The sequence below is a fragment of the Trematomus bernacchii genome, unplaced genomic scaffold, assembly GCF_902827165.1.
Source record: "Trematomus bernacchii unplaced genomic scaffold, fTreBer1.1, whole genome shotgun sequence".
Lineage (NCBI taxonomy): Eukaryota > Metazoa > Chordata > Actinopteri > Perciformes > Nototheniidae > Trematomus > Trematomus bernacchii.
In genome coordinates, this window is record NW_022987973.1 from 3005861 (window position 1) to 3077949 (window position 72089).

The 72089-nt window shown below is 40.1% G+C and overlaps 3 protein-coding genes across 4 annotated transcripts; all 3 read right to left on the reverse strand.

Moving 5' to 3' along the window:
• Nucleotides 1-17316: 17316 nt before the first annotated feature.
• Nucleotides 17317-22203, reverse strand: LOC117471272. Of its 2 annotated transcripts, none has more exons than XM_034116141.1 (7): nt 22100-22203; nt 21092-21226; nt 20762-20878; nt 20444-20500; nt 20049-20198; nt 18927-18999; nt 17317-18783 (listed from the first exon to the last, which is right to left on the reverse strand). In XM_034116141.1, exons 2-6 carry the CDS (start codon nt 21212-21214, stop codon nt 18928-18930), a joined length of 519 nt encoding a protein of 172 aa, XP_033972032.1. In that variant the 5' UTR covers nt 21215-21226; nt 22100-22203; the 3' UTR covers nt 17317-18783; nt 18927. The 2 variants fall into 2 exon arrangements, with proteins under 2 accessions (XP_033972032.1, XP_033972031.1); XM_034116140.1 differs by having other exon boundaries at nt 18927-19040.
• Nucleotides 22204-24001: 1798 nt separating this feature from the next.
• On the reverse strand, nt 24002-43478 carry lpin1 (lipin 1). The gene is made up of 23 exons (XM_034116139.1): nt 43308-43478; nt 40903-41103; nt 40475-40570; nt 37127-37223; nt 36819-37041; nt 35251-35325; nt 34969-35067; nt 34302-34410; nt 33633-33861; nt 33064-33216; nt 32874-32967; nt 32099-32313; nt 31637-31730; nt 31143-31212; nt 29617-29709; nt 29373-29437; nt 29145-29283; nt 28487-28635; nt 28199-28285; nt 27815-27967; nt 27416-27530; nt 27164-27267; nt 24002-27045 (listed from the first exon to the last, which is right to left on the reverse strand). Exons 2-23 carry the CDS (start codon nt 41092-41094, stop codon nt 26877-26879), a joined length of 2820 nt encoding a protein of 939 aa, XP_033972030.1. The 5' UTR covers nt 41095-41103; nt 43308-43478; the 3' UTR covers nt 24002-26876.
• A 5675-nt stretch (nt 43479-49153) lies between these two features.
• On the reverse strand, nt 49154-67702 carry greb1 (growth regulating estrogen receptor binding 1). The gene is made up of 33 exons (XM_034116645.1): nt 67522-67702; nt 67317-67424; nt 66942-67118; nt 66393-66575; nt 65177-65290; nt 64764-64901; nt 63281-63442; nt 63068-63190; nt 62001-62186; nt 61406-61542; nt 60539-60815; nt 60304-60432; nt 60012-60209; nt 59486-59683; nt 59171-59354; nt 58828-58999; nt 58591-58727; nt 58117-58468; nt 57883-57998; nt 57416-57618; nt 56771-57317; nt 56350-56506; nt 56164-56266; nt 55782-55937; nt 55426-55562; nt 55165-55326; nt 54191-54395; nt 53900-54062; nt 53656-53774; nt 52659-52891; nt 51487-51687; nt 51004-51142; nt 49154-50194 (listed from the first exon to the last, which is right to left on the reverse strand). The coding sequence occupies exons 1-33, from the start codon at nt 67700-67702 to the stop codon at nt 50031-50033; spliced, it is 5961 nt and encodes a 1986-aa protein (XP_033972536.1). The 3' UTR covers nt 49154-50030.
• Between the last annotated feature and the right edge of the window lie 4387 nt (nt 67703-72089).

The following is a 72089-nucleotide window of genomic DNA, read 5'->3' on the forward strand; positions in this document are numbered from 1 at the left end:
GGTAGGGAGAGTCAGCTAAATCGGTAGGCGGTAGAAACATGTCAAAAGCGGTAGACTACCGCCCAAATCGGTAGGGTTGGCAGGTATGTCATGTATTTTGTTTTTTTACCATGTTGTTATTGTTTAAGGAAAAGTAATTTCCTTAAATGTTTTATGTGAGGGAATGAAAAATAGCTCAAAGCTAAATCTGGCACTGTTACGCTTGACACATTTAAATGTTTTAAGTGTTCATTACAGTGCATTGTCCCTGTCAAATAAACGATTAAATAAAATAACCAATTGTGCGCCGTGAGAGGGGACGAAGACACTCTCCTCACTAGCACTGTAGCAAGTTAGCTTTGAGCGAGAGCACTCAGCTAACTGGAGGATAGAACAGGAACTAATTGTGAGCTGTGAGAGGGGAGCGAAGACACTCTCTTCACTAGCGCCGTAACGGGCCGTCTCCACAGCAGCGTTAAAAAATCTTGAAACGCTTTTGCCCATTCACTTTGAATGGGGTGACGTCACTTTCCCTCACTTTTCGCCGAAATGCATTGTGGGCAGGCGAGCGGAGATTCTCAGGATTTTCAAGATTCAAAGTTGAACAATGTTCAACTTTTGAAGCTGAGGTGGAAGCGGCAGCCAATCAAATCCCGTGTACGCAAATCTGGCAGTTCAAGCTCTAGCCAATCAAACGGCGTGTATGCTGGGAGAGACATACCGCAGGTCATTTCCTCATATTCCAAAAAATGGAGGAGAAATTAGCGGTAGCGAATCAATCACCCGGTGCTTTATGACCAGACCTACCGGGATATAAACCGGAGGAGCCAGGCATGGAGGGAGGTGGCAGAGACAGTGGTATGTTTTTGCCTGTTTTGGGGAGTTTATATCCAGTTTACTTCGGGCTTTTTGGCTTCGTATGTCGCGGGCGGGAGATTCATGTGATTGGTTGATCGCAAAAAAATCCCCAAGCCTCAGATACGCCCACCTCCAAGATCTTTTTAACGCTGCTGTGGAGACGGTCCGTAACTGTTAGCTTGAACGAAAACACTCAGCTTAACTGGACGATAGAACAGGTAAGGAAACAAATGTATGTAGTGAGAGGGGGGCGGAGACGCTCCCTTCACTAGCGCCGTAACAGTTAGCTTGAATGAAACCACTCAGCTTAACTGGACGATAGAACAGGTAAGGAAACAATGTATGCGGTGAGAGGGGGGCGGAGACGCTCCCTTCACTAGCGCCGTAACAGTTAGCTTGAACGAAAACACTCAGCTTAACTGGACGATATAACAGGTAAGTAACCAAATGTATGCAGTGAAAGGGGGGGCGGAGACGCTCCCTTCACTAGCGCAGTAACAAATTAGCGAGAGCCCTCGGCTAACTTGTACACAATTATCTCATTAGCTTGAGAATAGATAGCACAATCAGCGATAAATGGTAGCGATCTCACCGGCTGACGTGCAGGAGCGTCCGCTCTTTACCGGTCCGGAGCTCCTGGTGTCCGAGCGGTGAACACCGCGGTCCTCTCCCTTGGGAGGGCGGACAGCTCGTCGCAGCCTTTGGAGGGCGAGCGTTTCTAGCCCGCAGCTCCGATCGAGACGATCGCAAGGCTACAGGCGATGAGCTAGAATTTTCAATAAACTAGCTTGGCTTCTACTCATAAAGTAGTAACCTGCGCAGCGAGAAGATGAAAAAGAACTGAACTCGTTGACAACACCGGAACTTATACCTTCCGGGGTCATACGAGGTCACACGTGACTTTGTTGATATAAATATTCGACCTACGCATGCGCGAGACAGAAGATATCCAGTGCTAAAGCACCGCCTCTGGCGGTCAGTAAGTATGAAATAGAACAGCCCACACAAACTTTCTTTAACTATCTCAGAGAGACATTGGTTTGACTCAGACCTTTGTCTTGTGGCATAAAAGTGCAAATACAATGTGCTGATAGGCAGAACCCAGAGTTAGTATCAGTTAATTGCCTGAGCAGTGAAAGTAAAACATCAATGCTATCACCCTGTTGAATCTGGTGGCAAATGTTCAAACAAATGAAATACAATGCTCACAGGGTGGTGGAAGTAGTAATTGATCACATACACACCACAAGGCAATACATATACTCACATGTCTGTATTTCATTCTATATAGCCAACAAAGAATTAGAAATGCTATTTTGCAATCATAAATCCTATTGTTCGGTTCTTATTGCTTCTCTCTGACATTTATCCTGCTTCAGACGTTCCTCTTATTCTTGTTATTCCACTGGTGCTTCAGCCTGTGCAGCAGTCATCACTATAATGGCCTAAAGAGAAGAGAAAGAAGAGAACTGTAACGGTGGCCTACTCATGTTGGGGCAATTCTGTTTAGGCTCATTAAATATTGTAAGACATTCTCAGCACAGTGTGTAATGTGTACAAAAGTACTTCTAATGTATTTTCTTTTTACCTCAGTCTTTGTGGAACGCAGGGCGGACACGGCCAGACATGACATTACTATCAAAGTCACTGCACCCGCAATACTGTAGAACAGGAAGATTATTTCCACAAACAGTTCCATGACCTGGACAAGCACACGCACACACATGAGAAACACATTAAGAAACACACAACTGAATCAAGGATGTGCACCAGATTAAAATGCATTAAATCTTAAAATGTTTACACATTTATAGCAATATAAATGTGTGTGTGTAATGCTAGATCGTATACCTCCTGGGTTTTAGGCGGCGGAAGTGACGTAATCGTGGATGAGAAGTCGGCAACTTTTGTTTTAAAAGTTTAACGTTTACCCTAAATAGAGGAGAGTTCTGCTCACGCACGTCTTGTCACAAATATGAGGTTCATTAACGAATAATGAGATCATACCAGTGGCGAGCCGTCAGGGCCCTCTAGGCCCTCTGTGAGGGCCTAAGATATTCTAAAGAATAATATTTAAAAACATTTAAAAAATATATATTTTTTTAAATATATATTTTTTTAATATTATTTTTGTTATATTTTTCATTAGTTTTACCGAAAAAAAACTTGATTTAATTGTATTTAAAATAACATTTCCAAATAAATAAATCCTTCGAATCTGCCTGTTCAGTCTCTGTTGAATGTGAAGGGTTACATGAAAGAAGCTCGTCTGGCCCTCTCTGCGATTCACAGAGGGCTCGCTCTACTAACTGAACGAGAGAGTAATGTCAAATGACAGTACCATTGACCAATCATATCTTCCCTCTAAATGGGTGGGTTTTATAGAGTGGCGAAGTCCCTCCCCTTCCGGTGGACCTCCATGGGACCTTATTTCGGAAAAATTATGTATTGAAGTCAATGGAGAGAGAAAGATTATCTTTCGATCCCGTTTGAATTGTGCCATGAATTACACATATGATGTTTGTCAATTTAAAAGATAATTTTTCAAGTAAAAAATAAATAAATGTGTCGTAAAACTGTGAAGTAACACATTTGTTTGTGTGAAACGCTCAATGAACTACATCTCTGGTCAACAACACACGTCACCAAGATGGCCGTCACTACTGTCTTGTCAACAAAACGATTGACTACCCTCACTATCACCACAATGAAACACGTCCTGAAGAATGTCATGCAAAGCTGCCTGCCTGCCTTCCTTTGATTCTCTCTGAACTGCCTGGTCGTTTTAATGTTTAATGTCAACCATTTGTGCAGATAGCATGAAGTAGAAAAGATCGCTAGCGTTAGCGTTAGCATTTCTCCCCCGGGCTTAAATTGTGTATTATAGAATGACCACACCGGTGACAGTACTCTTCAAAGGGTTCACGAAATATGACTACTACTCTTACTGTTTAACATTTTGGGTTACTTAATGTTACTTCATGTTAAGGCTAATACAAATGACATGGCTGTAATGCTAACTAACGTGCTAGCTACTAGCTAGGTAGCTAACTTGATCAAGCCACTCCTGGTCCTTTCATCAGACGGGAAGCAAAAGAACGAGCAAGACCCATTGCTGGTATGATAACAACCTGGTACTAAGCACACAGGCATCTTGTTAAAGTTATCTTATCTTAGCCAGCGCCATATAGATAGATTCTATCTATATGGCGCTGATCTTATCTTGGCTATCTCTATTTTAGTGGAGGAAAACAATTGTGACATCACTTACGCGACTCTGGGATTTGTAGTCTTTCTAGTTGCGTATTTTTCATAGTCTTATATTTCAACAGTTTTACAACAAACTGTGACTTTTTTGACATGGAAATGATTTTTTAAGATTGACAAACATCATTATGTGTAATTCATGGCACAATTCAAACGGGATCGAAAGATAAGTTTTCTCTCTCCATTGACTTCAATACATTATTTTTCCGAAATAAGGGAGAAGGGTCCAGCTGCGGCGGCAAGTACACGACACTACACGACACTCCCCCTACACGACACTACGGTGGCTGAGAGACATTACCGTACATGGCAGATTAAAAACGAATTGCTAATGTTATTGTAGCATTTTAAGCAACTATTAGGCAAATAAATTAATAACCTAGTCTATCCGTTTGAGACACAACAGTATAACTTTCAACCCAAATCATTTTGTCAACAAACGGTGGTTTAGTAAACTTTTTTTTAATATATAAAATAGGTATTAATGAGATAATCTATTAATTATGTTTATCTAACTGCTACACATGTATTTATACATAAATGTAGATATTTGTGAACATCTAAATATAGTTGTTAAAGGTTTTAAGATATACATAATCACATCATGGGGTCATTAAGGACCAAATTAGGAGGGCCAGTCAGGCCACTAATGAGCTCAATCATTCACATGTATTATTATTACTTTATAAATTAAAAGTACTAGGGGTCTATTACAAAACCTTTGAAGGAATCGTCATGCATTCTGAATGTTTCTGTACTTTAAAAACATCATGGCTCAAGATCCTGTTCTTGTTCAAGATTATTCATACTCATTTGTGAATTTAACATCCATATTCACTCAAAACTGAAACACCAACATTTTTTTTGAAAGCATTGCAGGCCTAAAGCTCCACGTCAGTGACCTATATTTTAATTTCTTCCATCAAACTTTAAAAATGGCAAACAGCATGTTTTTAAAGATTTAATCTTTTAAGAAACAAAATATCAAATTTGAACAGAAGGGTTTAAAAACACGTTTTTAATGCAAATAAACTTGAAACATAAACCTATTTGTCATTTCAAAATGCACTTGTATTGTCTGCGTGAAAGGCACAGTAGGCTATGAGCGAATACATATCAACATTAAAAAAAAAAAAAAGTAAGTCGTACAATATATACCATGTGCTACTGTCTAGGATTAAGTATGATGAGACTTTTTTTAAGGAGGGACCCCAGAGCCAAGGGCAGGCCGAGCAGACCGCCTTCTCCCGCCGCAGGCTTCCCCGGTGATGGGCTCCGTGTAACAAGTTCCCTCAGTCTGTGCGGGGAGCTGCACCACGGTGATGCTGCTGTCATCGCTCGCCTCTCCTCCGGTGGTGCCCTCGGCTCCCTCCGCCGCCACACTGCCCAGCACACTGGAGAGATCACTAATGTCTCTCAGCCACCGTAGTGTCGTGTCAGGTGGGCGTGTCGTATAGGGGGCGTGTCGTGTAGTGTCGTGTACTTGCCGCCATAGGCTGCGTTTCACTTCTCTTATTTTTCATTTCCTCGCTCCTCGGGTTGCGTTCGAATACTCCAAAAAAACAGCTCCTAAGTTCTAACCCTATCGTCTATTCCTTGACCTCGGAGTGAAACGTCATGGGGTTAAGGGATAGTGGATAGGAGAATTCAAAAGGATTTAGGAGAAGAGACTGCGGCACTTTAGAGAATCCGACTGCACTTTCACTATCCGACATATTTATGATGCGCCAGCAGAGGTCATAAATGTGCGCCTGCTGCTGTGGGGAAACTATGGAAACTACAGTTTTCTATACAGCGGACTACAACATGGATGTTTAATAAGAACGAGGGACTACTGTAAACTCATCTAGAAACTCTGCACCGTGCTCTGATGCTGTTGTTTTATGCTTTATGAACGGGGACAACAGAGAAACATATTCTTCATGACCAAAGTTGGAATTGAAATAAAAAAGGAAAGTGAAACTGTCACCCTCTCCCTCCGGTCCACATTAATACAAATGATCCCAATACGTATGATTGTATGAAAAGATCTTAAAATCAATACAAATGTATTTATTATAACGGTTAGTCCTTAACATCTATCACTGTGTATATCACCATTCAAACATCTTTTAAAAGTTGAACAAACCCCACACAGCTCAGTAAAGACTGTGAAATGTTGACTTTATTTGATCATTTCAGTAAAAACTAACGTTCATATTTCTCTTTTTGATTATAATACTGATGAACGTTCAAAACAAAGCACTTTGGCAACTTACCACATACGTTTTAAAATGCTTAATAAGCACCGTAACTTTCATGATATCATTTCTCGTTCATAATCGGTTGTTTCCGTGAACGGCCGACTGTTGTGTGATGGCAAATGCTGCGGCCGCAAGGCATTGTGGGGCAGCATTTTCTCCTCTCCTTTCGGTTAGGGAGGTCCAGTGGTTCCTAAGCTAAAGGAGGTTATAAAGGAAGTTTGAAACCTCCTTTCCTTTTAATTTAGAGAATTCGAACGGCACTTATCATGGCTGCCACTGAGGGACTTCCGGGTCATTTCACTCCGTTAGGAAGGTTCCTAAGCTAAATGGACTATTCGAATGCAACCCCGGTCTCTGTCTCACCGGAAGTTGATTTGTCTGCGCCATCTTGAGTAGCGTCCCAATGGCCTTATTTTTGCCGGAGGAGCGAGGAGCGAGGAGCGATAATGGAGGAGCTATAATCGAGGAACCACCAGACCATCCTTCGATGAAATCCTCAGACACTCGCCCCGCCCCCTTACTGTGTATCGCTCACTGATTGGACGATGCAGCGCATGCACTGATCTGATGCTTCTTGACATGAGAGCAGAGTTTCCCAGCGGAGTGGAGAAAACACATGAAACTCACGGGACTCACTCCTCAGTTTATACTGTGTTTTGTTTCAATGAATGCATCATTCAGTTACAAATATGTGATATATCTGAACAACAAAGTGGTCAAAAATCATTTTATTCATTTATTGGAAACATTTTCATGATCGCTTTTTTCGTTTTACATTTTCATTTATTGTCATTTCCATTCAGTCAGTCATTAAGTGCTATTTAAAATGTTGATTTGCTACATATCCACACAAACAAACAAAGTGTGCAATCCAATGAATGTTAATCTAACTGGGTTTTGATAGATAACATATCTCTTTTTCTTCTCTCAACTATTTTATTTCTATTGTGCACTCTAATCAATATTAATCAAACTATTGTTCGTTTATACATTTTAAGAATGGCGTTTATCTTTTTTGAGAATGAGTTCTTATTTGATTTAATGTATTTGGGTCTACAACAGATGATACAAATGTTTGTGTCAGTAAATGTGCAGAGGCGGGGGTGTTTGTGAAAATAACGGGGACAGAGCTGCTGTCAGACGAACAGCTGTGCAGCGTCATCACAAACGGACGTCGCTTCACGTGACGCTCCGGAGGAAAGGACGTCCCATTGCTCTTAAAACTCATTTCCCTGCTTCTCGTGGTTTCCTTGCGTCTCTCCATGCTTCCCTGGTGGGAGGGACTAGTTGCAGGGAAACGACGCAAGTGAGGGATGCAAGGAATCCATTTAACCGAATTGAAACGCAGCCATAGATATATATAAACACGTGTTTATATATATCTATGCTTGCCGCGGCCGCAGCTAGACCATATTGAAATAAGGTCCCATGGACCGGAAGTAGATGGGCGTGACTTCGCCACATCGCGGACTTTATGACAAGTTCCGCCCGCTGTGAAACTTTTCTTGTTTCCATAGCAACAACAACTTCCTGTCAACAGCGTGAACTTGCCTTCAAAATAAAAGCATGCCAAATTACACTTAAAGCTCCCATGTCATGCTTTTCCGGTTATTACCCGTCCCCTTGTGTGTTATGAAGGTTTTTATGCATGTAAACGGTGTGCAGAGTCAAAACCCTCAAAGTACACCCTGTAGCGAGTAAAACTCTAACACAGAAAATACCTCCCCAAAACGCCTCGTTGGAGATACGTCACTGCCCATTTGAGTCTTCCATTTAGTTCCGGGTACCGCCTGATGTCATGCGGTACCCGGAACGAAATGGACCAATCCCGAAGAGCTATGGCCACACCACCAGCGTCGTGTTCCTCCTCCAGAGGTTCGAAGAACCGGCATTTCACAGACGAAAGCTTCCAAAACATTGCCCAGTTTGAGGCCGGATATGCACAGCTTGTTTGGACCGTTTGGAGCAGGGGAAGATCTGGGTATACAACCTGTAAGTTTGCATTGTTATTTGTGTATTTATCAAACAAGACTGTTTAAATGTGTCAACTGTGTTGGACTGCTAAGCCATTGACACAGTGCTAACTAAGTTGCTAGAGTTTCCATATATCAACTCTAATATCAGCAGATGGCCTTGCATACATGTATCTCATAGCAGGAGAATGTCTGCATTCACACACAAAATACCTATTGACAGTATACTCCGGGTGATTTGCCGGTCAGTCGCGAAACGTAATTACATTATAGCTGGCGTAGCGATCTAACACACGGAGCTAGAGCTAGTTTCGGTCAGAAAAACATTTTTGTGATGCTACGTTGCTAGCGTTTAAATATATCAACTACAATGTCAGCAGATGGCCTTACATGTTTGTCATGGCAGGAGAATGTCTGCAGTCACACACACGGAATACTCATACAGTATACTGTACTGTGATTTACCGTACATTGTGACCGTACATATACTGCATGTAGCTAACGAGGCTAGCTGTATGCTAGCGCAAAACAATGTATTCATGCAAGTTACATTGTATGACCGAACGTAGCAGAATACCCGTATACGATTGCAATTATAAACACGTTATTGCTAGCCTAATATGAACCACTAGCTTTTGTTCATAGTAGTTTTATTACACTGCATTATAGTTGCCTTTCCTCCAAGCTAACGTTCATATCGTGTTAGCTACCAAGGTAAACAAAGCTAGGTTAGCATATTAGCAGGCAAGCTGTTCATTACACAACTACTACTAACGAATCTAAAACAACTAAGTTTCTCTAATATTTTGTGATTTGCATTTGATTTCGTCCAGCCAGATCCTGGCGGACAATCCATGACGGGGAAGGGATTCTACTACTACTGAGGGTGCTAAAAGGCACCGCACCGACTGCGCAGGCAAGATGCGAGGAGGAGGAATGGATGATATACCGTGTATATATGTATATTTATGTTCATTTTGTACATTTCTAAAAATAAAGTTTAATGGAAATACTTAGTAGGCCTATCCTTTCTTCCCTGAATTCATATATAGCAAACCATGATTTGATTTCTCATCAAACAGTAGTAGTTTATAACGGGTAAAAATAACTTACTCTTTGTTATGAGAGTAGCTCGTAGGCCACAACGGAAAGGCAAGGAGACATACACGAGTTTACAAAACCACGGCACATTTATTGTAGTAAATGCAGAGACAGGTGGTCGAGGGGAGAGGGTCGCTCAGTTCGTCCTTCTGCAGCCGCTTTGGAGAGAGACTCCGGGCCGCTGGGATTAATAGCACCGGCTACGGAGGTGTCCGTGATCGCGCTGATTACCCTCTTCAGCTCCACCCCACCGTAAGACAAAGGCCCTGAGGCCGTCACACTCTTCTATAACAACAGTTAAAAATATATATGTATATAAAATATACCGCTGTACCGACGCCATGATAAGACTGATGTTACGCTGAGAGCAGCCGGGAAAAGCACTGACATGGGCGCAGCCTCTCTGGTGGTTGACTAATCAGAACGAGTGGCCGAGCTGACCAATCGGAGCACACTAGGCTCACAGGGAGGGGGGGGGCAAGAGCTCCAACGAGTCGTTTAGTGGAGAAAGTGAATACTGCTGAATACACATGCTTGACAGAGATGCTGTATGCGAAACCAATGTGAGTTTGGAAAATTGCACAGTATAAATCTATTTTAGTATACCTCAACAATGTAATTATGATCAGTGGAAATGGCCATGACATGGGCCCTTTAAGACATACAACTGCAACGAAAGTAACAAACACAATGCAATATCATTTTCAATGTCAAAGAACACAAATTGGGTTCACAGGTGTTGTTTTGTGTGGTAGAGGGTCGCTGTCATTGATGCGTTTTGCACCCTGGGCCGTTGTTTTGATATTCCGCTGAAGTATACACTGTGACGTAATAACTATTTTTTTTTCTTTTTTTCGAGGGAATTGGTGGGGGTCAGAGGGCCTAGGTATAAAGCTCACGGCTCGCCACTGCCCATGATGCTTAGAGGGGTTTGCATTGAGCACAACCACAGCGCTGCTCACACTGTGAGAGATACTGACAATGGATACTGACGGGTGGATGTTCCTTTTAGCGCTTCGCTTTATTTGTGTGACTTCAAATGGTGAGTCCTCTTGTGAAATTAAAGAATTAAAATACCGCGTTTTTGACATTATTTAATCAATCAATTTATTATTGAAACTTTGGCTTGGATATTCAAATGTTAATACCAAATCTGTTGACTTCAAGATAAGATATGACTACAATGAACTATGATGTTATTAATATATTTAAATATATGTCATAATAATTCTTTTAATGATAAATTACTACATACATATTTTTTCTTCTTCAATGTTAAATGTTTTATTTATATATTTGTCTGATTAATCTTCATTTTCTCCCTAGGTAAAATGATAATTATTAAGATAGTAATTTATGTCTAATTAAGCTTCTCCTATTTTTTTGTTTCAATGTTATACGTTTTTTTTATCATTGTCTATAATAAGGCAATTAGCGTTTAAAAATGTTCATATGTTGCAGCTTTTTCTGCTGAATTTGCCTTTACAATTGTAGTTATCAAACGTTTCTCAACCCTTATGGTTAACTTTACCATGTCTACACTTAAGTATTGAATACATGAGATATGTGGCTTGAACCTTTTCTTGTATTTCTTTCGTCCCGCTCAGACGAGCCGTACAATAAGATGTCTTGTGTGAAGGATCCAGATGTGTGTGAGACGCACAGACTCAGCACTCAGCTTGGCTCCTCTGTGCTTCTCCCATGCAACTTTAAACCAAGTAACGTCACCTGGGTGTCATGGACCCAAACTCCTGATCTGCACCTGCTGAAGCTCACGTCTGCAGGTCGCATCGTGTTCCTGAACCCCAGGTCTGGTCGTGTGAAGGCCTTTCCAAACCAGGGCCAAGAGGGGAACTTCTCCATCAGCATCAATGAGCTAAATAACTCAGACCTGGGGTGTTATGTCTGTACACGAGGAGATGACTGTCTTCAAGTGGAGTTGGTTATGAACATGGTAAGGTATTTCCTATTTTAAGATCATGTTAGTAGCACCATGTGCAGAGACATGCTGCCTTTTTTTCCTTTCCATGGTCACAAACGTTGTGGGCCGGAGAGGGAGAGTGTGTGAGCGACAGTTTCCTGTGAAGTACAGCCTTGTGAAACCACATGTTGTTGTGCAGGTGCTCAAAGCGTAAACATGATGCTACTGATTTACATCAGTGCTGGTGTGGCTGCTTTCATCCTGCTGAGCGTCGGTGGCTACTGCTGCATGAAGTGTGAGTACTGCCCCAGTCTGACACTTTTAGTCCAAACAGTTCATCGAATAAGAAGTGCTTTGCTTGTTCAATGGGTTTATGGATGAATGGATTGGTTGGTTGATTCAAAGAAAAACTTTTTTTATTTCAGTCTGCTGTAAAAACACAGCTTCGTACAATCCTGAAGGTGCAGGTACGGAGGGTAAGCAACCATTTTTACAATTTACCGTTTAAAGGTGGGGTAGGTAAGTTTGAGAAACCGGCTCGAGATACACTTTTTGTTATATTCCATGGAATGCTCTTAACATCCCGATAGCAATGAATATCTTAAGTGCTTTGACAAAAAATCCATACAATAATGTCATCTGTGGAAGCCGTAATACTGTAAAAAGCACGACCAATCATTTTAGCCGGCCCGGCTAAAATAACTGGATGGCCTACCTGCCTGTCAGCCTTCCATCTGTGCACAAACTTATCTCGTGCCCTCATTGGTCATGTGCACGTTCGTGTGTGTTGGAGGAGGGGCTCTATAAGGAAGTGGCAGATTTTCTCCAGTTGTGTATTTTCAAATTCTAGCAATCTCGAGCCGGTTTCTCAAACTTACCTACCCTACCTTTAAGTTAGAAAGGCCTATTGTAAAATGTTGCCCAGTACACGGTTGCAGTCAAAAATAAAGGCAGATACTTTAAAATAAAAATACATGAATATAGTACAGCCAGGCAAGGCATCTTAAATTAAAATACATGTGTAAACTTGCATCTGTTATTTAAAAGACAAAATGTCCACAGCAGAGCACCCTGGCAAAAGACAGGGTTAAATAGCATTGTAGAAAAATAAACAGTTACCACCTGTCCTTCAAAAGATTAGTTAGTTTGGGGAAAACATTTTATTGTTTCAGGTCAAGAAGATTGATACCACGTCATGAAATGTTGTTGAGAGGTTCTAAGAAAGTCAAAAAATCCCCCGTCTAGTGAGAGAAAAATTATTATTATCTCATAGGTTGAGAAAAGATCATCGTCTCATATACATGGAGATTTTAGGTTACTACAAATGGATGAACAGTTATGGGTTCAATGTTTTGGATAGAGGAGACTGGACAGACTTTTCTAGGTTTTTTTACCTTTGACCTTATAATGTCCCCCTGCAGGTGTCAGTCCTTCACAAGAGGAAACAGGCAGAGTGCCAGTCGGCCAACAGCAGGGAGGTAATCATACAAAGTCATTTATTTTAACACATGTGATGCACAATAAGACAATAAAGAAAGTAATATATATGTGGGTTTTTTGTTGACAAGTAACTGTCCTGTACACTGTGTGTGTCATTTCCCTACAGGTGCACACAATCATAGTCTTGTTTATGGTGGGTGCACACTGCTCTGTTTCTTCACTTTTTTTCATGGATTTTTAAAAGATAATGTCTTTGTTATCACACGTAAAAAAATCATCATTGTATTATATTTTCAAATACCAGAAAAAGAGGACCAAGGCCCATTCAACCAGCAGGAGGAACCCGGAGATTATTGCAACACAGTTTCAGGAGCGATGCCTCATCCCGACCTGACTCTGCACCCTGACAGTAGCAGTGGGATGTATCCAAACCTCAACCAGTTCCAGAGGACGGAGAGTCAGAGGACTAAACTGAGATTTCATAGAGGTGCTTAACATCTAGCACAATTACTACTGTTTGTATAACTGGTGACAAGTGATGGAAGAAGTACCCAGATTATTTAATTAAGTGAAAGTAATAATACCACAGTCTGGAAAACTCCTTAAGTACAAGCTGTGGTTTCAAAACCTAAGTTATATTATATAAGTGTAATAAGCTTAATGTACTTTAATTATCAAAAATACAATTATTTGTTACGCAGAATGGTTCTTTGAAAAGTGTTAATGGTCCCATGTCATGGCCATTTCTACTGGTCATAATTCCATTGTTGAGGTATACTAGAATAGATTTATATAGTGCAATTTTCCAAACTCACATTGGTTTCTCATACAGCATCTCTATAAAGTATGTGTATTCACTCTCTGTCCTACACGGCTTGTTGGAGCTCCTGCCCCTCCCTCCCTGTGAGCCCACTGTGCTCTGATTGGTCAGCTCGCCCACTATGTTCTGATGAGTCCACCACCGTTACAGCGGAACATCAGTGATTATGTGTTGCAATGGCGTTAGCAACCAGAAAATGACACCAGTAATGATAAACAGATGAGAATGCTGCGTGGGGTCTGGGTGCCGTGTTGGCGGGACGTTGCGCGGCTCGCTGCTGCAAGGAGCGGACAGTGTGAGCTGGGTTCATTTCCTGCTTGCTGCGTGGGGTCTGCGAGACAGCGAGACATCACGAATGGACGCGGGAAGGGGGGAGGATGCTGAGGGGGCTGCAGCACCCCCATCTGCGAGGCTCCACTAGCACCCGCACCCCCAAACGTGGCGCTCCTACAGTATAACGGCCCGTCCACACGGCGGCATGTGTTGAAGCTTCAAAGCTTCTGCCCATTCACTTTGAATGGGGTGACGTCACGCTTTGCCGAACTGCATTGTGGTTCCGTCGCTTCGCTTTGCTCGCGTTGCTCGCATCAAAAGTAAAGCAATGTTCTACTTTTGAAGCTTCGACGGAAGCGTCAGCCAATCAAATCATATGCCAGTACAAGCTCTAGCCAATCAAACCGCGTGCTTGTGTGTCTGGGGCGGGAGATTAATGTGATTGGTTGTTGGTCGAGTTTCAGACACGCCCACCGACAAGTTTCAACGCACCCCCCCCCCCCCAGTGCGTCACAGTTTTGCCGCTGAGAGAGTGTGTGTGTGTGTATGTGGAGCTCCACGGATCCATTTGGGTATGGTCACGTCACCATTCCCAGGAAGATGAAAATGGAAAAAGAAAAATCTCCAACGAGGCGTTCTGGGGCAGCATAGACAGGTCTTTTCTGTGTTAGAGTTTTACTCGCTACAGGGTGTACTTTGAGGGTTTGTGACTCTGCAGACCGTTTACATGCATAAAAACCTTCATAACACACAAGGGGACGGGTAATAACCGGAAAAGCATGACATGGGACCTTTAAATTAAAATATATCACTAAAGTGTTTTTTTTGTATCTCTAACAAATACATATGAGTCAATCTGGATATGTTCTATACTGCTGAGTAGATTGGTTGTTAACATATCATTTTATTTACGTACAAATGTACCAGTATCAACAAGTGTCAAATAAATTAAGGTAAAAAGTATTTATTTTTTTCAGTTTTAGGGGTAGTGGAGTAGAAGTAGAACAAATTTGAAAATGTTAATACTCAAGTAAAGTACAAGTACCTCACATGTTTTCAGAACAGTACTTGAATAAATGTACTAAAATGCATTCAACCATATGCTAATGACTGATTTTATTTTTGACAAACTAAAGTAACTCAGTCTCCTGTCACCTCTCCAGAACTCTTCAACAGATTACGGCAAGCAAGTGTCAAGCGCCCTTATTACGGTAATATAAGTATGTTTTATTAAATCACATCATTTCAATGTTTTCAGGAACTTCACCTGTTCATTTCCTTACACAGTTAACCAAGATGAAATGAGGCAACAACAAGCCAGTTCAACTCAGGAGGAGAAGCGTCGCAGAGGTATTTAGATTACATTTAATATTGATTTGAGTGTGAGAAATAAAAGTTGAATGCACAAAATGTAATCAGTTTGATTGTTTGTTATTGTGTTTGGCTGCAGGTTTGGGGAAGAAGAAAGCCAAAGAAAGTGAGTGCTGATCTGTTGGCATGTTCAGGATGAAATAATATCTGCTCAACTTATCTCCAACTTCTCCATTGTTTCCCTGTCAGATGCTGAATTCAAAAACCCGATATACAACAGGAGCGTAGACCAGCTCAACCACCTATAGAGAATCAACCCATCTCTTGCGTTAGGTCATACCCCCCTTCCCATGCTATTTTCGGTCAAAATTGACCGGTGTGTTTTGCACAGTGATATGTCTGGAACCCCTTATCCAATTTTGTTGGTTGACATCTCATTTGAACAGTCAAAGCAAGTAGAATCAAGGGATGACAGACAGAATGACACCAGGCGTGAATTTCATATTATTTTTGGCAGTAAGTTCAAAGATAGTGCTTATTTTACATTACTGTATATTATAAAAATGCTTGCCATGTAGGCTGTGTTTACTGGAGATGGAAATGCTTTAGTTATGGCGCGTTTCCACTACAGCGCGGAGCACGGTTTAAGAGGGCTGTGACGTCAGCGGCCCGTTTTTGGTTGCGTTTCCACTTGGCCTAGTACCGGCCGGCGGGTCTTAATTCACAGTTTTTCTGGCCTCATAAAATCGTGGGTCTAGGGCCAGAGACAACGAGGCTGAGTCGGGCTGAGTATGCTAAACTAGAGAGAGCATCGCTGGCAAGGGGGCTACAACTACAACAAGATGGACATATTTGACCGTGATTTAATTGTAATACACGTTTCAAAATGATGCCGAAGTAACAACATACTGATACCGGTTAGTACAAACCATGAATTAATGCTTTGTCAAGTCTGCAGACAGACGGCAGGCGAAAAACCTTTTAAAATGCGTGTTTTCTAGTCCTAACGAGGCCTAGCCATACCGAGCGAGGCCGTGCAAGGCCGTGTAGTGGAAATGCGCCATTAGTGTTGTAGCTGAGATCCCGTTCCAATGATGTATGGGATGTATTGATTTGATACAAGCAAGCCAGTGTTTCATGTCACTGTCCGGACCCACCGGGCCCATCAGGTTCAGGAAACACTGTGATGAATATAAAATAAGACACTGATACTGTTTTCCTCAATGAACATTTATTGAAAGACAAATATACCTTAACAGAACGTGTGTGTGTGTGTGTGTGTGTGTGTGTGTGTGTGTGTGTGTGTGTGTGTGTGTGTGTGTGTGTGTGTGTGTGTGTGTGTGTGTGTGTGTGTGTGTGTGTGTGTGTGTGTGTGTGTGTGTGTGTGTGTGTGTGTGTGTGTGTGTGTGTGTGTGTGTGTGTGTGTGTGTGTGTGTGTGTGTGTGTGTGTGTGTGTGTGTGTGTGTCTCACGCCAACAGTCTTTGGTTGCCTCTTAATGAAGCGGTGTAAAGGTTTGCTGCCCCCCACTGTGGTGCTTTGAAGACCTGCATTAGTTCCTCCTGGTTCACTCACACGAAACAGATCCACAGACATCTTACGGACAAACTGAGAGAACGAGTGAAAATCTTTACAGATATCAATTATGATGGACACGTTTGTTCTGGTTCTTATCCATGCTTTGGGAAAATGCTGATAATAGATTTGCCCTCCCTCACAAATGTACTTTGTAAAGTTTCAGTTTATCCTTTTTTGTCAAGATGTAAGTGCTATAAATCCAAGATTTACTAACGCTTATTTTCGTCATTTGATAAGCATAGCTGAAATGTGTGTTTATTTCACAAAATATTGACACACTGTAATTTTTACTTATCAGGAACCAGCAAACCAAGTTCTCAATTCTGAATCAATGAGGACGGTTATTTAAATGTTTTATTTACATTTTAAAATATACTTATGTCTGCCTTTTTAGGTTGAAATTATTTCTTCCTCTTTCCACAAAAAGTAGAACAAAATGTTTGTGTGCAGTACATTCTACACAATTGTACATGAACAAAAGCTTTGTCGACAAAGTCATCAAAAGTGAAACGTACTTAATATGCAGAACTGTTAAAAGGAAGTGAAACACAGTGTAGCAATCACCTTTGAGTTTATTGAAAAATGTGTCCACTGTACAGATTTATTCAAACTATGTTGTCGACAGTAGCTTGCACGCTGCTTCACGGTGCCCTGAACATAATCTTTACACGGGAAAGCAAACCGGATTGACATCCATGTCAACACAGAGACAGATATCTGGTCAAGAGTTCATACGATCTTTCACAGAAAGAATCAGGTGAAAATCATCAAAACAAATGATTTACTTAAAAAAATGGGAAGAGCATTGTGTTCATTAAGAAGAAAAATTAATTCGTACTTCTTATTTCCATATGAAATTGTAGAGTAAGTATATCTCTGCTTGAATTAAAGGACTACAAGGCAGAAAGATTTTACAATTATCAAATTAAATGACCTAACACGGATCAGAGTGTTTGTTTGGCTTAAATAATCACAAGTTATCGTGTCTGTGCATGTTTGACATACTTATAACAATAACAGGGCATATACTTCCCTACAGAAATCTGGTGACAATCATCATAACATCCACATAAATTCACATCTTTGAATCACAACAGCATGCGTCCTCTGTGTTTTTTCTCTGGTACAACTTACACTGGATTCCCAAAAGGCCTTTGAACATCAAACATTTTAGATTAAAGGTCATTAGTTTCTCTTTTTGTCGATCACAGCACAGCATTAGACATATCTATCCTATGCACCAAGATTATACAGCAGTATAACAGACAATCAATCCTAGTTCAGTCTTCTGTCATTTTGATTTCATTTTTGCTAGCAATACTTTTTCTAATATGATGAGTCTTTTTTTTTTTTATATACACTATTAGAATTGCTGAAATGTTTGGATACAAAGCATATAAAGTCATGTTGGAGAATAATAACAGCTTCTCAACACAAAAGATTTTCTAAATAATGGTATACAACTGATACATCAAGTATCAGTAAATGATCTTTAAACCATTGATAAAAATAACTAGATACATCATATCAAATGTGGTACAAATGAGCAAACATTGAACATTGATTTATGTGTTTTTTGAGAAACTAAAACAGCCCACACAAACTTTCTTTAACTATCTCAGAGAGACATTGGTTTGACTGATAAAAGTGCAAATACAATGTGCTGACAGGCAGAACCCAGAGTTAGTATCAGTTAATTGCCTGAGCAGTGAAAGTAAAACATCAATGCTATCACCCTGTTGAATCTGGTGGCAAATGTTCAAACGAATGAAATACAATGCTCACAGGGTGGTGGAAGTAGTAATTTATCACATACACACCACAAGGCAATACATATACTCACATGTCTGTATTTCATTCTATATAGCCAACAAAGAATTAGAAATGCTATTTTGCAATCATAAATCCTATTGTGCGGTTCTTATTGCTTCTCTCTGACATTTATCCTGCTTCAGACGTTCCTCTTATTCTTGTTATTCCACTGGTGCTTCAGCCTGTGCAGCAGTCATCACTATAATGGCCTAAAGAGAAGAGAAAGAAGAGAACTGTAACGGTGGCCTACTCATGTTGGGGCAATTCTGTTTAGGCTCATTAAATATTGTAAGACATTCTCAGCACAGTGTGTAATGTGTACAAAAGTACTTCTAATGTATTTTCTTTTTACCTCAGTCTTTGTGGAACGCAGGGCGGACACGGCCAGACATGACATTACTATTAAAGTCACTGCACCCGCAATACTGTAGAACAGGAAGATTATTTCCACAAACAGTTCCATGACCTGGACAAGCACACGCACACACATGAGAAACACATTAAGAAACACACAACTGAATCAAGGATGTGCACCAGATTAAAATGCATTAAATCTTAAAATGTTTACACATTTATAGCAATATAAATGTGTGTGTGTAATGCTAGATCGTATACCTCCTGGGTTTTAGGCGGCGGAAGTGACGTAATCGTGGATGAGAAGTCGGCAACTTTTGTTTTAAAAGTTTAACGTTTACCCTAAATAGAGGAGAGTTCCGCTCACGCACGTCTTGTCACAAATATGAGGTTCATTAACGAATAATGAGATCATACTCTATATATAACAACATTAAAATGTGTGAAATATACTTACATTTCAATAATAATGGCTTGATTATTAAATAATAACTTACAGTTCTTATTTGTGTTGCATTTGTGGATAAAACCCAAAGAACATTTAGGATATATATAAATACTGGTCAGATATCCACCAGATCTTTTAGTGATTTTTGTCTCTCTTGGAGAAATTAAATTGCAACATCAAATACAAAAGTTAATCTGAAACAAACTCAAATACCATAATGAAATTAATCCACAAATTATGATTGTTATTATAACTTAAATTGTATACCTGGAAACACAAATACACAACCGAAAATAATAAATTTAATATGCTCGTCTCTTGTCCTGGGTGGCAGATTACGTCACTTCCGCCTCCTAAAACCCAGGAGGGGATCTAGCCGCTGCTGCACTAGCTAACGCTACATTAGCAAAACAAACGCTATTTATTTTTTACAAAAGGTGCAGCGGGCTTCAAACACGTTCCCCTCAACTGGTTTCAACCAAGCACTTAATTCGATGTTTTCAAACCAAATATGGTTGATAGCAATATAAATGTAGGCCTAGTGTTCATTATAATTGTAGTGCTAATTTTGATTCCTTTTTCAATGTAATGTCAATAATTGCCTTAAAATTCAGATAAAAAAAGGACACCCCAATATTAAAAACTACCAATAATGACAAAAATAATAATTACCGCAAAAGATGAAATTGAATATGTATAATAATCGTCGATATGCTGGTAGTGTCTGTAGTGGTAGGTGCTAGCCATCATGGGCACAATGTGCAGGGTAGTCCAACACGCCACCAGTATGCTCACAAGACTGAGAGCCAGCGATATGGTTACCTGCATGTAAACACAACCAGAGGCAGAAAGAGGAGGAAGAAACAAATGTTGGCAGTATACAACATGAAGGAAAATCAATGATATCAATTCTTATTAATCGTTCAAAAAGACTACCATATCAGATGGAAATTATCTTTCTAAGCATTTTTGGGGTCAATATCATTTGTCTGTTATATTTTTTATAGGCACAGGAAAATAGAAAGTTCTTGTAAAATGTGTAAGTATTGTTTAAAAATACATCTTACTGTTTTCTTGGTTGGAATGTGCTCTGTCACAATATACATAGTCCCACATATGACGAACTACAAGAAAGAGAAAAAAATACATATTTGATTTTCCATCTCTTTAAGGATATGCATTAGATTTGAATTAGAAAAACTAAGACAAAGCTTATTTTCGAGGCTTAAATATTAAAGTGAATACAAATTACTCTCAGCCTGTGATCAATTCTTAAACAAATGTCAATAATTGCTGTTTTCTTTGTTTTACTAGTTTGCTTGGTCAGTAAAGGAATCCATAAAGCCCTATGATTCATCGATTGGATCTCTTATCTTGTTACAAACCAGTGTTCCCAGCATGAAGCCAGGCGGGAAGGCTGTCCACATGGTATGCCTAGAGTATTCTGGTGTGGTCATGATGGTAACATTGAAGAAGGACAAGCCCAAGACCAGCACCATGATCTAAGAGAGAATAAAAAACAACTTCAAGCATGACCCGTTTTATTTTGATCTGTTTTAGCATCAGTAGTGACCCTCAAATGTTAGTCCTTTGGAAAGTACTTGTGTATAGAAATATTTGACAGAGCATAGTGTGAGCATTAGGGAGTGTGTGTGTGTGTGTGTGTGTGTGTGTGTGTGTGTGTGTGTGTGTGTGTGTGTGTGTGTGTGTCTCACGCCAACAGTCTTTGGTTGCCTCTTAATGAAGCGGTGTAAAGGTTTGCTGCCCCCCACTGTGGTGCTTTGAAGACCTGCATTAGTTCCTCCTGGTTCACTCACACGAAACAGATCCACAGACATCTTACGGACAAACTGAGAGAACGAGTGAAAATCTTTACAGATATCAATTATGATGGACACGTTTGTTCTGGTTCATCCATGCTTTGGGAAAATGCTGATAATAGATTTGCCCTCCCTCACAAATGTACTTTGTAAAGTTTCAGTTTATCCTTTTTTGTCAAGATGTAAGTGCTATAAATCCAAGATTTACTAACGCATATTTTCGTCATTTGATAAGCATAGCTGAAATGTGTGTTTCTTTCACAAAATATTGACACTGTATTTTTTACTTATCAGGAACCAGCAAACCAAGTTCTCAATTCTGAATCAATGAGGACGGTTATTTAAATGTTTTATTTACATTTTAAAATATACTTATGTCGGCCTTTTTAGGTTGAAATTATTTCTTCCTCTTTCCACAAAAAGTAGAACAAAATGTTTGTGTGCAGTACATTCTACACTGCAATGTCAACATCACAATGTACTCACACATGGTATTAATTTAACATGCAACAATGGCCTCTATGAAGCTCTGACAGCAGAACATATAATGGCTGATTCTCATGAAATATCTGTGTCATGTTCAACTTTAAAATGGACTAAATAATACAAATTAACTCTCCAGATCAAACGGAAAAAACACCTACTGAGTTAATGACGCAACAGTAAAACAAGTCTGTAAAATGTTTGGGATTAAAGCCAACTGCCATCTGCCAACATCAACAAGTCATAAATCCTGATGTTGACAACAAGCAATATGCACTGAGTAGACTGTCAAGGAAAAGGTTGCCACTGAAGTTGCAGAGATTGAAAAGTATGAGTTAAAAGTAATACGATGTCAAAGTGTCAAATCCCATCAAAACTGTCAGAAACAAAAGATATACTTGAGAACAAAAGTAGTCAGACCTTGTGTCGTCCTTTGGTCGGTTGTGCAGCTCACTGCTGGCTCTTGTAAAGATTCACATCGTGTTCACATCTGGATCAGCGTAAAGGGGAGTGGTGGACGATCGGTTCATTTTGAACACGAACATTCCTCTATCAGATGGGCTTGTTTTAACTCATGATTAAGAGTTTAGTTGTTCAATGCCCTATATCAAGATTTATTTCATTTATCATTTATAAGATTAACTTTCTTAACTGACACCATTCACAAAGAAAAAGCACAAATCACTTCGCTGATCGGTCATTTCCGTGTGGTTCAGTTAAAAAAATTGTAAACAATTACTATGTTGTCCCTTTCCTTTTTTTCTAAGCTAAGCTATTACATAATAAAGGCAGATCAGTATCTTCTGAACAGATCACAAGACTAAGAAGTATTTCCCAGAGCCGACAGAGGTCTTTGTCTCTGGCACGAAGACCTTAGGGTGAGACAAATACATGATTATGCAGTTGAGTGAACTTTTCCTTATTTTCTTAGTCTATCCACACATGAAAATTGGACGCCTCGAGAAGTGTTTGTAGGTTACACAATTCTGACAAAAACAAAGTAAACTTTGTGCACGTGTGTTTACCCTGCACTACAATACTGTTGTAAACATCTGTCCTTCTTTATTTGCTAAAATAACTGATGCTGTACTTTTTGTTGGGAGAGAAGTCTCTTATTTTATGTCAATTTAGTGTTTACTTTTACACACAAACTCAATGTATCTGTAATGCTAATGTAAGAAGTTAACTGTTGACATGCTGTTTCTTAGAGTAAACATCACTAGCAATGTGGTTTATTGTTTTGTGGGCAAAAATCTTCTTTTAAGAAACAAAGAACCAACGGCATGAACAACGCTTTCCTAACATGCAACAAAATGGTTGAATCCTAAAAAGGATCCGAACTTCCTTTCACTGATGGGGGGGGCTCGGTTCACATAGGGTCATTAGGGACCTGAAATGGAGAAGCAAAAGGAATGTGATGAAATAGTTTAAGGGAGAGAAAAAAAGGAGAAGTGGTTTCCTGTATTTCAAAATCTGTCACATCTGTGTGCTTTCGTCCAGCTCCATCCATTAAAGGGAAATAAAAAGGACAGAGAAGGAAAAGAAGAAGTGGGGGGTGGGAGAAGACAGGAGACCATTACAATCAACACTTTACATTAAAGCATTCATTAACAGTTTTTTCAATTAAAAGTTTAAAAAAATAAGTTATTTTACCACTGCAATGCTATTTAAAAGTCTATTGTTGCACACATTAATACATTAATAATTATAAATTATTACCGAATGACGAGTAAAACATCTAGTAAGATTGCATCGAGACATACAGTATAATTACAACAGATGGTTCATAGTTAATAATTAGATTGAACTACCTACGTAAACATTATTTGTATAGCTAATTAAAGTTGCAACTGATTACTTTAATACCTAAATAAATGGCATATTTTGTAAAGCCTCTATACATGTTAATTAGAGTGGAAACCATCAATAAACATTATGCATTACGATGTTTTACAAATTATTTTTGGAAGGTTTACATAATGCGTGCACCAAGGTTGACAGTTTGCAGAGCTCTTAATAATGTGTCTTCTAAAGTGATCAGAATGGAATTGTTGTTATGTCTTATTAAATTAACCTGGTCAATTGTATTAACTTGAATTCAAGATCACTCATTACTAATGATTATTATTCCTAGGTAGTAATACCACGGTTTAAACATGCTTCATTACATATAATTTTATATTTGTTCTGTAATATGTGCAACACTTCAATAAAAAGAACATGCTTCCTTAAAAGAAAAGCTTTGCATTCAAAATTGTACATGTCATCAAAAGTGAAACGTACTTAATATGCAGAACTGTTAAAAGGAAGTGAAACACAGTGTAGCAATCACCTTTGAGTTTATTGAAAAATGTGTCCACTGTACAGATTTATTCAAACTATGTTGTCGACAGTAGCTTGCACGCTGCTTCACGGTGCCCTGAACATAATCTTTACACGGGAAAGCAAACCGGATCGACATCCATGTCAACACAGAGACAGATATCTGGTCAAGAGTTCATACGATCTTTCACAGAAAGAATCAGGTGAAAATCATCAAAACAAATGATTTACTTAAAAAAATGGGAAGAGCATTGTGTTCATTAAGAAGAAAAATAAATTCTTACTTCTTATTTCCATATGAAATTGTACAGTAAGTATATCTCTCTGCTTGAATTAAAGGACTACAAGGCAGAAAGATTTTACGATTATCAAATGAAATGACCTCACACGGATCAGAGTGTTTGTTTGGCTTAAATAATCACAAGTTATCGTGTCTGTGCATGTTTGACATACTTATAACAATAACAGGGCATATACTTCCCTACAGAAATCTGGTGACAATCATCATAACATCCACATAAATTCACATCTTTGAATCACAACAGCATGCGTCCTCTGTGTTTTTTCTCTGGTACAACTTACACTGGATTCCCAAAAGGCCTTTGAACATTCAAACATTTTAGATTAAAGGTCATTAGTTTCTCTTTTTGTCGATCACAGCACAGCATTAGACATATCTATCCTATGCACCAAGATTATACAGCAGTATAACAGACAATCAATCCTAGTTCAGTCTTCTGTCATTTTGATTTCATTTCTTTTTTTCAATAAAGGACACATTACTATTTGACTACAATATAAATTATTAAATTGTTATTGAAATCTGGTGAATTGCTTTAAATCTGGAGAGTTGTAGCATTTTCTCTCCTTACAAGAAGATGTAAGGCATTCAGAGCTGCTTTTAACTACCTAATATTTACGTTTTAATACAAACAGATACTTTTTGGGGGTTGAAAGTATCTTCATTATGCTGCACAAAGTACAGGTTTGGCTGTCATGTTAATATCCCCCTTGATACCCATGATGCATTAGATGAATTGACAAATAACACATGATTACCAGCTGACATGACACCCGAAAGGAGACAAGAAAGTCGTCTATTGTCTTTCCTAAAATACTGCATGTTGTTCTCTTGCTGAAGTGGTCACATGATGAAACTGCCCCCTCTCAGTGCAACGAGAGGTGGCTGGTTTCAAAACAGATTCATAATAAAACATACAATAGCTGTAAGTACTAAATGAGAACCAGTAACAAAGTATATTAGACAATATATCAGCTCTCAAAAGTTTAGCAGAGCTTAAATATTCACTTCATATGTTCACATAAAATAATGTTATTCATGAGTTACAGTGGTTTCCCCCATTTTAAGTTAGACATGTGGTAAAAATAAACGCTTCCATTTTGAATAAATCCAATACAATAAGTGTTATTTGATCAACGGATGGCAACATAAACACATGATTACAAATGAAAAGAAAATGTAAAAATGACTGAAATAAATGTGTCGAGTCAAACCTCAACCTATTTCACTATGCTGTTCTCCTTTACAGATAAGTGCTCCACATAACAAGTATGCTGTTCTGTGCATTAACAACTTCACAAAACTTAAAATCAGTAGTCATTGCATTGATGAGCATTAGTTATTATAATAACATACACTCTGAGTTATGTATAGACTACATTCTAGTATATCACCTGTGTTAACTTGTATATAAAAACAGACATAAAGAACACACACAGGTATTTTTGCATTGACCTGCATTGATCTTGAGTATTGAAGTTAGAACATTTTTCACAGTAGCACGGTCTACACACACATTTATCTGGACCTGCAAAGGTGTTCGGCACAGAAGGGAATACTGGATACACTTTCTGTGCTGTTTTTGCATGTACTGGATGTTTTCACTGTAATGTATTGTGGTATTTCTGAAGTCAAGTGTCCTGTATCTTTTGTAGTTGAGGTCAGAAAAGATAACTACAGTCACTATACTAGACCAGGTAAAACTGCAACCAGGTGTCTGTTTACTATTTGGTAAATATATTGCATGATGGGTAAAAAAAGCCACTGTTCATTAAAAGATTAAAATGAGTAATGCACCAACAGGCTGAATTGTATATGTCATTTATATTTTGTTAACACTTTTGGAGGCTTCTTGTTTAAAATCTCTGTTTGGTTACAGCAACATTTCTGTAGTTGCCTATTTAATTAACAAAGCGCCATTCTTATGACTTAATATTTCAGGGGATAAAAGTAGGGATGACTCGATATTGATACCAGAATATACAAGCCATTTGGTGAAAGATAACAATAACTATCATCATTGTCACCCATAGTATTGTGGCAGCTTGTTTTAACCTCCAGTGTGAATTAAGAGTAGTATGGGATGAAGTAGAGAATGGGAACCAGCCAAAGGTAAGCACAATGTACTTGTGCTCTGCAATGTAGTGCAATGGAATGCATTTACATGATTTACTTTTGTGTGCTGCTTGCGTGTGTGTCTATGAGTCAGTGCACCTTCATATTTTTAATACGTGAGTCTGTGTTGTGCACTTATCCGGGAAAATAATCAGTTAAATACCCCCTAGCAGCTACTGAAATTCATCGAGGATTTTCTTTATGTTATTGAAAACCCTTAGGTTTTCTTGTGTTGTCACTGTTGAATGATGGCAAGGTGGATTGTTTATGTTGGATATAGAAATCACAATAAGTTACTTGAATCAGTAGTTACCTATCTTCTAAGTCTTTGATCCTTGAAGAAGCCATGAAGCCTGATTCATTCATCAGGAACAGCTCTTGGATAAGTGCTTCATTTCCTGTGGACATGAGCTACACAATGAACCCTGAAACCACTGACCACAGCGTGAAGGGGGTTCCTCAGCTTGCCTCAAGGGGCTGTGGCTCTTCATCTTGCTTGTCAGTGCCTTCAGGAAGTTCTTTGTTCCAGTAGCACTGGTCGAAGGTGTCGGAGCGGGGAAGGTCTGCTCCCTCATTTGGAGCTAGGAGCGGAAAGTCATGATCGACCATCTCGCACAGACGCACATAGCTGAGAGGGAGAGACACAGACGATTCCAACCTTTAACCAGACAGTCAAACATCTGTACATATGTGTCCATAGTCAGATCATATGATGGAAATCAAGTGAAACAAAGAGCATAGCTTACGAGGAGATATTGGTTTTGGCATGCTCCTGTATCAGCTCCCCCTTGGGATTGACAGTGAAAATCCTGTTCAGAGGAACGCCCACCTCCTTATAGGAATACACATCCTGAAATCACAAAGCATCACTACCAAGGGTAAGTGTTGGCAACAAATTGTGACAATGCTGAAATATTAGATTTTAAATTATGCATAGAAATAATTACTATTACAAATGATTCCCTTTGAATAAAGAGCAGACAAGTTAACCCTCTCACCGTAGCTCTGTTTCCAAAAGCAGCGTAGAAAGGCTCAGTGTTGGGGTAGAACAGTTGCTTTATGTCTGAGAGACACTCAATCTTAAACTTCTCTGGTTTCTTCTCAATCACCTCCCTACACAACATGACAGTAAACACATTTTACACAAACGATGTGTTAGCCAATAGATGAAGAAGACTGAGTGAAATGCATGAAAAACCCTAAAGTTCTAGTTACAATATGTGCACATGACGGTTTGTGTTGTTTGTGCGTATATATATACATGCTGCTGGTGAAAAACAATCTTTTTAAATACCAAATTATAGTTACTATTATTCATTGCTGAGGCTATTTTTGTATGGCTCAAGCCCATATGAATCCTGATTACTACATTGTTGTACATGTGGTGCGTGTCTGACCTGTGCAAAGCAGAGAAAAGGCTGCTGGGGCTGAGCAGCACCGGGCCCATAGGCAGCATGGTTCCCCTCTCATTGACCCAGTGCAGGTAGCCTCGCGTCATGTCAGCCATACCAATGGCCCTCGCCGAGCAGAACATGAATTTATATCCATTCCTGTGACAGAGAGAGAGACAAAGACACACATTTACCAAGCTTCAACAGTTGTGTATTCAGGTTTAAAAAGGATTCACTACTAAGATGCTATTATATGTCTGTTAAAGCAAAAATAACTAAACACATATATCGGATATTTGTAATGTAGAAGCTTACATTTGTATTGTAAAATGTCCTTAGCTTAACAACATCACTATGTAAGCAGTGTGGAGATTGTAAAGCAGCACTCACTGGCTGACTTTGTGGTAGAACCGAGCGATACCCTGGTGGGTCCAGTCTTTACCCAGAGTAGGGAGGATGTGACCCAGCGTGTCTGACCTACAGAGAGGCAACGTCACAACATCAATACAGATACACTTCTTTACTGCAAGTAGAGACACATCACCGACACTAAATCTGTGTAAAGCCTGACATCTAGTGGTGAAAAGTTGAAACTGAACTTCCTTCTGTCACAGGCTGCTTTGTTAATTTCCTATTGGATTATAACAACAACAGGGAGACAGTCTTGCTTTCCATTACCTGGTGATGGTTCCATCTATATCGGAGATAACTATCTTGTCATCCCAGCTCCACAGATAGATTGTGCCATGGCAGCGACATGTGCCCTGATACTGAGTGGTCACACTGAACACCACTTCATTGGCTCCCTCTTTCAGCTGCAGGCTAGCCTGTAAACACATACACACACACACACACACATTATTACACAAAGAGGCAAGCAAAGACACATTACAATTATGAAAGTTAATTTGATAGTGCAGGTAGGAAACACATGCAATAACACAAAAATCATCAGGAATTCTGATTCGATTTCTTTAAACAAAAATATTAGAATACCATTTTTCATTTTAAGATACAATAAATCTGGGTCTGAGATTATGGGCTCTCCCTCAGACCATTTTTTTTCCCATTCACTGAGCCTCCGATTCAACTGTTTGGAGCCCCATGGGATAGAGAGTGTAACCCGAAAAGCAACATGTTTTCACTCTTTTTAAAAAACATTTTAAGATTGATGTTTGGTATGTAAGCGTAGGTAATGTATGTACTTTGTCCACATTCATGCCATATAGTGCAATATGTAATAAGTCACTACAGAGCTTTAGAGCGGCCATAAACTAACGTGTGTGCATACTTTATCCGCATTAAGGTTAATAAAACCAACTGTAGTAATGCATACCAGCTGCTCTGAGTTGAGCCGAAGAGTCTTCTTGTAAAAGACGCTGCCAGGACTCATGAAGGGCTCCGGGTGGCAGGATCCTGATGCCTGATTGGACGATCTGTTGTCCTCATCACTAGAGGATGACTCATCCTTTGTGCTGAAGACAAACAATTGTAATGAGAATATGAAAACTGATGTTTTTGTAAGAGACATATGTTGTTTTTATGCTAAAAAAGGGTCTGTCACCTGTTCATTGAGGGCATGGTGAGTGAGCTCTCTCCACTGTCTCCCCCCCCATCCGTCACTGATTCCTGAAGTGCAGAAAGGTCAAAGGTCACTTAATCGGCTGAAATATTGTTGCTTTTGTTGATGTAAGGAACAAACATGGCCCCCAACATTTCCATGTGTCCCTTTCCCTCCACTGACTAGATTTACTGTGTGTAGATAATAAAGGCTTACAACCACTAAAAATGTGGATCCTGGAACTTACTGATTTGGAGTCGCTGTTCCGGCTCCTCCATGAGAACCACCAGCGTCCTCCTTTCTTTGGCATCTTCTCCTTCATGATGTTCTCCACTGAGGCCTGAAGAAAACCATGCATATACAACTCAAAACTGACTGGAAATGTAACTCAAAACTGACAGAAATAATGGAATCAAAGTGAAGCAGGAACTACAGGTACACCCATAAATACATGAACAGATAGCTCACAGGAAAATAATAAAGCAACACATTGCAAACGACAATGAAATGCAACTAAATCACCAAATAAAGGCAGTTACAGGTGAGAATTCAAAGGAGGCAAAGTAAAGAGAGATGTCTGAAGATTGTGCCTGGATAGCAGTGGGGAAAAGTGGCACAAGACACAGCAGACAGACAGACAGACAGACAGACAGACAGACAGACAGACAGACAGATTGACAGACAGACCGACCGACAGACCGACAGACAGACAGACAGACAGACCGACCGACAGACAGACTGACCGACAGACAGACAGACTGACAGACAGACAGACAGACAGACAGACCGACAGACAGACAGACAGACCGACAGACAGACAGACCGACAGACAGACTGACAGACAGACTGACAGACAGACAGACAAACCGACAGACTGACAGACAGACAGACAGACTGACAGACTGACAGACAGACCGACAGACAGACAGACCGACCGACCGACAGACAGACAGACCGACAGACAGACCGACAGACAGACAGACTGACAGACAGACCGACAGACAGACAGACAGACAAACCGACCGACCGACAGACAGACCGACCGACAGACAGACAGACAGACACAGCAGACAGACACACATGCCCTGACCAACTTCCAAGAAAAGTATCATACAGGTTGGGAAGGACTGGAGCCAAAAAGACCAGGGAGGCAGTATGAGAAGAGGCCAAAAGCAGAAAACACGTAACTCAAACACCAACACTGAGCACACAGAAAAATCGGATGAATGATGGAAGGGGAAAAAAAGTGTAAATAAAAGAAAAAAATAAGGAGGGGGATAAAGACATTACATTATTATTGTGTTAGAAAAACAGTAAGATTTAAAGGCAAAGGTCACTGTTGTGTAGGACTGGCAGCTTTCATGTTAGCGCTCCTGTGTGTTTATAAAAAGCCGATTCCAATTATATCATAGGGAATATCCATCAAAAAGTTCTCTTTATCCAACACAGTAAGTGTAAATAATCAATATGTTTCATAAAAGGAAGCCTGGACACTGGCAAAAGACAACACTGAAGTGACACATCAGATAGGGAAAATGTATAATTATTATTTGCTAAATGCTGTAAGTGCAGAGTAAAAAGTGATGCCGGGTCGCAGAACACTTACACCACACCATCTAACAATATAACAATGATGTAATCAAAGAGAATACTTTAAAACAATTATGACTAAGCTGTATAACTTTACACCGAAAGACAATTATGTTGCAACTCCTAATGGTTCATTTCAATCCTACAATATACATGTATTGTGTCTGACTGCGGTGGTCTTACCTGGGGCAGTGGTTTCTGATAAACCTGCATGGCCAGCATGACAGGAGCTGCTGTGTTCCAGTTGTAGTACCTAAAAGCAATGACCGAGAGCTATAAGTGGTCTTTAAAAACTCACATTTATATCTGACAAAAACAGGTGTCATATTTATTTCTAAATGAGGGATTATCACCCTAATTAGCTTTCTTGACGAACGTTTATGAGGTGCCAGTGAGCCGATTGAGGTAACTTTGGCTAGAGGGAGACTTGCTATTTCTCCAGGTTTCTAGTATGTGTGCTAACTGCTAAGTTATGCTAACCAGCTGCTAGCAATAACATTATATTTAAGGTATACACATGAAAGATGGCATAGATCCTCTTTGAACCTTCAGGAAAGAAAGCCAATATGCACATTTCACAAAAAGCCCAACTATTCATTTGGAAGCTCAATTTGTAGTGCAGCATAGGGCAGACAAAATGTGTATTAACCTTCCATAATGAATATATCGGTACATACTTGTTTCCTATCTTGACAACCAGGTTGGGGTCATCGATAAGAGAAGGGTTTTCTGAAAACTGCTTGTAGGAAATGGCTCTCTCCTGGAACTGATCTGTGACATAAAGCACACACAGACACGGTGGAGAACACACACACACACACACACACACACACACACACACACACACACACACACACACACACACACACACACACACACACACACACACACACACACACACACACACACACACACACACACACACACACACACACACACACACACACACACACACACACACACACACACACACACACACACACACACACACACACACACACACACACACACACACACACACACACACACACACACACACACACACACACACACACACACACACACACACACAGAAATAAGTTTAAATTGAACTAAGCTTTTCCCCTTTGTCCTTCCCTCTTGCACATTCCTTGTCCTACCTCTTGTGATCTCTCTGTTGTCAGTGAGTCCTCCACACAAAGAGATGGAAACATGAGGCAGGTCCCCTATGTGGTCGGGCAAACTGTCAACACCGCTGTCCATCCCACCGCTGTCCATCCCACTGCTGCCCTCTGAGTGGGGGGACTGATTTGCGCTCCGTACTCCCATCATCATCAACTCAGAGTCGCCTCTCATGGAGCTGCTGCCACCGTCACTGAGGAGAGAGAGATATACATACGCTCTCAAACAGATACATCTGTAACATCTGGTGTTGTGATTGTGTAGTACTACAATAGGTAGCAGACTGAAAACACATTTGATGAGACTGCATCTTGGCCCATAAGAAGAACTAAAAATATTTTTGACAATATTTCATAATGTCTCTAAATGTGGCACCTGAGGTAGATCGGCATATTTGAAATACAGTAAAGAATAACTGGAACTTGCATGATCATGCACTATGGGGTTGTACCGGTTGTACCCAAATGGTTATGGCTGCTTTGTTTGGATAAAAGTGTCAGCTGGATAAATGTAATGCTGTGGTGGTTAGCTATTGCCATAAATCCCTATAAAAATATTGAACAAGTTATTGATTACATTTGTAAAGCAGGACACAAATAACATAATGTCAAAGAATCCTGCCTAGGAACTCAGTGGGTGTATTACCAAACATAAAAGCCTTAAGGTGGGTGTATTATGCTGGAGTAAGTTATTTTACTGCTATCAAAGCATGCACATGAAATGTTCGGTGCATGATTATGTTTGTTACTGAACCTTTTAGGGAAATAGAGAGCAGCTACTTCAGGCTGCAGCTCTGTGATGTCATCCAGGTAAATGCCATCAGCGCCAAGGTGTTGGCTTCTTTTTTCTAATAAAATACAAAATTACACATCAGCATGATAATGAAGCATATAGAAATGTTTAAGTACAAGAAAATCCTTTGTACTGTTTGAGATACTGGTACCTTTCCTCTTGGATGGTGAATCAGTTGATCTGATGGGACTTTCTCCAGCCCCACCTTCTTCAAGATGATCAATGAGAATCCTGGGAGACACTGAGCTGGCTGATAAACCCTCAATCTCCGCACAAGACTGCCCAACATTTTCCACCTCTCCAACTACAGGAAAGAAAAAGAAAGTGAAAAAGTGAAAAGCTTGTATAAAGCAAGCTCATGGGTCACTGATACATAAGGTTCATTTGAGAACTGTCCACAAGGATTTGGGAAATTCTACAATCCTTTATTTCCTGACTCAAACAAGGCTGTTTAGTTGATTTATGATTCATTAACAGTCTCATTTGATTCATTCAGAAGTGACATTTGCAAAAAAAAACAGTAACTTAAAAAGTAAAACACCACTGGAGGTCAGTAAAGGGCCACTTTTTCAAGACTGACAGAGAGGTTTAAAGTATATAATAAAGGTTTTTAAAGGTAGCTAGATAATACAATTGACCTAATTATGTATTAGTTTAAACTGTAATGTTCTAGGCTTGCAGATAATACCATTCTGTCTTCCAGATTACGACCATGCTCACCTCCAGGCCTGTCCACAGTCGTCATAGTTAGTCCGGCCCTGGCTCCACTTTTGCTTTCTTCGGTGTCCTTGTCCTCACTGTGAGCAGCAGACTCCCCTGGCTGGGGAGCGTAGAGATTGAGGGAGGGGGGTCCCGTGTCAAGGATGGTTCTAAAATGAGTGCTGGAAGACACCAGGATGGAGACCACTGGGGGAGGGTGCTGCTTCTGGTGGTCAGTCAGGAAGGCCGGCTATGAAAGAAAGAGAAAGGGGTGACTTTACACTCTTTTTATGTGTGTGTGCTCAACTATGTTCTGTTTTCATATTTACTTATCTCCATTATTACATTTTGGGACCCTAATATATGTTTTCTCTTTTAAGATGAGAAGGTTGATCCCACTCTCATGTGTTACTGAAGCCAGCAGCCTGTTAGCTTATGAAGACATTTTGGGAGAAACAGCTGAAATGATTCTGTCTAAAGGTAAAACAAAAGACTTACAAACTCCTTTAAAGCACATATGATATCTCGTTTGTTAAATCCGTACTTTACAAAAACAAAGGCATGTAGTAACATTTTTATTTTAAGGTTGGTTATGTGCCTAGCATCTTCTATTTACATTATTATGTAAATCAATGAGCTTTGAGAATACCCCATGGCTTGTAGCCTTGCGAGTCCTGAAGTATCTTTTACCTGGGCAGCTTGTGGCAGCTCCCCCCAGGTCCACAAAATCTCAGGGTTTTTCTGATTGCTTAGCTCTGAGTCGCTCTTCGGTGTTGATGACCTAGAATCGTCGAGGCCGCTGGAAAAGTAGATTAACACCAGTTTGTACCCCGTAGTTTAACAGATATAACATCTTTAAAATATATATTACATTTTAGAATACTAAGATGAAGTAAAGCAGAAATTATAATTACAATTATTTAAATAAGTTTTACTTCCTGCAAACATTAAAGGTGGGGTAGGTAAGTTTGAGAAACCGGCTCGAGATACACTTTTTGTTATATTCCATGGAATGCTCTTAACATCTTGATAGCAATGAATATCTTAAGTGCTTTGACAAAAAATCCATAAAAAATGTCATCTGTGGAAGCCGTAGTACTGTAAAAAGCATGATGGCCTACCTGCCTGTCAGCCTTCCATCTGTGCACAAACTTATCTCGTGCCCTCATTGGTCATGTGCGCGTTCGTGTGTGTTGGAGGAGGGGCTCTGTAAGGAAGTGGCAGATTTTTTCCGGCTGTGTATTTTCAAATTCTAGCGCACTCGAGCTGGTTTCTCCAAAATGACCTACCCCACCTTTAAGCTTTCGTGAATAATTGTATTAGCAGCATTCAGAGAGCGGAACATTGAAAGTGATACCTAACGTGGGGGGGGAAGTGAGAAGTCTGCTGAGGACAAGAGATGGACAGACCACAGGCTGAAGGGATGGAGAGCGTCTCCACCGTCTTGATCCCATGACTACAGAAAGATACAAACACAGAAAGAAGACAGTGAATTTGTATTATTATCAAACTGAAAACATTGAGGATGCTTTGTAGAAATGTGACCCGAATGAAATAAAAGGAAGGAAAAAAAGTTTGACAGACAGTTAGACAAAATAAGAAGATAAGTTAATCATAAAGTGTAGTGAGTAAGTAATACCTCTGTGAACGGATCCAGTCAGTGCTGAGGTGTGTGAGCGTGTTGGCTATAGACCCCTGATCACCGTACACAGGTCTGAACACAAACACACGCACACACATGCATTGAGATGACATTCTTATGCAAACACGCATTTCAAAGCCTGTGCACACACCATACTATAAAAACACAGTGTAAGTGCAAGTCCAAATAAAGTAAAACAAGGGATTTGCTTATGCTCATAAAAATGTCACGAAACGTTTGTTTGAGCACAACCAAACAGAGTACAGTATGAGGCATCACATGAGGTAAACACACATTCTTTCATCTCCTCAAGGGTTTCTAGAGAGCTCCTGCCCTAGTGGTGAGCTTCTTTTCAATTTTTTTTAATTTATTTCAAAGACACACAAAGCACTGTGGGAACAGGAAGAATCCCTGGAGCGCAACCCACAAACTGAGCTGGCTTTCAAAGGTGTCACACACATACGTAAACAGTAACATGTGCACACATGCAGACACACCCATTCATTGCATCGCAACTGTTCCTAAGAGTTTTCTTTGAGAAATTGGAATGATTTTACAGAATTTAGAAAGATGGCTTGGAAAACATCATTCTCAATTGTCTTTGATAATGTCTAAGGAAATATTTGGTATTTCTTTTTTCCCCATTGTCTGAGGTGGGTTGGTCTCACTTGGAGAAAGATGATTTCACATACTTGCCCCAATAAGGATTTAGTAATATTTGTATCAGAATTCAATAACAGTAAGTCGTTTTTTAGGTCACTGTAGATCAAATCTGAACAAACCACGCAACCGAGTGAAGAAGGATGGCCACGCTTTCGAATCTTAAATTGTCCAAAGATGTTCCTTTTTCAACTTTAATTGTTGCTCTTTAACAATAAGCATTGTTATTTAGAGAAGGCTAATCTTTGTAACAAGTACAATTCTAAGATGCTTATTGTCAGCAGGTGTTTTATCTACCATATGCACATATCAGTTTACCATGTTAGCATACTGACCTTTGAAAATAAGCACAACACACAAATACAGCTGAGTCTATATATGGAAAGCCTTTGTTATTGCAGGCACCAATATTTAGTTACAAACCTGGACCTGATGATGGCGCTAGATCACCAAAGTCATTACAGCTCATCCTTAAGGGGGCATGATTGTTGTTGTTGAATACCATGGCATCAATCCAAAAGCTGTGGAGATAATTACAGACTAACCCAAAGAGGGGGACACTGCCATCTAAATTGCTATATATGGAAACATTCCAATTTCTTCTGTTTCATGCGCTGAAAATGCAAATGCCCTCTTTTAAATTGCTGGACAACCCACTTACACTCATTCATGCATGAAACACATAACAACACAGTCTTTATGCTTAACACAACTATTGGCAGTGGTTCATCTACTTAACAACCATCATTGTGAATGTTGAGAAGAGCCCATTGAGGTCGTTTACTACAGCAATGGAACAGAGTGACTGTTGTTTTAATAACTCCCCTCTCAAACATGAACACCTAAATTGTTCAAACTGAAACACACAATCCAACAACATATAATGTACACACACATACACACACCTGCTGTCACCCTCTCTCTCCTCGTCAGAGCTCAGGTCAATAGTAAACATGTCCTGGTCCTCCGAGAACTCTTCATCACTCTCCTCTCTCCTCCCTCCTCCTCCTCCTCCACCTGCCTCTGGTCGTGCCTTCCTCCTCCTCTTCCTCCTCTTCTTTATCATCCCCCCATCACTTTGCAGCAGTCCCAGGCTCTGGACAGGAAGTGAATCGCAGGGGATGGTGTCTATGCCATGTGAGAGAGTGCAATGAAAACTGTTAGCCCATACGCATTTACACAAATTACCAAATGTATTTTTAAGAGGGCCTACCATGGTGACGGAAAGTGCCCCTCCCCAGCTGGGACTCCATTAACTCTGCACCAGTCGACACGATGGGTGAGGTCGCAAGGTAGGACGGGACTATTTCCTGTAAACACAGAAACATGACATGATAATATGAGGTAATCTATAGTGTAAACATCCATAATTCCCTTCAAACTCTGATTTAAATCAACTATATTTTATTTAAAACAAAGGGAATTTGGAGTGAAATCATGTGGGAAGAAGATAGAAGATATAATGGGGTAGAAGATAAAAAGTATGCTCTATCGCTGTAGTAAGCAGCAGGGGTGTTTTGAGCTACTAGCAATGAATATGCTAACCATTTTGTTTACCATCATTTGTTTACCATCTATGCAATTGATGTTCACCGGCAACAATGTTGTCACATTTCAATTTAAAACACAATAGTCTGTTTGTGCACAATTTCTATGTAATCCATGATATATCCATGTAATGTTTGATGAGATATTAAGAACAGAGTGATGGGACAACCGACACATAACGCCATTATTGTAACCGTGCAACTATCTTTAAAACAAATCCAAATGCATATTATTTATACCACAAAAACATACGTATTGTGGAATTGAAGTCTTACTGTTTAATGAAATAGATCCCCCACCGATACAAATCCACATAATCTGGTTTGGATTTGAGGTTGAGCTCAGATTAGTTAAATCTCATAGAGACAGAGATAGTAACAGGGAAAGATAAAGAGATGATCCGGTCTGCAGACTGACACATGTCTTGCAGTTCATGTGTCATGACACAGTCCAACACAGTCAAAGTCATTTTGAGGGGTGAGTAAGTGAGTGCAATATGCCAGGTCACAACTCATCTGTTCAGAGCAATATATGCTGGGAACATACACAATCGTGCAGAATGGGACATGTAAGAATTCGGTTAGAATGTAAAAAGATTGTATATCTTTGGAGACAAATGCATCTACCAAAATAGCTGTGTGCACAGCAGAAATAATGAAAACAAACACGTTTAATTGTCTGTTTTCACCTGAAAGGGATTTCAACTAAACCAAATCAAGATACATTACAACATGTGGATTGTATTACCACAGGTATTCAGAGATCCTGATGTTCTAGCCTGATGATTACATCTTCCTGGAACATTTGGTAAATGTTTCCCTTGCAGGATCTTATTGCCATACACAAGCCCTAACAAGTCCTCCAATTTAGAAAAGGGTAAGTTGGATAGAAAACTCCCAGGAGACTTGGCTTGATGCCAAATAGTTGCCGTATAAATGCAGTAAATCTTTTTCCATTCATAAAAGTGAGATACATCAAAAACACTGATGGAAGATAATAAATATAAAACTGAAACCGACAATCATCAAGCTGCTATATCTGAAAAGTGTTTCATTCCTTGCATGTTTATCTGTGCTTTAATACTGTACATTACATGTTGTATGTGGGGTTTGTCCTGTTCCTATTTCACACTCTCTGTTTGCCGAACCGTCTCATCTGTCTGGCACTCAGATCAGTGACCGGCAGTTTCAAAGTGCAGTCTCAGTGCAACAGACTGTACAGAGGTGAATTTGCCCGAGTTATAAATAGACCCCTGGTTTTCCACTTTCCAGAGGAACCGTTGGGTCAAGGCGAGATTATGCCCAAACAGTGGGATATAGATGGCCAAAGAGACAGACATTCAATTAAAAGTACTTTATTTTCCCATAAAGGACGAAGGAATTCAAATATTCTTGCAGGACCCCCTCTTTAGAGCACCCATGTCAGACCAAAGTAATCCCTCAGATCAGGTTTGAGTTCTTCTCAGAATAATTCCTAACTGGGGAACATTTCCAGCTCCCATCATGCTCACCACTCATTCTTGTTTCCTTCAGACGAGTACCCCCCCCCCCCTCAGGTCCCTGACCCTTTAACTTCCCATGCATCCTCACCTATCACTTTACAGAATCAGTTGTCAAAACAAAAGGGAATGTTTGCACGTCAGGTTGTTTCTGCTCTGTTTGTGCAGTGCCCACTTCCATGTGACATATATTACAGCTGCATGGAACTGAGCTAGACTTATTTATTATTATGAAAAAAATATGTATTCTACTTCAGAGGATAGGAGCAAAACAGGGGGCAAAGGCTTTGACACGGATTGCAAATACTTTTTCATAATCCTATTCATACGAGACCAATAATATCCACCTCAATGACATTGAGACGGTGTCCTATGACCCCAATATGAAAAGAGGAATGAGAACTTTGTTTCTGGGTGCATATCTCATAGCAAACACAGACAAACACATTATGTGATGTATGGTGCTGTACGTGCATACATTTCTGGTTTATGTATCCCTATTGAGGACTGAACCCTGAACTCTTGCACAGTAACTCTACCAGCAGTGGAGTTCAGATGCACATGAATCAAATAGGAGATGAATAGAGTGAATTTTCATTAGAAAATAAATAACAACATCCACTGCTCAGTGTGAAATATCTTCCGCCCCAGTATCTGTTTATGCTGTCTGTCTGTCCTGATGGTTTATTTCCAGGAAACTAAAGTCATGCATGCAGACAGGATGCAACACAGGGACAGATCTTCATCTTATATTTCTGCTGGTGGAGTCTTTCTCCGCTTTTGTACAAAACAGAATCTCAGATCAGCAGATCGTTGTCCAGAATTTCCAAAATAGATGAATGTCTGTTCACATTATTTTGTGTTTCCATATATATTATATTTTTGTGGTACTATAACACATTTTTCTATTTAATTGTTGTTCTTTTCTTGAAATCTCATCTCACATTGTTGTTTGCACTGTATGAGTGAGACTTATGATCTTATTATAGCCTTTCTGCAATTTAATTTGTGGAGTATTGTGTGTTATCAAGGCCAAGACACTCGTGATTTTGCACTTATAGGGTTCATACAATTTGCATCTTTAGGACAATTCTGTTTTGCTTATTTATGGCCAAACATCACATTGCATAATGACGACAGATCAGTCACTATTTAAATACTTTGACGTCTCCATGGCAGCTGCCTGTCTCATGTTTCATTTCAGACTAGAGTAAAGAAGGGGCACGGTTGTGCCCCCTCTGGGCGTGTCTGTGCAGAAAACTATTCTGTAGATCTAGATCTGATACTGACAACACTATGTTGTGTATTAGCAGATTCACCAGTAAGTGGTGAACTACATTATTAAGATGATGCCACAGGGCAGCAATTTAAAATATTCTCTACGAGTTTCTCTCCTATTCAAGCTCTTTTACGTTTATTTTAGTTTAGCCTGTAAGGCCTTCATGTCAGTACGTTATGTTCCATCCTATATGTGTTTACTGACTCAGAGAAACGACTCTGTCAATCAACACTTACCATCGTGTTTTCAGTTTCTTTGACAAAGAAGGCCTCTCCATTCTCTCCCAGCTTCATGTGCAAATTCACCGGCTCTCCGTTAATTTCAATGTCAACCTGCAGGAGAGAATCATGAATAAATCCTTTATTTGTGATATTGTGTTAACATTTAGTAAGTGTTTTGTAAATTAATATCTGTGTTATCTTACAGATAGCATGTGTTTGTGTGAAATCCGTCACTTTTAACTTTCCAATAGCAATACTCAGCCTGTAGAATGTCATCCGAATTTTGCTGCAACGTTTTTACCAAATGAAAATGTCTGAACACTGATTAAAACGTATGTCATGATCTTCTGTCCTCACAACTTTTTCCGCCTTTGCTTCAATACTGTAGTCAGGATACAAGTGTGACTAACGAGTGTGATGTAGGCAGCACCCTGTAATCTCACCAGTTTCTCACTGGACCGCAGCACACCCATCTTGCCGAAGCGGACGTGGAAGGGGGAGCACTTCAGGGTGCCATCGGGCTGCCGGACCACGATGACATCTATACATCCTGACAGGGTTGCAGGGTTGAGTCCCCTGTAAAGCTCCTTGACCTGCACAAACACCTGACCCGCCAACTGACCCACATAGTTCATGGTCTGTAGCTGGAGACAGGCAGGAACACAAGAGAGAGAAATGTATGGTTAATTACTTTCCCACAAAAATAAATGTTGTACTTCTTTTGTTCATGAAACCTTAAATTGTAAGGCCTTTAACGTATGCACATGAAAGTGCATGGACCTATTAGCTGTAGGAGTTTGACAGATGGGATGTTTTATGTAACCACAAGTCTCCCTGCCACATTGAAAAACATTATTGATCCACTCAGACTAAGTCCAATTACTGCCTGCATAAGCCAGCCAACTTTGCAATCTCTTCTGGAACCATAAACAATGACAGCATACTGGTGACGTAGCTGAGTTTGTTTGTGGTTTTGACTGGTGTTGGTATGTTGGTGCATCGATTTGACACATCAGGAATAACAAAGCCTGAAAAAATTACCTGAACAAAGAAAGACTTTAAGTGTATTTAAAAGAAAAAGGTCATGTCTAACTAAATTGTATGTACAGGAGCTAATGGTCCTTTTGGACTACAGGGTTAACATCTTTTCATAGAGTACAATGCACAATGATGAGATAAAGAGACTGAGTAGACACAACCATTAAGAAAGAAAGAGGTAGAAGAGAATGGGAAAAAAGACGGGGGAAGAGAGCCATAAATAAGTAAGTGAGAGTTAAGAAAAAGGAATCAGAGGAAGAAGGGAGACTGGGGGAAATGGATAATGTTAGCTTATTTTAACAGGAGATTGGGGGGAGATATATAGAAACAAAAACAAAAATGACATCACTGTCTTATCTGTGTAACAAACTGCCCTTCAAATCTCCACCCGACACCTGCGTGTGCTTACTCATCACAAAACACACACACACACACACATTATTAAAGCACGCCAAAGTGACAGATGGCTCAATATTTTTGGCAGACCATGTGAGAACATCATGTAACGAGTTTGGTTTGTTTACATCGAAGAAAAGTGAGACACTCAACTATGACTTGTTTTGATCAGCCTGTGCTAATAAAAACTATTTTATTAAACAAATGAATAAACTGTATTCAGACTGACTTTCATTGTACCTCTGCTTGAATCAAATTAAATATGTCCTTGAGATCAAGAAATATATCTTCTAACTCAAATGTAATGTTGCTTTTCCTAGGGACAATTTCTCTAAACTGGCACTGTATCTGGACAAGTATTTTAATGCTTTGAAATTCAAAAGAAAAGTTACCCGAATGGCTTGACACGTAAAGATATGGCTGTTATTTTTGTTTGTCATTCGAGTGAAATTACCCTTTAATCTCCTAGTGTGCTTGTTGCTCAATAACTGGGAGTGGGACTGTTTGACCATTATTACATAATTGTTTGACCCCATGGTATTTATTTTCTTTCTCTCACAATCACACTCGAACATATACTCATTATTGGACATGCCACAAACCTGATATCACTGTCAACATTGACCACGTGCACCAACATATACACATACCAACACACACAACCGCACACATACACACACACATATAACCAAAGCCTCTCCCACTTTTCCAGGAAAACTTTTCGTATTAGCCAATCACAATGCTTCCTTATTATATAACAGCCAATCACGAGACAACTCGTAGGTCATTCAACGTAATGAAGTGCGATTTCTGTATTAATTATTATGGCAGTAAAATAAATGCTGTTTTATCTGAGGCGATTGGGAAACAACAACAAGGTTATTCTTTATTTTTTTCAATATAATCCTCCAGTGTCACTCTCACTGCAGCAGCACAGATAATGAGATCAGCACATATAAACAGAGAGGGATTTACAGACAGATTATGATAAATATCCAATTAGCCTATATCAATTTAATGCGAATGAAGCAGCAGGCAAACACTCTGGGATTACAAACCAATGGCTACAAGGACAATCAGAGATCATTACAAAATATATATTTCTACTCATGTATAACCATATCGTCTATAAATAGGGAAATGTGACATGAACGCGCCTACGCTGAGGCTGAAAACATGTGGTTCATGAAGCGATAGTAGAGTCATGCGTGGCCTGGGAGCAAACATGTAAACATCTGCACACGGGGTGAGGCTCTGCTCCGGAGCTTCATTCAAACACTCGCACACTGTAAATACTGCAAACCCTTCATTTAACCGACTAGGAAAAAAACACTGAATGCATAGTAAACAATGATGCATTTTAATTTCCTAACGCCACGTTACTGTACAGTGCAGTGAAGCCTACAGTACTTACATTATGTATTGATCTCGCTCTTCACTCCGAAATCTTTCCGCCATCCAAATTTTCCACCAAAACGTGCTCTGCAGGGTTAATCCGTTACATGATAGCTTGCAGATTCATTATTGTCTGTAAAGGCTTTCCTCACATTTGATCTTGACTGCTCGAGGCTGCTATGCTTTTTAACCGCAGTTAAAAACAGTCCTCCCACATCTACAGGGGCTGCACGAACAGAGCGATCTGATTGGCTGAGCCGGTGCTGATGTAACATAATGGTGACTGAATATTTCCCTCTAAAAATCATTAATATGTATTATCACAGTAAGATTTACCATGGCTATAGTGTCTTGGTGGTGTTGTTGATGTTCTATGATGTATTTAACCCTGCGTTAATATTTGTTTTCTATTATTTTAACTTGTTTTACGTTTAACTTATAATGAATGGCTTTATTACTGAACAGAAAATCAACCATAACCCTTTATTATTAGGTTGGCCTCAAAAGTCCTATAAGAAATGATATTCTCTATCGTTTTCATGTGCACAACACACAATAAATAACATGTAAAAACCAAGTCCAAACGAAAAAATACACAATATGAAGTAGGCCTATATATTAACAGTTTGCATAAGACACAATGTTAGGAGCGACATAGTTAGCTAAATTCTTAAAAAGCACTTGCAGAAAAGTATATGTAAGTGTTTGGCATATATTTCTTCCTATGTATAACCGATAAAAGACCACAGTTAGAACAAATCTTGTTCTTATTCTAAAGAAATACAAGTCAAGTATTTGGGGCAGATGAGACAAGAATAGCAGTGACATTAGGAAGACTTGAGGGCATGTGTAGTTGTCTCAGTTTTCAAAATGTAAATCTACCCACCTGCCACGACACATCCAGGCAGCACCAAGACATTCATTTTTGTTATAAGATTGATAACCAAATGGCAGACTTCACTGTAGTGAATGGCAATGAGATCAGAATGAAAAGCTTATTTAATTTAGTGTAACATATGCAAGTTGGACTCGGTCCTAATGTATAAAAGAAACCCCATTAAACAAAATTATCCAGATGCTACATTGTACTGTATGTTGAATAACATGGTTTCAGAAAGTTTGATTTGAGCCACAATTAAAATATTAGATAAAAAAATTAGTTTTGGCAGTTATGTCGTGTTTGCTTTCTTGCATATGCCTTTACCTACAGTAAGAAGATTGATACAATGCACCTGAAATGAGAGTAGTACTGATCTTATTATATAACTCTTGGGAAGAGGGCTCAAATTGTCAAGCTATTCCTATCAGAGAGACATTTAAATGTTATTTGGCACATAATGCATCTACTTATAGCAAATAATAACAATGTAGTGTTATAGTGAAATGTATAATAGAATAGTACTGTATATATACACTACTATTCTATTATACATTTCACTATAACACTACAATACTATAGTAAAAAGCCAACAGTATGTCAATCATTAGTGTAATGGCCTCCCTATGCCAGCTGATTACAAATGTCAGAGTTACAGACTAAGAGAAGCCTGAGAAGAATATATAGCCTTTACTAGAGTACTGCTGGCATAAGTACTCGTACATATATAAATATGCCCTTTACAGAAATAGACACAGTCACTGTAATGCTACAGAAACAGAAAGACATGAAGATTTGTGTGACGTCAGTTCTATGGTGCCAAGAGGTAAACCAGATTTAATTAAATGTATAAAAGAATATGAAAATGTTCACCTACAAATAGGTTCAAGGTTCTTTATTTCAAGGTATCATGCTGCAAAAACTAACAATGCTCTTGAGCATAGTTTGTGCAAGGAAAGCCTTTTATCAGTGCTTCCCTTTAGCTTTATTTAATGCATGGCTTCAAACCAAAAGTCCATCAGAATGACTTTCAAATCAAGGATTTATTCTGTATAGATTAGATAGACCAACAAAATGAATAAAGTTACTCTAGAACTTCAACAAAATGTGTGTCAATATTGTATATATTAAAGTGTTATTCTTAACTGTTGTTATGCATTCATGACTTCTCTGATCAGATTATAGTACAGTTATGTAAGGTGCAAGAGTCGAGCCAGGACACAGTTCCAGCTTTAGACAAACAAACACAAAAGTTTGTCTCCCCGGACTGTACCAGGTCTCATGGTGTTACTCAATCATTCTGAGAACCAACCCCACCAGTTACAAGCTAATCCAACTTCTCCTGCTTCTCTTTGTTATTATTGGAATTCTTAGAGAGTTGCACACACACACACTCCCTAATGCTCACACTATGCTAGCCAGAGAGGGAACAAGGACACACGTGTTGGGTTTTCTAAGAACTGAGTCATTCATCGGGGAGCAACAAGAAGCCAACTAGAGGGGGAGAGGGGGGAGAGGGGGGAGAGGGGGACACATTCAGAGAATATGGAGATAGGCGAGTGGGCTAGAGAAAGAATTTGCAGAATGTCAATATTTGTGTGGTTGTGTGACAAAGACAGAAAGTTCAGGTGTGACAGAGGAACTGGTTACTTAATTGATTTACAGAGGTTACGTAAACACAGTAATAACTATAAAGTCATCTTTTAATTTGTATCGTCTAAAGTAAATGATGATAGACTGGAGTTAGATGAGGAGATGGTTTCTATCTTATTTTGTTGTATGGTATGGTTAGCTTGTATTAGCACAAGGACTGGAGATAGGTGGATAGCTTGCTTTCTCATTTCAATGGTAACAAAAGTCAACCTACCAACACCTCTTAAACTCACTAATTAAAATAATGTTTTGTTTGTTTAATCCATACAAAAAACAAAGTTTGTCTAGCTCTTTCCCCTTGTTTTCACATGTCATGCTAAGCTAAGCTAAATAGCTCTGGCTGAAGCTGAAGCTACTCAGTTCACCTACAGTACAGGTGTCAATATTCTCATGTGACAAGATCATTTCTATAATAATTATTATAGTTATATAGTATAATTAAAGAGCTTTACCTGCACTAAAATTGTTTGGACCCATTTTATATCTGGTATATGAGATACCTGGTTTTAACCCCCTTACTTTTTTATTTTAACAGGGCTATCATTGATCAAACCACCCTCATTTATTCAAGGAAATTACATTGTAAACACTGATAAACACTTTGGGTAATTTCAGGAATTTCCTTCATTAGAACTAATTTGGTTGTTTGTTTAGGGATAGGTTAGTATTTGCTCTCTCCATGCATGCATACATATGTGTGTCTGTTTGTTTTACACAGTATGTGTACTTGAGTTCTGGGGATATGTTCTCCAGCCACCCTCCAGCAGTGTCGCTCATCTCAGACATGTGAGAGAGAGAGGAGAGATAGGAAGGAGAAAGTGTTTTGCTGAGGTAGGAGGAGCCCGATCTCTCCCAAGAACATCAGCTTAAGCATTATTTCTATCACCACGGAGATGGGGGTGTTACTTAGGGGATGGGCTGCATCATCCAATCAGAGGGCGGCCTGAGCCATACATTGCAAATGCACTATTGAACCTGCCCAGTATGGAGTCCTGAGGCATGCCTTTAGGGCTTGAGAACAATCTAATGGTATGGCTTCAAAGGGCAAGAAATGGATGCATGACACTTCCCTTAGTAATGCCATAATGGATAAATGAACAATCCAGATGCAAACAGTTGCTTTATGATTAATAATCATCATACAACACTATACATTGACCCAAAATAGGGACATTCGTCACCTATTATAACGAGAAAACCCCACACCACGTGACCACCAGCTCACTTACAGGAATAACAACATCTTATATAATGTGGAGTAGTTGTTGGATTCTAAGGGTTATTAGCTCCATAAACAAGTCATATTTTTGTCTGTGCAAATATAGATATTGTGACATTGTTTATCTGAAGTTTCTTGAATTAATTAGAGTGTACAGTAAATCAGAGTATGACTGCCTGACAACATAAAATGCTCGATCAATAGGGTTACATGCAGTTTGCTGTTCCACAGTTTATGTTTGCATTGATCATTCACATGTTTACCTTCAAATCGTAAGACTATTAAAATAATAAATATAAGACTGATGTTAACGAGAAGGACAAAATGATGGAAACTTCAGGCAGATATCATCTAAATGAGGGGGAGGAAATGTGGAGGTGCTGCCTGAGTGCACAGAGACACTAAAACAGGCCTCTGCATGGTGGGACTGTTATGTAATAGCTTGGCTAGCTGAGGGTTATGCCTTTAAAAGTACCCATGTGGGCTTGAGGTCATGCAGAGATATGAGCTGTTGATTCAGCACATGGTCATACTGCACACAAACAAAGGCACACAAACTCCATGAACCAAACTGGGAACTGGCAGTGAAGCAGAAGGACACACTCAAAGACACACACTGTTTCTCACACTTACACACATGAACTGAATGGGAGTGTCATTTGATCAGTGTTTTTAAGGACATGGGCTTTATTCTTGGAAAGCAACTTAAGACCAGTCAGGTGGACCCTCCTCATCCTTCCTTTTCTATATTTAAAAAAAACCCTCATGTCAAAGTTTTACTATTAGAGATTATTCTTAGTAACAACTTACAGTACACTTCTTTTCTTTGCCTCTCTCTATAAAGTCAATACCATCATTTCCCTTAGTTCCACTTTTCTTTATAGCTCTTATTTAGCTCTGCTTCGCTCAGCATTTTTCTGCAACTGGAACATGGGAAAACCAGGACAAATTCCCTGCCACTTTTTTGTGTTTTCTACATTTAGACAACACAGGTACAGTGATGCTTTTCTATCTTTTATGAGTGTATAGGTAACAGGGCTGGTAATAAGATTGGCACAATACAAATGAAAAAACCAACATAAAAGGATAAGACAAAATACTGTTATTTTAATTTTGTTACCCCAAGTCCAGCTGCCGTTGAGGCTGTCATCCTCACTGTGGCTGCTGAAGTCTTGCTCTTCCATGTGGGCCATGGCTCCATGTCTTGACTGATGCAGATTGCTGTTTGAAGATCCTACTTCTAATTCTGGTTAAAATCTCTCTAAATGATGGGAAAGCTCTGCTCTTTCTGGACGAGTCGCCTGACTTAAGACTTCAATCTGAGTAGTTGATGCTTGTGCAACGTGCAGTGAGTGTTTTAGACTAAAATTATCAACAAGTGGTTTCTTGGAATGGAGTACTTGGAGGAAATCTGAGAGGGTCAGGAGCTGCTGGACTATACTACTGCTACTGGTGCACACACACACACACACACACACACACACACACACACACACACACACACACACACACACACACACACACACACACACAAACAAACGCAAATTGAAAACACATGACAACGGCATCCACATTTCCATTTACTATGCACACTGCATATTTGTTCTATCTGTTTATGTTTTTATCTTGTAAAATAAACGTTTTTATTATTAACCAAAGAGTTATGAAATCACTGTTTTTCGCACTCAGGGACTCGGGGATCATCTCGGTTCAGCAGCGAGGTCTATGATTAAAGGACTTTGGTTCTATTTGCAGCCTCAAATCTTTCCTTCAAACTGGCGCAGGCCCTGCAGCACGAAGCTCCGTCTGACAGGGACAATATCGTTTCTGTGCACTTTAGACAGTTTTAACCAGGCTGCCTTCTATTGTGTATCTTGAAGCTTGTCTGGCAACTGCACATGGCGGTTATCCTGAAAATAAAGTATTAATTGGAGGACACATCAAGGTTGTTTCCGTCCTGTTTTTACTTTAAGTGACAATGACTAATTGGTCCAATCCACCCATGGTCTTCGGACTGCAAAACCTCAAGTCCAAAGTATAAAAGTATTATTAGTAGAATAGTGACTCTTTGTCTCTTTATCAGGAAATTCAGAGTGATTTGTTAAGGTCTGTTTAATTCTTTGTTAAAAACGTACAAAAACACACATGGAAGATATCTAAAATTCTGTACATTTATACAATTAAAAGCATATAAAACTGTTCATTGTTTTTGTTTCTTCAACAATTACAATTACATCAATATACAATCTATGAAGAAAAAGGCATAACCAATGTTCTACATTCAAACAAAACCTTACTTATTGTACACACAGTGAATAAGTACTTTTTTTTTTACATAATACAAACTGACAAAATATACTGGTTCATATGAAAAAACATACATGCAAAACAAACCTCTACAAAAAGGAGCCAATAGAAAAGATTGTGGCCAAAAATCGGCTACCATTGCACACAAATGATTGTGTCTACCCTTTTCAAAACTTCTCATATTGTGTGCAGGTGCAAAGAAGTGTGCAGAACTCACTAGAATACAATACAAACTTAAATGCAGATAAACCTGCAAACACATACAAAGAAAGACAAAAGCAGTACCTGCAATTACTGAGATTATTGGTTTCTTATCCCTTGTATCACCAAATTACTCAAATTCTAGTAGATCATAAATATGAATCTTTTCAGGTTACAATGAAACTGATTAATGGGGTGTTGAATAAACCACACTAACTTCAACAAAACCATATCAACAATAGGAAAAGCTTCCTTAAATATCCTGAATGTTTACTGAACATCTTTTGCAAACTCATGGGATAATCATGAGTCAATAAAACCACACAACAGATACATTTTGCAAAAAATATTTTCCTCGTTTCCTTGGCCAAAACATTGTATTGTCCATTCAGAACGTATGTTAGTGCATGTCTTCTTTTTGGCAATTAAAGTGATTTCAATCCTGACAGTGACTCTGCGGAGCCCAGTGAACACATGTGTTGAAGTCATATATGTTTTCCTGTCAGGAAGAAGAGCGGACGGTCCTCCTTTGCGTTGGCAGTCTGAAATTCATCGCTGAGCCTGAACCTCCACTCCTCCTCCAGCTCCAGCCTGCCCACCGTCTGCCTCAAAGAGCTGCGGTCTGCACTGATGACACACAGGGTCGCTCCTACAGGAAGGGAGGGCGATTACAACTTTTATATGATACTGAAATAATCACATATTCTGACTTTATTTATTAGGCGGAGGGTTACAGTGTTCCTTAGCTGGATTCAAAGCATCTATTGCAGTCATGGTATGCTTCTTCGTCACTTGGTCACAGGACCCCATGTGTTTTTTGGGACGTTAATGCTACATGTAGCACATTTAGGCATTCAGAATGAGATTTAAGACTTAAAGGTCCCCTATTATACTGTTTTTCATCAATTTATTATAGGTCTCAGATATATACAAAACATGTCTCTGAAGTGTTTGGCTCGAAACACCAAACAGGTCATTGCAGCATCCCATAATCCCCTCTGTTTCAGCCCTGTTTCAAAAGTGCTGATTCTCTGTCTGTTACTTTAGATGAAAATAAGGAGCCACTCCCCACGCCCCTCTGAGAGATATTTGGTTAAAAAGAAGACAATGGTGCTCTAGGAGGAGATTCAGGTGATAAGGTGGGGGGGGGTTACCTTGGTTGGTGATTGGCTAATGGTTACACAAGCCAGAAAAATCGTTATGACATCATAAAGTGGTCAAAATCTGATCAGCTCATTTTCAGACATGTTTTTATATAAATGGATCAGGACAAAAATAATCTCTTTACGCAGAGGGGACACATATTTATGTATACAAAACATGAAAAAGTGGAGTTTGCATAATAGGTGACCTTTAATGTGTAGCTTGCTCTGTACAGTATCGTTGCTCAACAACTCTACATTGCAACCACAAACTGGCATATGTTCAACAGGGTCTGTATTTGGTCTTCCTTTGTACCTTTGAGAAAGGAGAACTTCTTGAGGAACCCAGCAGTCACAAAGGAGTCAGCAAAACAGAGCAGGAGGCCACTGAACAGCAGCCCCGTGGAGCTGATGTTCACAGAGTGAGGTCTGGAACTCACAAAACACACTGTCACCTGCAGGCGGAGAGAAGAAAGTGACTTTAATACACTGTGGGGGGAATTCACAAACAATTGCACGGCTTTTGCGTACGCTAGAGCTGTGCAAATAGGACACTAAGTAACCATGTCATTCTCAGAAGGGGACAAATCTGCAAGAATGAAAACAGAATGAAAAATGTTTCTACTACATAAATGAATCAACACATTATTTTTCACTCTCCCTCTGCGAAATTAGGAAAATGCACTAGAATCCAAAAACTATTATAGTGTGTTTTGCGATGAAACACAGGTATATGAACTTTTACTTGTGTTCAGAGGTTAATAGCTTATCACAACAAAGAGCATGTGTGTGTGTATACCTCAGGTCCAAGGTTGAGATAGCAGTCCACAGACAGCACAGGGTGTGTGTAGTTCTTTGTGCTGTGTGGAAACAGCTTCTGGCTGGTGTGTTGAAGGTATTTCTCCAGGAGGAGCTGAGCAGGTGTAGCCAAGAAAAGGTGCTTGCTGTCCGGGGCACAGATGTACTGCGAGGGCCCGACTGAGGTGGGAACATCTGTCGTCTGGAGAAAGAGAAATTAAACGTTTAATACCTCTTTGTTGCCATAACATATATGTAACAAAGGTATTCACTTTAACTGTTCCATGCACACACACATTCACAGTTATATTGATAACTAGTCAAACATGTATAAGTTAGCTGACATACTATTACATGTTTTTGAAGCCTTGAAGTCCAATATGTATTCTACTGCTTACATTTGACTTGTTATGATAAATTATTTGAAAAGATTGTTCTTGTATACTGGCAAATTATACAGTATATGTTACTTTATTTACAAGTAAATAAATGAAATTGTTCTTCAAACATTTTTCTTTATTCTGCCCTGAGAATTATAATAATAATAATAATTCATTACATTATTCAGGGTTCATACACTGTTTCACCAATGATTTTCAATGACTTTTCCATGACCTTTACCTAATTTTCCATTACTCTTTAACAGCGGTACCACTGAAAATGGTTTATTTTAACATGGAACAGGAAAATAAGGTCTGAAACATGTTGTGTCTAAAACAAATCAAATAGTTGGCTTACTAGCTTCTACAGGCTAAAGCAACTAAAATCTCTCACCATCAAAATACCTCGACAGTTAAATGTCATTTTACGTTTCATTACTATACGATACAGTATTTATTATCATTATAGTATTACTATTTCGGCGATTAGCTAAAATATAAATTATATTTGATGCAACTTTAGTTACATTTCCATGACTTTTCCAAAACCTTGGGAAAAATATTGTTTTCCATAACTTTTCCAGGGCCTGGAATTAGCATTTTGAATTTCCATGACTTTTCCAGGTTTTGAATGACCGTAAGAACCCTGATTATTATTAGAGCGCTTTTCAAGGCACTCAAAGCGCTTTACAATTACACATATTAGACATGTAACAGTTATTACTGTAGACATTACACACAGGAGCAAATGATGATAATGTATGTTGAGTTGTTATGTGTCCTAAGCATCTACCTTGGTCTTGATAATAAACGTTCTGTATCCTCCGATGGCGATCTGCTTCTTCATGACGCTGAAGGCGTTGAACCGGCAGACGAGCAGGCCGGCGCTGTGCAGCCTCAGCGTGAAGTCCACATCGTGACAGGTGAAGCGGTTCTGGTCGTACTGGATGTTCTGACTCCGGTCGACATTGAGGAGAAGGAAGTCATGAAGGTGACCTCTTGAGAAGGGCTCCCTCAGTTTGTTATCTGGATAAGAACAAATAAATGCACATTTATATTAGTCATAAAGCAGAGATGTTTGTTTTGCAGTCTACTTTATCATCTTTGTGATTTGTGTTGTAGCTAAAACATTCAGACATAACTTTGAAATCTCTTTAGTTGTATGATCGTCAGTCTCTATGCTTTACATCTTGAGGTTCTGTGTGGCTGGTTATTTAAGGCACAATGGGGTTTTGTTAGATCTGAGATATTGCTTGACATAGAGAAATTGTGCTTTAAAATAATATCGGTTAAATCTTTCAGGACAACAAGTTAACACAGAATAGTTGAAGACATAACAATATGTATCTGCAGTTGAGATCTGAGGCATTTACAGCAAGAAGAATCTGCCCTAAATCCTTTAAGGCATCTTGAGGAACATGCAGTGACTCAAATATTTGTTATGTTATGATCTTAAAGTCTGTACTTTTGTAGTAACTTTTGCTTTCCCGGGGACACCAGATAACAATGAGACTTTCTGGCTAACTCATAAAGTTATTAACATGCTATGTCCCAGTCAAAAGTAACTCAAACAAATCTCGGCATGAGAGCCGTTCATTTTCAAGTATCCAGTGCAGTCAAATACAATGGCCTTTCAATAGTTACTAAATTAGTTCATTTTATGATGCTACATTATGTGTGTAGGATTACTCATATATGTTCAGTTAATTTGTATTTGCATAGACTGAAATGCTCTCAAATTCAATCTTGGGTTTTTGTGTTTCTGGATTTCTGACATGGTGACCCCTGACCTGTGAGTCCGCGGCTGCTCCACTTCCTGACCCCACACAGTCCGTAGTGTGCCAGGTCCGGACAGGCCTCCATGTGCTGTAAGATGTGCTTCAGTGACACAGCGTGCTCCACTGCTCCACTAAAAACAGTAGAAAGCAAACAGTTGTTATGTTAAAACCAACTCACAACATGAATCAATGTATTCCAACAACTAATACAAGCAACTGCAATTTTGCCTCAAATAAATAATGTGCTTGTATGTACTTGCGCGCGTCGAGGTCCACTGCGTTCCACATAACGCAGGAGTCATCGGTCAGGATGATGAAGGGCCAGACGTCGCCGGCTGGGCCCCCTCCCTCCAAACGCCGACTGCGCTCCAACTCCAAGTTGTGATACGAAAGCTCTTTTATCAGGAAGTGAGCAGCACCTAGAGACAGACGTCATGAAGGTGGTGCACTATGAGAAAAACAGCTTATACTGACTTTTGACTACTGTATGTGTCAGTGTATACGTTAAGAAGTCTCACATATATGTAATTATAAAGCAGTCACATACCTATTCCAGCTCCGTTGAAGACAGTGGGCAGAACCAGCATGATGTGGTTGGGCCAGTACTTTTTATACACGGCCATCTCATATTCTTTGACTACCAGGATATGTAGATGTGAGGCTCCATCCATAGCATGGTACAGGTTAAACAGACCATGCTCATGACGACCGGTGGTGGGGGTGAAGATTGGACTCTTGATGCAATCCGGGCTCTAGATAGGGGAGAAACATTTCATTGAAAATCAAAATATCATGACATCATCTAGGATGTCATTATTGTGATTAGAGACATTTTTAGTCACACTTAAAAAAATACAATATTTACAAAACATCCTCAAAAAAGCAAAATCAGCTGTGCACAAACCTGCATGACAACAAATAGGGACAAGGGTACCACAATAAACAATGTTCCCTAAAGGATGGTGTCAGCCATATTCAGGCCTGTAGCACCATCTAGTGGTGTCTAAGGGTGTTGCACTGTGCCCCATCCAGCAAACCACCACCAATAGTGATGTGTTTTTTTAAGTGTGTACCTAGAAGAGTTTAACTGAAATATAAACACTGATAATGTTTCTAAGCAGGACAATTTCGTATATCATCATTGTTCTTTTGCAATCTAAGAAAGGCTAAATGGGTGGTACATATCACCTTCTATCTTGTTTAGTATTTATTTTTTAATTATTTGTATAATTTCTTCAGATTTTTCAAATCTACTGTCAAGGTGACTCTGAGCCTACTGAGCTACATATATCCTCAAGTATAGTAGTGATTTTCAGCCTAAAACGCCAGTAGACTCCATAAGATGTGTTTTCAGGGTTAAAACCACAGCTTCAAAATGTGTCTGTCCAAAAACAACAATCTAATATCACACAAAGGTAATGCAGCAATTCCAACTCTAGCTGTGTGAGGTTTTGGAAAATAAATCGGGGTTTTAGCTACTTATGAGCCAGTTTTTTTTTGTTTCACTAAGGAAGGACTTACCCAATCGGAGGTGAGCGGCAGCCGCATGCTCTCCAGCTGGCCTCCTGATTGGCTGAAGCTGAAGTAGTGCTCTTTAGACTTGGGGATGATGAAGTACAGCTGGATCTCTTCCCCAAGCAGCAGGTGGGTGAATGTGAAGGCATGCAGTGTGGACTCATACATCTGAATATAAAGTAAAAGAGGACATACATTATCAGCTGAGTCATTGAGATTTCAAAAGCAGTGTGTGATGTCAGTTATCAGATGGTGTGTTCTGCTGACCTGGTATCTGGGGTTGATGCCCAGGTACTGATGACACTGTTCACAGTGATGGTATGTGTTGTAGGCCGCATATTTAGACAGCTTGATCCTGGATGTCCGCCTACGTAGGTAAACATCTTCCTGGCGCACAGGGTTTCCTTGGAAAGACAACAGGGGCAAAGACAGATAAGGACAATAGCACAACATACATGTAGGGTCTTAGGATTTGTATTTATAAGTAAGACATTAGAGAACATCAATGTTTTTTAAATATAGTTTAATTGTGTGAGAATATATTGTAATTATATTATATTATTAATTATTAATTATTATTATATATTGTATTGTGTTTGTGTGTGTGTTCTGACTGTGCCTACCATCAGCACTTGATTTATATCCAGGGCAGTAGACAGAGCTGATTTCCTCATATTTGGGGTCATGGATGGTGTAGTCAAAGGGCATCGTCTTCACAATGTCTGGGTTGGGCCAGGAAACATTGGATGGGTGGTACAGCACCCCCTCAGCCTGACAGCCTTTATAAACACATTTAAAATGGCATGCATTACATTTGGAGTTTACAGCATGAGGAGAATTCAATATAAGCATATATTCTAAAGACAAATTGACAAAATCCTCAATATACGATCATATGATTTAGCAGCAACAATAGTGAAACACTGAAAATAACATGAACATAATGAAAATTAAGGTAGATTGGATAGCCAGAGAAACAGTGGCAACTGCCAAAAATATACTCACTGTAGTTGATGTCTTCTTCATCGTAGATATCCACCTCCATCAACCTGATCAGCATCCGGGACAGAATACCCAGGAAGTGCAGGTACGCTCCTGTCTTACCCACCTGACGATGACAAGAGAAATGTAAACAAACAGACTATCTTGAGCTTGAGTTTGAATACAAAAAGAAATGAAGACAATAAGAACCTGTGGAGGTCCACTGAGCAGCAGCCTGCGAGGATGAAAGTTGTCGCTTCGTCCTTCAGTGCGGTTGCTGCTGTCCATGTGGTAGGAGCGAGGGACCGTCCACTGGCGATAGTACAGTGACTGCTCTGTACATGTCATCATCTTACTCAGCAAGGGCCTGCACACAAAATATTTCGTAATGAATTTCATCTGAGGTATCATCTGATTTCTACGATACAATACCTTTTTTACCCTCACAGGATTTTAATTCCAAACATTATTTCACAATGAGCCAATTGACTTTATCTTAAACAGTAAGATGAACATGTGTTGGTCTGCCTGAATTACGAAAAATCAACAATTTCTGATTGCTACACGCTGGTGGCTGATAAATGGTGAGCTTTTATATCACACTGTATGTATTGTTGTGTTTCACTTTTACCTGAAGCTGCTTGCCCATGCGACAGACATGTGCGGCAGGAATGATGTACATCGGGGAAGCCCGCTGCTGTCACTGGCTGTGATAATATCGTAGAGGGCCCGAGGGAGGAGCACAGAGGGCGGGCGACTCACACCTCGCGCCCAGGAGCAGCTCAGGTGAGGAGAGGAGGCTCGCGGAGACAAGGAGCCAGAGGAGGTGGATTTGGAGTGTTGGCGACGTGACTGAGCAGAGGGAGGGGGTTGAGGGTTGGGTATTTGCATTTGGGAGTGGGGCTGGGGCTGGGAAAGTGTTTGAGTGTGGGGTTGGGAATTTGTTTGTGCCTGGGAAAAACTCTGCACTTGAGGTTGGTGTAATGGAGTTGGAGGATATGGAAAAGACTGAGAGGGCTGAGGTTGGAGTTGAGTCTGTGATTGTGAGGGAGGTTGAATGGTGTCTGTTGTTCCTTTCTGGACATTTGGAGAGGTGGTGCTTTGTGCAGGGAAGGGATCTGAAGCTCCGCCCTCTGGACATGACTGGAGCTGCTGGCTGCTGGACAGAGGGGAGTCCCCTGGAAACATAAGGAAGGGAGTAAGTAGAAAATAAATAATAAGTTGCGAGTGAACACACATTTTTTTAAATCTCACACTATAGTTCATTGTATCTCACCATTCTCTTGTCCCTCCTCCTCATTGTCAGTACTGCTGAGTTTCTCTGCGTCACTCTCCAGCAGGTCACTTCCTGGTCCGGGGTTGTGTGGGGGTCGAGACTCTGCTCTCACTAGATAAGCAGCCAGACCTAGCTCTTGTTCGAGTGTGGTTCGCTGAAGGTAGGAGCAGCTTATCACTCTGAGATCACAGTACTTCAATGACCTGAGGGCAGAATAAATTCACTGTTTAAACTCCAGATTATATTTACCTCACCGTCTGTGGCTTACCTGGAAGTACACAATGGCGTAACACTTTTAAATTACGTAGAGGAGATTTCATTATTCTCAGGTTTGCTTTAAAATAAAACCTGATTTCTTTACATAAAGTTAACATTTCCCAATGGAAAATAACTATGAGTGTTGGGAAGATTCGGTTGAGGTTTTTCATGAAAGTCATGGAGTTAGGATTAGAGCTTTTGGTGTGTACCTTGGCATAGATTCTCCCTGGGGCTCGGCTCCTGATAGGATCAGGATGCAGGGAAGGGCCTCCAGCTCCAGGTAGGTCTGAGGAACCCAGTCAGCATCCTGGATCTTCAGCCAGGTCTAAAGGACAGATAATATGCAATTTTCATTCAGTGTATGTGTAATTCTCTACTCGTAAAAACACAAATCATTCAAGTATTTATCCTGTATCTCATGATATTATGACCCACTAGCCCACCTTGATCTGATCAGTGAAGCTCTGTCCAATACTCAGAGCCTGGTTTGGATTCCCCAGTATGATTTCAAAAGTGTCCTCCAGACCCAGCTGCCTCCTCACTCTGGAGAGCCGCCGGTGGGCCCATGCTGCCAGAGACTGAGAGGGGATCCGCAGCAGGACCATGTGCCCATGGTGGGTGGGACATTGCTGGGCCGCAGTGAGCAGTGATTGTACAATCTCTAGGGTCTCCACTGATGTGTGTTTGTGGAGATTGTGGGAGCTGCCGATTTTGCCGGATGCAGCCATCAGAGCCACGCAGTAGTGTTGGATCAAAACTGTGGTTCGGATCACAGAGCTGTGCAATTTAGGAAACCTGGGACAAAGAGAGACATTTTAACGGCTTTTACGCTTTTGTGTACAGTAGGCATTCAAGTTATTCAGACTTGCTTATGAATAACAGGGTGTTTGTTTTGATTAAATATGTGTTTGTTTTACCTTTCTTCCAGAGCAGATGCCATGCTTTCAAAGGATGAATCATAACGCATCAGAGGCAGACTGCTCCCTGAGCGGGTTGACTCTAAAAGCTCCGACACACCAAAGTAGCGCGTCTTCTCGTGATACAGGTCCACATCCTACACAAAAACACACAATGTAACACGTGAAAACTCGCAACCAACGTGCAGATATGTGCCACAATTGTGCGTTTGTATCACACAGAGAAATCAGTCTTACATTACTGAATGCAGAGGGCCAGTGGATCTCATTGTAGGGACTGATGCGGGTATACTGTGTCTGCAGAGCGAAGGGGAAGGAGGTGACGTGGAGAATCAGGATGTTTGGAGCATCTCTGACCTGACGGGAGTTTAACAGCTGATCCACCAGACCCAGTCCACTATCTGAGTTACTGTGGGAAGAACAGAATGAGAGAAAGAGACAGAGACTCAGAAAAGGAGAAAACGCACTTTACTGCTTTGTTGATGCTCTTGTTTTACCAGGTTGTTGCGTTGAATAAAGTTATCATTCTGCACCAATTTCTCACACACACTCACACACACACACACACACACACACACACCTGTTAATGTCCCAGTGGGCGTGGTCATGGACCAGGATGTAGAGTGTGTAGGAGTTGCTTTGTGCTTCCTGGATGAGGTTTTCAATTCGTGCCTGAGCGTTCTGGTCCATCTTGACCACATATCGCTCAGCCTCCCGTTGAGACACACACTCCTGGTCTAAACCCCCCAGCTCCTGAAGGACCCCTGAGATAAGCAGCCAAAGAAAATAGGATCAACAGGAAATATACACACAACAGGAAATATACACACAATATTTAAAAGACAACAAATGAATGAAAAAATACTGCTATGGAATAAAGAGCTATGTCACCAACCAGAGCTCCAGAGGTGGAAAACAGTTTGCTGAAATGTGACCTCAGAGGGCGGGACCAGGATGAGGAAGCTGACCCGGTCGAAGGAGCCAAGATCCAGGTTCTGTGTGCTGGAGTCTGCTATGGCACAGACATGGGACAGCAGCTTTCTGGCCACCGCCAGCTGGATGGGACGAACCTCACGCCACTTTACGGAGTATTCTACACACAGACACAAATTCATGTCATCATATTCAATCAAATATGTATTTTAAATATATTGATAGTCCTGTTAACAACTGTGCAAAATGAGAATGGGACACAAAAATATACATGAAGATATCATCTATGACTATTCTTTCATATTTTCTATTGAATAAAAATGAATTCCAAGGAAGAGTTGCATCAGCAATTTGACAAAAGGCAAAACAAAGAAAAATACAAGTAAGACTAAACCAAATGGTGTTTAATAAAAAAAAAAAATGAAATCGTTTGGATTACAGTTGTGGAAAAACCTTCTTAGAGTCTTTTCAACCTTTCTGTGTCTCACCTGAACAGGTGTCCTTGGGACTTGAAGCTCTCTCTTTAGGGCTGGGTGAGTCTTTTGAATTCTTTGGACTGGGTGTGTCTTTGGGACTGTGTGTAGTTTTAAGACTCTTCTCTTCAGCTGAGTCCTGACTACTGGATAGGGGAGAGGGCTCGTTGCTGTCTACGGTGGCACTATCCAGCAGGGAATCCAAATCACCGTCTGAGAAACAGAAAGGCACACCTCAGGTTTATGAATCGTGCCAAAAAAAACCTGAATATACACAGAAATGTGATTATAAAAAACTAAGACAGACCCTGTCCGAGAGTATTGCAGTAGTGGATGAGTTCCTGGGCAGCACCAAGGGAGAGCTGGTGGTTTATTTCTTTAAGACCCTCATTGGGAGAGTACATACTCTCTGCCAAGGCACGACACTGGTGTTTACCTGCAACACACACAAAGGCAATAAAATAAAAGTCTGCTTATTATTTCTGTTTAATGCTCTGGTAAATTTAACAACATTTACATGCATACAAAAACAAAACTCCCACCTGTGACGACCACACAGGACTGAGTTTCCTGTCCCGGTACAGTGACGATAATGACCACGTAGTTGGTGTTTTCAAGACGTCCTTCCATCAACCTGATGACTGTTTGCTGAAGGCCTTGAGCCAAAGAACCAATCTTCTCCCCTAACACCACCACGCCCTCTCCACAAGACGACGCAGCCAGCTGGGCCAGCCAAGGAAGCTGACTGGGGGTCAAAGGTTGTTGGCTCTGGGGAAGTAGGGACAGATGCTGGGGGAGCCCAGGCAGGATGGAAGAGGTCTGGAGACAGAGTAGAGAAGAATTAAGCTATGTTTTTTTTTGGTAATATATATTTTATTGACATTTGGCAGCAAACAATTACACAGCGTTTTTTGAAGACATAGTAATTGTACATCTTAAGTTTGTCTGTCCGAAATGCCTTTTTCTTTTTTACACAAAGATAAAATAAAAACAGTAAAAAGTACGAACATTACGAACATTAGGGAGTGATCAGGACTTCACAGTAAAATCATACGTTTGTAAAAATTAAATCTGGCCTATGAGGTTTTACGAAATCAGTCCACTTTCTCCATCGTGACACAAATAGCTATGTTTTAATACACATGTGCTGTTACCCAACAATGACTAATTTGTTGTTTGATGTAATTTGCCTTTTAGTCTTATTTAAGGATGTTGCCTCATTTATGTGACAAATGTTATGCTCTTTGCCAGGACTCGCTTGTAAAATAGATTCTAAATGTATTATTATAATATACAGGGAATATTCCTGGTAAAACATTGGTAAAAGCTTTACTTAAAAACGATATTCTTTCTATATGATATCATATGTAATGTAACATTTGATTATGGGACAGTCTCAGACGTCTGACCTCTATGCCGTAGTGCCTCCCTTGGCTGGCCGGTGTTTGAGGCTGCTGGTACTGTCTGATCTCGCTGAGGTGAGACTCCCTCCATGACCTCATGAATATCTGCTCCAAGTCCTCTATCAGGGGCACCTGGTCAGGACCTGGGATGAATACATGTGGTGGACAAGAATGCAAAATACATTAGAGAATTTAATTTAAATTCTAGTTTGGTGATAAACAAAAGAAAGTTATAATATTGATTCATTGTTAAAACCTGCCTCCTAGTGGCCATTATTAAAACAGCAAGGATATCATGAAGGGTCAATCTTCTGCCTGCTCTTTGGATTCAAGGATTCAAGGCTTTCATTGTCATATGTACATAGCTACAGTGTACCGGTAGTTATGACAATGACATTTTTAGGTCACAGGCTCCTCCAACAGTGCAACACAATAAAACTGATAGTGCAGGTAAATAAAAAGTAAACAAACACTGAAATAAAGCGGAAAAAAGGCAGAGTTGGAAAGGAGCAAAAGACACGGCAGCCCTCATCACCGGCGCCATCTTATGTGAAAGGTGTATGTGTAAAGCCTTTCTTCTACAATAAGGTTTTACACTGACCTAGCTGAACAAGGTAGTAGACTGTGAGAAGAATCTGCATCTCTGTGGACAATGGCTGAATGGGTGATGGTCCGTAGTGCTGGTAGACTCTGGGGAGTGTCTGGGAGCTCAGGTAACAGCTCTGGAGCAGAGAACTGACGAGCACTTCATTGATGTTTCCAGTCAGCTGAGGGAGAGAGCCATGCCCTGTATCAATGAGACAGATGAACACAGTGAGGAGGCTGGAAATAACTTGGACTCAGGTGGTGGATTTGACAATACACGTTAGCCGATCAAATTCACTTCTTTATGCGTGGTAATGTTTCTTCTGGAATAACTTGTTCCTAAACATGACAAGAGATAGCCAAAAAAACACAATGCAGACATCTTCATGGGTCAATTGCGCCTACACTTCTGTTTTATGATAAGAAAAGACTCTAAACATTTGTATTATTTGCTATATTATATTTTGAATTGCTTTGTATTTCTATCAGTTACTTAAGAAAGTCTTGCAATGAACCCAAGTGGAGAACAGTTATTGTACAGGATTGAGTCGTGGGAAAATGCAGTTCTATCTAATCCCAAGGGACAGAGTGGGGTAATAGTAGGGATAGGAATATATAATAGAGGCACAAAGGGAACTTAAGTGGAACTGACAAGTTTGTTGCTTGGAGAGGTGAAGGACAGATAGGTGATGAATACAAAAACAGAAAAAAAACACCGGGTATAGGTGGTGGTTTGGAGCAGAGAAGATGGAGAGGATGATGAGTTGACAGGTGATACAAAGAGGTGAAAAGGTTGGAGGGCGGGCACATAGACTGAGGAAAGGCCTCAGGAGTTGGCTGACCTCTAACCTGTGAGGAGAGTCACCCTAACCTGACCATCTGTTGGGCAAAGACCTGAAAACATGTTGACCTGCTTGAGAAAGTCCAGTACTTAGAGCTGGTTGTCAAATGATCACCAAACACCAGCTGGTCATTAATGACTTTGACTGATTTGTGAGTCAACTCTGTCACAAGTACAAATACACTTGTGTAGAGAAAGTGCATTTTATCATCCAATATCAGTGATAAAGTTGCTGATCTCACCTTTGAAGATGACAGGTTGCAGTCTGCAGGTGTGCAGCAGCTGATCAGGGATTGTTACTGCCAGCCCTGGTGGAGAAAGTAGGGTCAAGGAAGACTGCGAGGAACTCAGCGGGGCTGCAGTCTCTGGAGAAACAAATACATGTGCCTTTAAAAAAAAGACCCACTCAAACGTCATTTCTGTTTATATGCCAAATGTCTCTTCTATTATTTTACCTGATCTGGCTCCATTTGTGAGGAGAGAGGACATGGATGATGCTGCTGAGGTTGATGAAGATGGTGGGGTCTTCACAGCGCTCTCCGTCACACTGTTGGCAGAGGACTCAGGCGACCAGCCCTTATGCCTCTTTTTTGGAGGACCAGCGTTTGCATGGGACCCTGCAGAATAGAGAAAAATATCAGTGAGCACATTGGCGAAAATGTTTATACGTTTAATGTTAACAACATACTAACGGATAATTTCCCCCCATTTTTTTATTCAACTTTAAAACATATATTTTTTTATTTTAATAATTGTTTTAGATGTTCATATTACAGTTGTTTCTCCTTTTTCCTAAGCTAAGGAATATTTTTGCTGCTCCTGCTTTATATTAGTCTCTGCAATTTCATTTTAGGAGTTTTATTTTTTTCCCGCTCTTTCTCAGTGACATACTTTCAACAAAACAGTTTACTTTAAGAATTATTTCCAGAGGAGTCACCTTTCTTATTCTAATAACCCATAAATCAACCGAATAAACACTAAATGATGTTTTAGGGTAGGCTTCTGTGGATACAGTAATGCAGTTGTATTTTAGTCATACATTAACCTGTCTCTTCCTCTTCCTGTCAAACTCTGTTGAAATGCAGTAATAGGCAGACACATAAAAGCTCCACTTGTTAAAAGGGTCATGAAAAAAACAACATTGACAGGAAGGAAGCTTTTCATTCAGCGGGAAAGCTAAGAGATAGAAGAGACAGAGAGGGGATTTTATAACCCTGTTTAATAGAGGTGACAGACAGAAGGAGAGGGAGGGAGAGCCGGAGAGACAAAGGACAACCCCCCACACACACTGCAGCTGCCTGGCCCTGTAATGCAGAGTTTTACAACACACACACACACACACACACACACACACACACACACACACACACACACACACACACACACACACACACACACACACACACACACACACACACACACACACACACACACACACACACACACACACACACACACACACACACAGATAGTGTTCCCTCTCAGAGGTATGAAGAAATCAAGGGGAGGGGCTTAATGACAACAGACCATGTTTACATGTAGTGAGATATTATGGTTAGTTCGTTAGTTTTCAGATTTCTTCAATAAGCTCTTTAGTTTTGGCATATTTCAAAAGTGGTTTAACAACAAGTATTTAAACTATTTAATATTTTTGGCATATTTAAAAAAAAAAAACACAATATGAAAAGTTGTGCTTTTCTCAAAGGGATTATTTTCAGGAATCAAGATGAAATAAAGATTATATAACCTCGAAACCCACACTAACATTAAGTGTAAATTCAAAGTATTAACACTGCACGCTCATAACACCATTCTGATAAATACATTGTTATCATAACAATAAGCATCTAAATGTTTTAAAATACATATCACACAAACACATCCTTTTGGATAATAGCAGGATTATATAGCAGAGGTATAGCTGTGCACCATGTGTACCTGTAGCTGAGGGTCTCCCAGGACCCGACTGATTTAAAGATGGCTGGGCGACGGAGGGAGCAACATGGATGCCATTTGTCAGCGGGTGGGGGGCATCAGCTACTTGAGGCAGATTAACCGGGTCCGAATTTGACCCTGCTGTGTACACATAGAAGAAAGTGTGTAAAAAACATTAATTACTATGACTTTTCATAAAAAATAGCCATCTGCTAGTTTAATCAAGAAAGGGTGTCTGTCAAAAACATTTGCCATATTTATTCAATGATCTCATAGTCCAACTAGAGACTTCAGGCTGGAACAACAAATTATTATTTTCATTATAAATTAATTTGCTATCGAGGTCAATTATTTGTCAATAATGTCAGAAAATAGTGAACCATTTCTATCCCAGACATGTTGTGTGTGTGTGTTACCTGTGTAGCCACCAGGTGTGTGTAAAGGGAGTGTAGGTGCCGTGTTTGGTGGCGGTTCATCTGATGCCACATGGCCTTCTGGGAGAATGGACACCGTCTGTCTCATCCTGCCATCTAAAACACACACAGACACACAATTTGAGTAAATGTATATGACGAGAGACAGAGACATTTCCGGAGGTAGTTTGGCACATTAACTTATTTGTGGTGCAAGTGTGTCTGGAAATACTTATGAGTAATAATTGCTGGACACAGTTTCTGTTTCAATCAGAAGGAAACACATTTTATAATCCTCCCTTTCTCCTATTTCATACTCCTTTCATAAAAAAAGCCAGGAAAAGGGTCACTTTGTGAGGAATGAGACCAATGAGACCAACATGTTCCACTGACAGTGAACACGCAATGTGTTAAACTCGTGTCTGTCTCTGCTCTGCTATCACAAACATTTAAATCAACCTGTTTAGTTTGATTAATGATAACTGTAGGGCTACAGTAATCTCTTATGGACACAGAGTAAGCAGAGTTCCCCATTGCGGCATAGCAACAGACTTGTTTTTCTCAGAAACACGTTGCATAATCTCCTCAATATCAGAACCTCTTCACGCTTTGAAAAGATGATCCAAAGAGCTTACTGGCAATAACATGTACTTTCATTGTCAACACAGATACACCAAACATCTTTCTCAGATAAAGAAGTCTACATTTGTATTTCCCTCTGCAATAACAGGAGAAAGAATTAAGAGCCAAGTGGAAACAACATGGTAATGTTAGAAGATTCACATGATTAGTGTGCATTTTACAGAAATGTTTACAAGGCTGTGTCCATAAAAGCATTTTAATTTGATGGGTGACCTCTAGGCTGTGGCCTCTGTGTCACCTTTCACCTGTCCTCAAGGCTTTACTAGCTGTCCATCTGGTCAGACCCATACACACATTGTTTTCCCATCCCAATACAAATCAGATTTTTAGACTTTCATGTTACAATGCTAGACCTAAATATAAATACCTTTAATGTAATACATTGATCAAGCTTTGGCTTTAAGTTCCCACCCATTTTATCAATGTTTTTCTTCACTTGTTTGAGTTCAATAAAGAAGAGATGCACTAATGGCCACTGCTTTTTATCTAATCATCTAAATCAAATCCTAAGAATGTCCACATTTGGTGGGATAAAATGAATCCAGTTGCCAAATAAAACACGGTATCCATCTCTCACCGTGTCCCCTCCAGCAGATGGGAGCTCCTTTCACCAGCACGCCCTGGTTGTTCCTATACAGATGGTGCTTCAAGTGCTTCTGTTTCTTGGGCTGGGTGCTGAGCTTCAGGTTAATGTGGTTGGAGAACTCAGTGAAATAGCGAAAGCCTTTCTCTCCGCAGCCCATACAGTTTCCTAAGAAGCCTGGAGGGTGAACACATGCGAAATGTAATGTAATGTTTTCAACAGGCTGCATTATATGTTTCTACAGTTGTACATCTAGCAATCTTGGTCCTGTAAAAAATACATTGTCAACTACTTTAAAGGATAGTGCACCATTAGTTTTAGGAGTGATAGTATGTTTTGAATCTGGAGAGTCTGGGTTGCTGTTTCCATATGTCTTAGGACTTGTTGCTAAGCTTGTCCCATCTCCTCTGTATTTGAACCACAGACCCAAGATGGATTATCTTAGTAAAGGTATTTACAAAAAGGAGTCCTGAAGGTTGACATTGTGACTTTTTATCAAACAGTGATGATATTTCCTGTTTCTCTGCGCGTCTCCTGCCTCACCTAGCAGTGCGTTGTGACCCCGTTCGTCTGGAAGGAAGCGGCGGTCCACGGCACACACCAGCAGGGTTTCCGGGAGGGAGGGGGACTTCACCCCCACCAACATGAACCCAGCGGACACATCCAAGGGATCTGATGCCAGCGAGGACAGACGCAGGTCCCGGCCTGCCTGACAGAAGCCTGTGGGAAGGAAAAAACAGGTATTTGGTCACTTTTCTTTGACTTTTGGATGGCTTTATATTGACGAGCAATGATATGCACGATGCAGACTGCTACTTTTCTGCTTCTGTTGTCTCCTGGTGCAAATAGTAACTGTAATGCAGTGCAGTAAGAAATGTGCAGGATGTTTTCTTAGATCTTGTGTGTGTGTGTACAAACCATCTGTTGTGCAACATCCCTCAGGTGGGGTCTTCATCTGATAGGGTAGTGGAGGACTGTTAGACTCGGAGCCATCTTCATCATCGTCATCATCATTCTCTGTACGGCCTATTGGAATACACAAATAAATATTCATATTTTAATGATAAACAAGTGGATAAAGATTTAAGGAAATACACTATTTTGTTGAACAGTTTATCCACACCTTCTCTTTTGCATCGCTGCAACCCACCATTATGTGTCAATGGCTGCTCTGTCTCGAGGTAAAGCTGTGAGAAAACAGGCCGGGGCACCACGGTGTTGGACCTCAGCGAGGCCTCAATGGAGTTATGGAGGACTTCCTCAAAGCGCGTGGTCCGCAGCTGGCCTGCATAGGAGTTCCCCATTGGTGTCCTGCAAAAAATATTCTGTTAACTTTGTCCGGAGTATTTGACAGCAATTACGTTGCATTGACTATTTAACAAGAGCTCAATGCGGTAAGTGTCTAATGAACTTTATAATAGTCAACCTTTTAAACTTTCAGGTATTCAAAGTATAGACTAACCAGCCCTTCTATTTACTGCATGATTTAGTATTTAAGTAGTTTCAGTTTGAGAAAGAAACTGAATAAATATCAGTCATATCTGACTAACTATGTCCTCTTAAGAAAGAAAAAATAATGAAATAAACTCTGACAACAAAAGGATTCTGTTGGTCATAATAGTAAACACAAAGAAAATGAAATATTGAAAGTTTAAGCCCTCTGACAGAAGAAGAACACATGCACTGCTTTATATTGTCAAGTCTAAAGCCTCACACACACACACACACACACACACACACACACACACACACACACACACACACACACACTCACATTATGCACCGATGAATAGACACACACATTGAAATCCAGTGAAAGCACATCTCTTTCACATCTCTGGCACAGTAACACACACAGTCCCGCACACACACATTGAGAGTGGATGGCATCTGTCCAGACAGCATGCCGTAAAATCAGCTGCTCTGACAGAGTCAGGACACCCTGACCTAGACGCTGCACTGTTTTTCTCTCTCTCACTATGCATCTCTCTGGTTTTCTCTCTGGTTCGCCTCTCCTCTGCTCTCCAACACAAGAGGAACATGCCAAAAAAGCAATTATTTGAAAGTAAATGTCAAAATGTGCCCTGAATAATGTTGCGGTTCAACATAAAAAAATGAATACATTTGCTCTAAATAATTAGATTTATTGTTTTAGTCAATGTGTTCAGGTTTTTGTAGTTTTACATTTTTATTGATTTTAAAATGTGTGTTTGAGGCTTTTGGAAAAAAACCTATTTAGAAGACTTAAAGGTGGGGTAGGTAATTTTGGAGAAACCAGCTCGAGATCGCTAGAATTTGAAAATACACAGCCGGAGAAAATCTGCCACTTCCTTACAGAGCCCCTCCTCCAACACACACGAACGTGCACATGACCAATGAGGGCACGAGATAAGTCTGTGCACAGATGGAAGGCTGACAGGCAGGTAGGCCATCCAGCTATTTTAGCCGGGCCGGCTAAAATGATTGGTCGTGCTTTTTACAGTACTACGGCTTCCACAGATGACATTTCTTTATGGATTTGTTGTCAAAGCACTTAAGATATTCATTGCTATCGGGATGTTAAGAGCATTCCATGGAATATAACAAAAAGTGTATCTCGAGCCGGTTTCTCAAACTAACCTACCCCACCTTTAAAGGAGTGCTGTTCATTTGTTTTTCATTTTGTCATGAAAGCAACCGCCCTACAGATTAGATTTGAATAATAATGTGTTAGCAGTAACGCATGTCAATGCTGCAATAATGGCTCATTTTTTAAATTAGATTTAACTGCTTGTTCATAAATAAGATGCTAAACAAACGTGTAGTAAAAACAGACTAACCCAAAGCGGCGTTGAGTGCTAAAAAAACTGGATCAGTGAGGAGGGAAATAACTGGATTGTAAACAGAAAACACCAACTTAATCCCCATCCTCGAGTCTAAACCATTGACTGCCCATATGCTAACTGCAATGCACACACACACACACACACACACACACACACACACACACACACACACACACACACACACACACACACACACACGCTCTACTGACTGATAAACTGTGTAGCATGAACTCCTTGACATGCAACCTGAAGGTCATCTTAACGAAAAGACAACATAGTCAGATTACAGACTTAGAGCTGTTTGGGTCTTACATTAGATTTGAGCAGGATCACAGCTTTCCTTTAAAATCAGTCACAATGAGGATTTTCTCTGTTTCATAACATGAGTCTCGGAACCAACACATTTACGGCAAAGACAAAGACAATATCAGTCAAACAAAAGCATTTTGATATGAATTGTAGGCACAGGTTAGATGGACGAGCTACAAAGCTGCCTGAAGGGGTGAATTGCAACTCTTAACAGCTATACCTTTCATATTTTATATTTAATTCAAAAACTATGTAGCCTTTAACAGCGAGCCAAGGAAGCCACAGATTTGAATAACTCTGTAATTGTTCCTATTGTGCAATAAGTTGGGGCAAACCAAGGATATCAAAAGTAAACAATCGCAGCAGGTCAACCTAAAATTGAAAGGTGTTGATAATATTTATGAATTAAACAAAGTAACATATCCCACATTTTTGATAATAACAACTCACCCTTAGGGAGCATACTTTGGCATTAATCTTTGCCAAAAAACCTAAGCGCAGCCACACTGGTTCGCTACATCTGCATGGTATCAAACAATGTTCCACATGATTATATAACAGGCTAAATCCTGACGTTTTTTTCTTATTTATATATTTTCCTCCTCTTGAAATTCAAGCTGGGAATGGACACACTCTTTTTCTCCCACAAAAACACCTAACCAGCCACCTTCTGCTTCCACACTTTAATATGTAAAGAAGTGGTGCAGACTTTTAGAGCCTTGCACCACTTTGTAGAGAGACAAAAAGCTCTGTCATAACACAGCCGGCGCTGAGAGGAAGTAATCACACCTTCTACCAAAGAGCACACTGATCTTTTTACAACCAGAGGAAGAGGAGACAGGGAGGGAAACAGGGAGAAGATGAAAGCAGAGAGGTGTATTCCACATTTTATTGAATCTCCACCAAAATCCTAAATCTATGACCAACTGTCAAATAAAATAAATAATATAACACATACTGTAAGTCTTACCGATAATCTGAAGCCATGTTTTCATTGGATGGTTGCTATTCCTCTGCCTCACATTTAAAAAAAGTGTCTTGTGTGGACTTTAAGATACTTGGACAATACTTTTCTGCAGGTATTGATAGAGGATACAGAAGATGCAGGAGTTTATAAGGTCCTTAATATAAAACAATGTGCTTTCAAATCTAGGGGCTGTAAGGAGGCACAAAGAAGAACCTAGTGCTGAGCACATTGTGTTGTTCAGACAAAATGCCAATTCAAAATGTGGCTGCATGTGCACTCTCCCAGTGTTGTTCCACCCCAAATGTTTATTAAAGAATACCTCTTCTTAACAAAACCCAAAAGAGCCATTGCACTTTAAAGAAGACATGTATCAGAGATGAGAGAAATGTATGAATGTAAAACTTTTAATGAAGCTTTGTTGATCTTTTCTCCTCCCACCTCCCCCTCCTTCCTCTCTCCCTGACGTGGAAGTGGGAGATCCTTTCATCTCCCCCCTCCTCTTCTTCTCTGCCTGTCCTTCTTTCACCCTGGGGAGAGACACACTATTGTAGTGTTTTATGACCCCTTGGACCCCTTTCCCACCACCACCCTCAAACACACAACCTCACACATACAAACCTGTAGTTAGGATCCCTTTAAACTCTGAGCCCCATACAATCCACAAGCTATACTACCACACTACAACAAGTATTTCAGCCCTTTTAAGGAGTTCCTACGATAATATTACTGATTAACTGTCAAAACAATACTGTTGATGTACCATAAACGTTTTAAAATACATTTAACTTTCTTAACCTGCATTGAATAAGTGTAATTCTAAAAATAAAGACATAGGATAATTTATTATCATCTATTTGTATGCTACCAAAAATATCTTATCTGAATAATACACTGGTAAAATATGCAATGTACTGGTTCATGCCACGAGAATACATTTGGGAGGAGGACTTTGCATTTGGCCCTGCTCAGCTCAGGCTAATACATGCAAACCCACATAAATCCTCTCACAGTTCTCAGGCCACTGATGTATTAGTTTGAGAGACGTCTCATGGCCGCAAGGTCAAAGGTGAGTCCAAATAACAATGTATAAGTAAGACTTTGATGTGGGCTATACTTCTAATACATACTCACACAAACCAACGTGGATGCACACACATGCACCTACGCACCCACACGCTCTCCCATGGGCTCAGGCTCAGTGGACACAAAGGGCTTGTCTTGTGGGGTGAAAGGTCATCCTGGGAGAGGTCAGATAAGAACCCCAGGCTCTTTCTCTGTTGGCCAGGCCCACATACCAGCCGTAGACACACAAACACAAGCAGCATCCCTGCTATTCTCTCTTTCTTTTCAGGCTGACAAGCTGAGTTGCACTCTTCAACCTCCACCATGCACCTTCAATAGCAGATCACATTACACAATCAGACACACACACACACACACACACACACACACACACACACACACACACACACACACACACACACACACACACACACACACACACACACACACACACACACACACTAACAGAGACACACATACATCGTGCCGAAGTTAACAGTTAATCCAATGCATGCGTTTCAATGTGTG

Bases quoted from the DNA above. Each gene is read 5' to 3' on its own strand.
- LOC117471272 (XM_034116140.1), bottom strand. From the start codon at position 21,214: ATGTCTGTGGATCTGTTTCGTGTGAGTGAACCAGGAGGAACTAATGCA. The intron at 20,879-21,091 runs GTGAGACACACA...ATTCTCTCTTAG, and splicing joins GGCAACCAAAGACTGTTGGC to ATCATGGTGCTGGTCTTGGG. The intron at 20,199-20,443 runs GTAAGATGTATT...GTTTACATGCAG, and splicing joins ACATTCCAACCAAGAAAACA to GTAACCATATCGCTGGCTCT.
- greb1 (XM_034116645.1), bottom strand. From the start codon at position 67,702: ATGGGGAACTCCTATGCAGGCCAGCTGCGGACCACGCGCTTTGAGGAA. The intron at 63,443-64,763 runs GTACACATGGTG...TCTATTCTGCAG, and splicing joins TGGGAGACCCTCAGCTACAG to GGTCCCATGCAAACGCTGGT. The intron at 58,728-58,827 runs GTAAGACTGATT...GTTTTTGTGTAG, and splicing joins GGCCCTCTGCATTCAGTAAT to GATGTGGACCTGTATCACGA.
- lpin1 (XM_034116139.1), bottom strand. From the start codon at position 41,094: ATGAACTATGTGGGTCAGTTGGCGGGTCAGGTGTTTGTGCAGGTCAAG. The intron at 35,326-36,818 runs GTGTGTGTATGT...GTTTGTGTTCAG, and splicing joins GAGAGAGAGGGTGACAGCAG to ACCTGTGTACGGTGATCAGG. The intron at 27,268-27,415 runs GTGAGAGGGTTA...TTGTGATTTCAG, and splicing joins CTTTTGGAAACAGAGCTACG to GATGTGTATTCCTATAAGGA.